Raw genomic sequence first — 72,089 nt, 5'->3', positions numbered from 1 at the left:
ACGGCATATGATATTTGGGTTACCTATGTTTTTGCATTTATATAGTTTAGATACGGCATCTAATAGTTGACTCTTTATGACTCCTCATTTATATAGTTGATTTGTATCGCGTATTATGATATTGTTCCTCCTTTGTATAGTTAATCTGTATTGCGTATTCTGATATTGTTTGACTCATGAACTTGTCAGTATTTTCGCTTACTCTGATAACGTATGATTCATGACCTTGTGCCTATTTCGACATTGTATGATTATGACATTACGTTAAATACTTGGCACTTACCTTGTGTACACACTTACACTACTCTCTAAGCTTTCTATAAGCTTATGCACAATAGATGCGTGCAGGTGATGTTAGTTGCAACAGTGTTGAGCTTGGAGCATGCAGCGGTCTTCTGGAACTTGATTTTCGATTTATGTATTTCCCTTTCAGCGTTGTACTCTAATGATTATATTAGTGGATATGTGATAATGATGTTGCCTTTGTGAATTGGGTAATCTTGTGGTGATGCTTATTACGAGTTAAATGTATAAAAAAAAAATCCTCCTTGTAGGATCCCAGGATCAGAATCTGGCATATGGAGTCGAGAATGGAGTACTACGAAGGCTGTCAGCACTGAATTCGGCAATCGGAATCCCTGTGAATCCGATTTTTGGGTTTGGGGCGTGACAACTACTAAGATTCTTCAATGTGGTTTTTTATTGGATGATCATGTTCAAAGATACCCATGAGTTTTACAAAGCATGTGAGTGATGTCAAAAGATGAGAAGAATTTCTCGAATCTACATAATGCCCAAAAATTCAATTCTAATTGTAGAATATTTTTATTGTTAGGGTATTGATTTTATGGGACCTTTTCATCCATATTTTAAACATCTTCATATTCTCCTAATTGTGAATTATGTTTCCAAATGGGTGAAGGCAATTCTTTATAGAACTAATAATCACAAAACAATACTATGGTTCTTAAAAGAAAATATTTTGTCAAGAATTGGAATGTTGAGATCCGTAATCGACGATGGTGGGTTGCACTTCTATAATAGTCTATTTTAGAACTTGGCCACACCTTATCATCCATAGATGAATGGTCAAGCTGAAGTTTCCAGTAAGGAGATCAAATAAATTTTAGAGAAAAATGTGAATCTAGAATGTAAGGATTGGTCTAAGACAAAACCATGCGTTGTGGCCTTATAAGACCGCATTCAAAATTATTATTAGAATGTCTCCCTGTAGACTTGTCTTTGGGAAAGCTTGCCACTTACCAGTGGAATTTGAACATAAGGCATACTAGGACGAAGTTTAATTTTGATATTGACAAGGCTAGCACGCTACGTAAGCTCTAGCTTGTAGAGTTAGAAGAAATTAGGAAAGATGCGTATGATAATGTAAGAATATACAAGGAGAGAATGAAAGTGTTCCATAACAAGAATATTTTCAGAAAAAATGCTTAAGCCAAATAAAAAATTCCTCCTGTATAATTCTCGTCTCCATCTCTTTCCTAAAAAATTGCGATCCAGATTTACCGATCCTTTCATAGTAAAGAATATTTATTCTTATAGGCTCGTGGAAGTTGTGAATCCCAAAAATGGTAATGTGTTTAATGTAAATGGACAAAGATTGAAACCGTTTATGAAAAAATTTCCTCCGGAGGACATGTCCATACCTCTAGAAGATCCTATGTACTAAGATTGATCTCCTAGTCTGATGAAGATCATTTCCCTTGCTTTCTTAAGATTTACTTTTCTTTGATAGAATAGAATAATTTTGCTTTTAGTTTTTAGTCGTTGTAGCATCAATCTTCGAAGTTCGTTCTTGTACATGTCGTCCTTCAGGTACTTGTTTTCACCCACTCCTGTTAATATTGCTGCTCTCAATGATGTTTATATTGCATATATTTCCTACATTTAGGACAATGTAGAATTTAGGTTGGGAGTGCATTTTCATTGGAAAAACCTGTAAATATGTAATAAATTGTGAATTTTTGAAATATTTTGAAAGAAGATTTCTGTAATCTTAGGTGTTTTCAGAAGATAATCTGGAAGTTAGAATACTATATGATAGTTACTTAATAACTTTTAAGATTAAGTTCAACTAATAATATTTAGTTAAAAAGTTTGAACATTGATTAAGTCATGAATATAACATGTCACATCTAGCTTAGTTGGATACTGAATTATTAACTTGATGATTATTGAGAATGTTAGGAACCAAGCCTGTGGAATTTGTCCATCATATTCATATGACAAAGTGAAAAAGAAAGAAAAATATACGGCTAAAAAAATAGCTGTTAAAAAGGGCTACCTAATGAATTGTCCATGAAAATACAATTTGTATAAATAAGAAAAAAAGAAGAAAAATGTATGGATAGAAAAAAAAATGAGAAATAGAGTGAAAGCCGTCGATGGAAAAATCAAAAGACTATAAAAGTGAAGTGTTGAATTGTAAGGTAAGTTCTGGTTAAGCCTTTAGTTGATTTGATCAATCCTTTTATTAACATTGTGAACATGAAAGTGGAATAACTGAATTTGTAGTGATGTTAAGTCTAGGTTACATGGTGCATTCATGAAACTCAATGTTGGAATTTATTCAATTATATGATTATTGTTTTAACTTTAATTGGGATATTTATTAACATACAAGGACTTAGGTGAATGTTATGCTTAATTTGGAAGTGGATTGCTTTATTAGAAAGCCAATAGGAGGGTGATGTGTGGCATTGCATGAGAAATACGAAGTGGATAAAAAGATCTTCAAGGATTTGGAGCGCATTTTACTTATTACAACTAGCATAAAGCTGGTTCTACCCCTCAGTGGATGGTTGACAGACTGTTGTGGTCGACATACAAGAAAAGTGATCGGGTTGTTTAAGATATAAAAGGTGACCAAGGGAAACCAAAAAAAAAAAAAAAAAACTTTGGTCGACAAAAGTGAAGTGAGCGGCTGAGAGGCGTTCAGAAGCGGAACAGAAGAGAACCAATCACAAAATAATGATCTAGATAAGAGAAGGATCTAAAAGGACTTTTCAACAGTTGTAACAGTTATAATAATGGAGAAGGATCTCGAAGAATAAGCTACAACAAAACTCTATAAATAGTAGAGGAAATTAACAACGCAAAGGGTTTCACACCAATCAAACCAAACAAATTTATCAATTTACTTTATCTCAACCATTCTTAGGAATAGCAATAATCAAGTAGCGGTAATTCTTAGCCACGATCATTAGTTGTAATCCAACTCTATGCTCATATGTTGGATTTATTCTTTATCAAATATCAAGCAATTTTTTCAAGAGAAGCATTCTAGCAGTTGTTCCTGGTGACCGATTGTGAGTTTTTCCTTTTGATTGATTTGCACTTATATTTTGAAAATCATTTCTTGTGGAAGGCACAAAGTAACCCATCTTCGGGAGAAGAACCCCACCCTCCGATTACCACCTGATCATTATCAAATTCTGCAAGTGGCTGAGTACACGACCAATCTTCTCATAATCTGGTTATATAAGTTCATATTTGACGTATTGCTTATTTTGGTGCTTGGGATCAAAAGTTAATCAATTTGGATCGAGCCGCTGTATCAATTATTGCATGCCCGCACAATTTTTAAAAAATAAATAAAAAATAAAAAATAAAACTGAGCGACTAACAAACACAAATATCAACTTGATCATAAGTTATGGGCCCCATCATTAAAAAAACGGAGAGAAGAAAAAAGAAGTGGCATATTGAAAACTCAAGTGGACCACTACAGAAATTGTGATGGTTGAACACCCAACATATGAAAAAGGTGATACAAAATACCAACCATTAGCAGCTTAGTGAAACCCACAGCTGAAACCATTCTAAGGCCCACAAAAATGTTTATTTGCTATATATCCAACCTAATGACAAGCTCATGCAGACTTGTATGTTGGGAAACAAAAACATCAACTTGATCTAGAACATCTTGGGCCCACCAAGGTGTGCCACGCTATCTAGACAATGTGACCACTACGTCGTGGGGCCCGCATCTGATGCATGTATTTCATTCACGCTGCCTACGCATGGGGTCACCATGGTGCATGTTTTTTTATTTGGGCAAGGCCCACCATGACATGTGTGTTTTAATTGGACTGCGGGCTCGCCATGATGTGTGTGCTTTACACAGGCAAGGGACCCACCATGAAGTATGTGTTTTGAAGGTAGCGGGCCCACCGTGGTGGTTGTGTTCGATGGTCCAAGGGGTCGCCATGATGTATGTATCATATTCACACAGTTTGTGGAGTTGCCATGATGCATGGATCTTATTCATGTGGTCCATGGGGCTGTCGAGATGTATATGTATGTGTCTTGCAGTCCACATGGCCGCAGAATCTGTCATATGTGTCGTTAGGTCTGCACATCCATGTAATCCTCCCAGATGTGTATGTATGTGCCATGAGGCCCGCTACATGAGATCGGTAATTAAGCTGGAAGCAATGATAATCAAGATTGACGAGTAAGCCCAAAGTTGGCATGCAGATTACTGACTTGGCCTTGTAATTGTTAAGCCTAGGCTAGTGTATTCATGCATACTCTAAGTAAGTGCTAAATGGGTCTACCCGAACTTGGTCAACAACGCTTAGAGAGATGATGCTGGCACATGTGAAAAATCAAGCTTATTTGACTTGTGTGATGTACACTAGGTGGTGTTCAAAAGAACCCATGTCCAAATATGCTCTTGAGGAAACATTAGACTAATAAAATGTGCACCAATGGAATGCACATGCAAACTATTTTTTCACTCATGTAGCACTTTTGACTTATATGATGTACACCAATGTGGTGTACTAGTAGCCTACTTCGAGTTCTCTACCGAACTCCCTTTATAGCACGCTAATAAACTTTTGTGTAAAAGAGATCTAATGCAACATAGTAAATTTTAATAGTAACCTAGTGTACTGACACAAATATACGAGGACCCTTGAAATCATGATATTGTGAATTGGTACCATTAGATTAATGTTGTAATTACTCAAATAGATACCATGCACTTCGAATATGCTATACTTAATTTCATTTTGATTATTGAACCATATGAGAACTTTACATACATTGAATGCAAATATTTATACTCACGAAACATAACAACTCACACTGTCTGGGTTATTCTTTATCCAAGCAAATCTTCCAACAACGATACTCAAGCCAAAGAAGACCAGACTACGTCCATGTCTACATTAACCCAGAAGATGGGGTGTCTACTTTGTCATTAGGTTGCTTGCAGCCTCTATGGAAGAGAGGCTTCTACAAAACACCCCACTCAAATGGAGATAAAACCCTACTATTCAAACCTTGATTGTGCTTCAATAAAACCTTCCCTAGGCCACTTGGAAACCATCAGAAAAATTATTGATCAAGAAGGTTGGGCCCTTGGTTGGTCATGAAAATAATCACTGGATTCGATTAAAAGAACTTGGTCCAAGAAGCCAGAATCAAGACTGATAATCGATCTCCTTCAAAAGCCATTGATTGTGCATCTCTCCAATAAAACTGAACTCAAACATCCCAAGGAAGGTTGAAAGATGCCAAAAAAAAAAAAAAAAAAGAAGGAGAATAGGACCCGAGCATCCTCCAATGACATGTAACGGCCCCAATCAGGTGATCCCAAGCCAAATAAAGCTGAATCGGCAAGGGAACAAGTTCTTAAGAGGATCAACTCCCCATTATGCATGGTAGAAAGCACATAAGGGAGAGAATTAGAACGCTGGCCCGCCGCACCCTGACAGCCACTGGTCATGCTTTTTACCTAACTTAGATCTTGACCTAGACACCTCAAATGCTGAAATCTCAAAATAGGGATTGGTTTTACACCATCGACCCAGTCATGCCTAACTTAGATCTTGACCTAGACACCTCAAATGCTGAAATCTCAAAATAGGGATTGGTTTTACACCATCGACCCACCATAAGTCGATGGTCTAAATTTATACATACAACACAACAGCTGCCATTTGGGGAGGACTGAGCTAAGAGAGGGAGAGAGAGATTCCGAAGAAGAGACGTTGGAGTGGGCCATCCACCAAAGATTTCAAAGATTTTCGACTAATGCCAAAGCCCTGTCCAACTCAAACCATGCACTTACCATCTACAAAAAGAGGTCAGTCAAGTTAAAAAGTAATGTTGGAATCAGGGATATCTGACCATACCTTTTGCACTTAAAAGAGTTTATCATCTCCCATTTTCTTTCTCATATCTCAATTAGTTCAAATCGTATTTCATTCCACACATTCTTAAAATGTACATGCACAATTCTCAATTTTACTCCTCTTTTACTTTATTGCATTTGCCTACTCAAAGTCGTAAACTCCTTGAAGTAAGGCTAAGCCTTTATTTTATTTTGCTTAATGCATTTTTATTTCACTTCGCCAAATTTTCCAACCTTGAGTCAATTGACTCTGCTAAGGTTAAGGTTTTCTGTTTTTTTTTTTTTTTTTTTGAGGGGGGAAGGTTAGGGTTACTAAGGTTAGGGTTAATCTCCCTAAAAGTCACAAACCCCATGAAGTAGACACCACATGTTGTGCGAGTAAAAGAGAGTAGGGGGGGAGAAAGGTGGACAATTGATCCACCACAATTCATTCAATAACCAGGATACTAAGGTTAGGGTTAATCTCCCTAAAAGTCACAAACCCCATGAAGTAGATACCACATGTTGTGCGAGTAAAAGAGAGTACCTAATCACTTCATTTATCACCAAAACCCTTACCCAGACTTTTGATTGCAAACCAACCACAAGAATCACTTAGATCCGAGGATTTCACAATTCCCTAGCCCTTAAACGGTTCTATGGTTTCTAAACAGTTGTGAATTCAATAGCTTCCAAGCTAATGGCAACTCCAAAGCCCAAAGCATATCCCCTTATCTAAATTGTACTCCTGAAATATTAGCTAGAAAATCAAGGAAATTAAAAAAAAGAAGCAAACTGGATATAATCAAGAACACTTCACATAAGAGTGTCACACGTAGGAGCACCCATCCCGAGGGAACATGCATGCCGCATCCACACTATTTAATGGCTATTAAATAGTTAAAAAATATTTAAAAGCTAAATGATGGTTACTATCACATTCTTAGTTTTTGGGTACACAACAACTTGTTGAGTTAAAAAGTAACTGATTAACTCTTTATTAACCATGTTTGGTTAGGTAATAAAAATTGAAAAGTTTTGTCCATTTTTAATGTTTCAAAAAGACCTAAAAATTGGTTATTTTATTGTTCTCCTAATAGTGGTTTTTTCCACCCAACTATATGCATGGAAATAGCTCAAGTTTGGGTCAGATTCAATCCAGTATGTAACGCCCTATGGTCAAGCCTGGCCCATGCCTAGCATGGCCATAGCACAACATGCCCAAGCTCGAGCAAGAAAAGAATTGATTGGACACTTAAGCTTGGCCTGAAAATTGATAAAATCATTATTTCCCATCTATATGTGCATAATTTATCGATTGATCAAGTGGGCCACACATATAATAAAGAACACATAAAATTAACAAAAATAATGGTCAACATAAAATAGAAAAATTATATTTTAATTGTCATATTTGTAAATGCTTGATAAATGGTGCTTTGTATATTTAATTTCAATTATAAAATAGTACATTACTTTTTAAATAGAGTTTAAATTTTTCCATATTAACATATGAGTTTATCAAACAAGGTTATAATTTTGTACGGAACTACACAACTATTATTTTTAGTTCTTGTCTCATTTTAACCATAAAAACAAAATGTTGTATCCAAACAGTTGTACCATCCAAAACTTTGATTTGGACGGTCTAAATTGTCATGTTTATCATCATTACTATTTTTTAAATGGTGTTGAACTCTGGTACGTAGAAATCTAGCTATTATATGAGGGTATGAGCTGAACTTGATTAAAAATAATAATAATAATAAAGCCTTTCTTCCAATTTGCTCTTACCTACGGTACTCATGAGGTATTTCTTCAAAGCAGTTGTGTGTTGGAACAAAAATAAATGGAGGGAACATTTGGACGGTTGATGGGCTTTTTATATTTATCCCAAAGTTTATATATGATCACATGGGGTTGACTATCAAGCTATTGGTGGGTCCAACCAGTTTATGTATGCCATCTAGGTTGTCCTAAAGTGTATCCAACCATTGACAGTCCCACAATCAAGCTGATCTGATCATCAGGTGGACCGTTACGTAGAAAATAATAAATAATCACTCAATGTTGTCAAATTACATGTTGGGGGCCATAGGATGATTGACAGGCTAGATTTTTTAAGTGTCCAATATCATGGTAGGGTGACCCCATTGAAAGTTTGGATTCTACATACACCATTATTTTCACCATTATTTTTTGCCCACTCTGATTCTGGAGTCTTCAATGGTGTGATCCATTGGAGATTTGTATCTTCCTCATTTTTATTTATTTATTTATTTAGTCATGCAAAATGATGACGAGATACGTGACGAAAAGCTAATAAAAGTCTATTCCGAATTTGGTCAGACTGTCCACAAAAAACAGAAAAGTTATAAAACGTTATTGGCACCATATGTCCAGGAGTGGATTAGGTGTTGCGTGGGTAACACCTTAGTGGGTGCTACCCTTACTATGCGGGGCCCACCTTGATGATGTGATGCATATCCACACTGTCCATCCATATTGCAAAAACTTAAGAACATTCAAATCTCCGTTGCAACATAACACTGGAAAAGGTGATGAATGACCATTAAAAACCTTTCGTAGGCCATCAAGATTTTGGATTAATCTGATCTTTGTATATTCTCGTCAACCAGGTCTATTTAACCTAAACAATGGGTTGGATGGAAAATATAAACTATAGATCTGCCTACAGTGGGTCCTGAGAAGTTTTTCATGGTGGATGTTCAATCACCACAGGTTCCTCAGGTGTAGTCCACCTGGTATTTGTTTCTACTTAATTTTTCCCACCATGTTCTAAAATGGGCTGGAAAAACGGATGGACGGCATGGATATACAACTAATTCATCAAGGTGAGCCCCTCTGTAATGGTTACACCTGCTAAGGAAACACCTGATCCGCTCCCACTACGCCCGGTCCACGCGCATTGTTTCAACATAATGTTTTGTATGGACTTCACATCTACAGAGCCTGATTATATTACTATTCTGTTAGACTAGTATATGTGGGTGTTCCAGGCATCTGAGACAAGTTCAAATGATTGTTCTGGTCAGATTTCTATATCTCTACCAATTTTATTTTATTTTTTCTTCTAAGGGTTTTATTTTTTTTTTAATTTTCGTTGAAAACTGGTGCAGAGGAATCAGTATCTGCATATGGCACATTTTTCTATGCTAAGTCACACGTAAGAACGAAGCACACCTGTGTCAGATCTGGGCCTTTCATGGAGCGGGCTACATAATGAATGAGCCTAAACCCAAATTTCCGGCTGGACAACTCAATTGAGTGGGCGTTTGCGGACACGGATTGCCTACATACACTGCCAGTGCCGACTGGCTACCGAATGGTGCTCTGTGGGACCCATGATGAAGTATGTGTTTTATCCAAACTTTTCATTCATTTTTACGTATCATTTTAGAGTATGAGATAAAAAATGACGCAGATAGAAATCTCTGGTGGACCACACCATACAAAACAGTGGTGATTGAACGCTCACCGTTAAAAACTTCTTGGGATCAATAAAGTTTTGGATCAAGCTGATACCTGTTGTTTTCGGTTTATCCAGGTCATTGGAACCTTATCAACAAGTTGGATGGCAGAGAAATATTATATTGGACTATATGAACTCTTAATGGTGGACGTTCAATCACTGCTGTTTTCTTCTGTTGTGATCCACCCGAGATTTGTATCTGCTAATTTCATATCCTAAACAATAAAATGAGCTCGAAAAATTGATGGACGGCGTGGATAAAACACATACGTGATGATAGGCCTCTACAAGTGCGCGTTGCGGGTGCATTTCTGACGTACAAGGGAATGGCATTTTCGTTATTATTTGATTTAAGAAGGCCGTTTCTGTGGAGGTGCCAAAGAAAAAGAGCGGAGCGAAGGATCCGTCGGTTGAGCGAGGAACAGTCGCTTTCATGTTGACGTCAGCTCTTGCGTTTATCTGGGAAGCTGGTCGTCGTGCATGTGAAGGCCATAGGACGCGGATTTACAGGGAAAGCCTTTAGCACGAAGTTGCTGACGTGGGATAACAGGTGGGACCCACCGGAATGTTCGTTAGAAATCCACCCGGTCCATCCGTTTTGCAAGGTCATTTTAGGACATGATACCGAAAATAAGGTAGATCCAAAACTCAAGTAGGCCATACGAGAGTGAACAATAGAGATTCAGTGACCACCGTTGAAACATTTTTATGGCCACAAAAGCTACGTATCTAGATAAATTTTTCATTTTTCACTTCATCCCAGTGAGAATGACCTGATAAACGGTTTGGATGGCGTATAAACCTCAATGTGGATCCCAAGAAGGTTTCAACGGTAGAAAACTCTTTTCCCAGTTTCCCTCTTGTATGGCCACTTGAGATTTGAATCCACCTCATCTTCAGTCGCATTTTCTAGCTGAGACACCAGGCAAACCAGCTCAGGAACTTCCTGCCAAAGGCTTTGGCAGGAAATCCACGTCCAAATTCATGACAGGAAATGGGTTGATTGCTAGAAAGCGGTCGCCATCCATACGTATCAATACAGTGCCTCCCCACATGCGTTGCTGTAATTGATTGGTGGGCCACTCGGATCTCTTTGAAAATTCTTTACGTAAGCTCGTTTGCCTGTGATTGATTGCACGCTGCTAGCCCGTGACCGGGGTTAGAAGCGGGGACAAAAGTGAAAAAGTCGAAAATGTTCATTTTCCACGGGAATCACCAATGCTATTTCTGGGCCCCACCTCTAGCAGGTCCATATGGGACTCGGATTAGCTACTGAACCCGACAGTAGGAGCCGGCTACTGAAATGACGTGGCCATATTTGTTGGGCCCTACTATGATGTATGTGTTGTATCCATCCACTTGGAGAGATCATTTTAGGGCATTATACAAAGAATGAGTCAGATTCAAAGTTCATGTGAGCCCCACCACAGAAAACAGTGGGGACAATGACACCCACCATGGAGACTTTCCTAAGCCCACCATGATGTTTATTTGAGATCCAACTTGTTTATAAGTTAACACAGACATAGAATAATAGAAAAAAATATAAGCTTGATCGAACTTCTTGTGGATCAAAGAAGTTTTTAATGGTAGGCGTTCAGTCCCCACTTTTTTCTGTGGTGGGTTCCCTTAAGCTTTGGATCTGCCTTATATTTTGAATCATGCACTATAATGATTTCTCCAAATGTATGTACGAGGTGGATACAACACATGCTTTATGGTGGAGGCCACCAAATATGATGACGTCAATTCAGTAGCAAGACTGGCTAAGTTCAGTAGCTAATCCGCATCCGCCCATGCGACCACAAAAGGACATTATGGGAATTCTTGAAACCCGTTTCAACCAATTTCCAATGGATTTGTATTAGGGCGTGTTTCAATGTAATGCAGATTAGGAAATGCAACGGCTTTACATTGTTTAAGTGTCTGATTTTTGGGATATTGATATCCATACGCTTACCTTTTGGTGCAGTGATTTAATAATTTAAAAAAAATAAAAATAAATAAAAAATAAAAAATAAACATACCTTTACAGTAATGTCATTCATTCATCCCCAAAGCATTTTGGAAATGTCATCCATGTGCCTAAATTGACCTTGACTGATGTTCCGCATACCTAAAGTTAGGTTAACTCTATTTCTGGAAGATTTTACCTCTGGTTATTATGTAATTTACCGTTTTACCCTTTATTACCCATTTTCTAAAATTCCAACTGTTGGCATCATTTTACCCACTTTTTCCTATGGTGTGGTCCTCCCAAGATTCGAATCAATGTCGTTTTTTGCCTCTTGCCATAAAATAATCTCAAGAAATAGATGAATGGTGTTGATCAAGAAAATACATCATGGCATGGCCCATAGATACGGCTCTGCTCATTTTTTGTGCCAGCCCTAAAATAACTTCAGGAAACGGATGGTGTTGATCAAGTAGATAAACGGTGGGGCACACAGATGTGGCTCTGCTCATTTTTTTGCATCTAGCTCTAACATAATCTAAGGAAATGGATGGACAGGACAGTGTTGATCAAGCATATACATCATGGTGAGACCCATAGATACGGCTCTACTCTTTTCACCAATCATGACCGTCCAATCTGTAGACCACCTCTTGGAAGAATGAAAATGCCATTCATATTACTGAATTTTATTTTTAGTTTTCTTATTCACATTATTGGTTGAGATGTAGACAAAGCCGTGACAAAATCATTTCTGCAATTTTTCTTGTTAAACCAACAACACCCACCCTTTATCTGGGCATTCATGAACTCCCTACGACTCCATTATCTACATTATTAAACATACAACACTCTTTACCATCCGAAGCACACCTTCGCAGGGAATATACATGGACAACCATCCAATGGAATGGCCCACTCGAAATTGTGGAAAGAACCGGGACATTCATTAGGTGGGCCCTATTGTTCACATTCCCTGACAAAAAATTTAGGCCATTTGACTCATGAAATGGCGCACTTGAAATTGTGGGGAAAAATTATTGCTGAGTGAAAAAAAAAAAAAACATTAGTCCATTATCTTTAGTGCCAAATAACCATTTACTTTAAAAGCTTTAGCTGCCAAAGTGGTGGTGTATCAATGTATATCAAGGGACTTTATCATTCCAACACCCCCCGCATGTGTAAGGTGGGAACTCTACACGGGAACATACTAACAAGGGTGGAGGGACACTCACACCATAAATAAGCCGGGCTTGATTTCCCGATCCTTGGGCCGACACTCACAACATAAATAGGTCGAACTTGATTTCCCGGTCCCTGGACCGGACCTGATGTTCCTGACCCCCCGCATGTGTGAGGTGGGAACTCTACACGGGAACATACTAACAAAGGTGGAGGGACACTCACACCATAAATAAGCCGGGCTTGATTTCCCGGTCCCTAGGCCGACACTCACAGCATAAATAGGTCGAGCTTGATTTCCCGGTCCCTAGGCCGGACTTGATTTTCCTAACCCCCCCCCCCCATGGGAGAATAATATATTAGCGAGGTATATTTGTTGTTTTCAAGATTTGAGACAATTTCTCTTTCAAGCCATAAAGGTTCCTGTTGAGACAACGAGAATAAGCATGACAAATAGTAAAAACCTATGTTAATAAATATTCAACAAATAAGAACTAGCATTATTCTCTTCGGTTCGAGTTAAGAAAAGAAACCTGTAGAAATGGTAATGTACCAAGCCATAAATATTCTATTATGATAAAGTACTATAATGGAATCCACATCTAGTGTTCTAAATTTCTCATACATTCCATACCCATACTAAATTTACCAATGAAGAAATCAACGCAACAAGTAATAGGTAGCAACTAAATCACCAAGAAAATGGCTAGGAGTGTGGAAAGAATAACACATGCAACAACCGCATACTCCATAAACAAACCACGTGATACCATTACGGTTATCTATGCAGTAATTGCTTGATGCTTCTTCCTCACTTGTTTGTGTTGATGAATCATGTACTTTCCGCCTTACAATTGTATGAGAAGTAGACACGTGACTAGTAGATGATTGAGAATGATGCATTGAACGAGCAATATATCCTTTTGCTTCATCACACTTACAAGTTCATGGATTATTTCTTCCTTATCGTCCTCATCCCCCCCCATGGGAGAATAATATATTAGCGAGGTATATTTGTTGTTTTCAAGATTTGAGACAATTTCTCTTTCAAGCCATAAAGGTTCCTGTTGAGACAACGAGAATAAGCATGACAAATAGTAAAAACCTATGTTAATAAATATTCAACAAATAAGAACTAGCATTATTCTCTTCGGTTCGAGTTAAGAAAAGAAACCTGTAGAAATGGTAATGTACCAAGCCATAAATATTCTATTATGATAAAGTACTATAATGGAATCCACATCTAGTGTTCTAAATTTCTCATACATTCCATACCCATACTAAATTTACCAATGAAGAAATCAACGCAACAAGTAATAGGTAGCAACTAAATCACCAAGAAAATGGCTAGGAGTGTGGAAAGAATAACACATGCAACAACCGCATGCTCCATAAACAAACCACGTGATACCATTACGGTTATCTATGCAGTAATTGCTTGATGCTTCTTCCTCACTTGTTTGTGTTGATGAATCATGTACTTTCCGCCTTACAATTGTATGAGAAGTAGACACGTGACTAGTAGATGATTGAGAATGATGCATTGAACGAGCAATATATCCTTTTGCTTCATCACACTTACAAGTTCATGGATTATTTCTTCCTTATCGTCCTCATCACTTGCTTCCTCTTCCTTAGGGATGTACGTTGCACCGTTGTCCTAGTTGTCATCATTCACATCCTCAACTTCATTTTCGTCTCCTACTTCAAGTGTGTCTGTCACATACAACTTTAACTACAACATCTTGTCCCTATAGTGATTAAACATTTCCAACAACTCGGCGTTATTGCTTACTTGTCTCATCCTCACTCCAGGATTAACTCCTAGTATGATATAAGTAAATTTCAAATTTTTATGTAAGGGACACCTTAACTTGTTTCTAAGGGCTCTCTCTACCATCATGAACGACATTCAGTCTAGTTCTAAATCGTACTCTTCTATCATGCCATCAATGTATTTCACAATCTTATGAATAACATTTACTTTTACATGTATCCCATGATATACTTGTGTTACAATCCATTCTTCTTATGTTAATATTTTCTTCACCTACATGAGGAAGGGGTTTAACACTTTATACAGAAAAAAGTAAGCAACTGTGAACGCAAGTAGCTTATCTCAGACGAGTCCAATATAATTAGTCCAAGTTAACTCGAAATCAGTACTACCCGATCCGGTTTAATACCATGAGTTCTGCGTCGAACCATTAACAAACACCTAAAGTGCATTGCAAAAACTACTAAGAAATATGATTATTTTGCCTTAAATCACTTAAAATTAAATTGGAGGTTTTAGTATTTATAAAAACTCTCAAATCACCATAAACACAAAACTCCCAAATCAAATCACATAACCCAATCAACAACAAACCCCAAATCAAATCTAAAGAGCTCTACTAACCCGACCGAATGGTAGATTTGAGATTTGGTAGTTGGATCACAGGTAGCGCTAGCGATAGTGGGTTCGATAACCATATCCCATACAAGGATCAACATGAGAGCGCCGAATAACCATACAAACTAACATGAGGGCTGAAATATAGTATATCTCTGGATCTCATCCAATCATATGGACAGCACGATGGCTTATATATATATATATATATATATATAATCCCCTAACTCCTGTAGATCCCATTTAGTTATATGGACCAACATGAGGGCCACAATTTCATGATGTGCTTATATATGCATATCATGGATACTTATGAATTAACTATATATATCAAACTATCAAGCTGGTGCTAACATAAATAAAGGTAGGATAGATTAAGTTGCCAAGCTATGGTACATGGATGCTTAATAATAGACCCCCTAGGTCATGGCCCATTGTCCATGGGAATGTCCATTTAGACCCTTAATCTTGTCTTGATATGGGTCGGGTTATGGCCTTAATACCCATAAACAATTGGCCTTAACTTAGGCCTAACTAAGATTTAATCATCAATTTATAATCTAGTCTTATGAGACCCACGTTGTGTATATATATGCTACACATTTTATGTTATCTCCATCATATATCATATATCAGCTACATAACACATATTATCAACATTATGTGTAAGCTACACATTATACAACATCATTCTTTACCATACATCACATCACATCATACTTCTATAATGCATTACATGCCACCGTGCTTTCACCATTTGTCATACATCCCATACCATCATAAGCTTTACTTATAATAGTGTCAATTGGTTAAGTAGGCCAACAAACTAACAATAATCAGAACATCATTGACTATGGAAGTGGGTTCACTTGGCCTCTCATCCAACGGTTATTTGCAACCAGTTTGCATCCCAAATTCCATGGACAAGTGGGCTTTCACAAGCCCAAGGTACTAGGCCCAACTTAAGAATAATCAACATAATGTCAAGGTTCATAATTTCAAGTATTAACATGTATTATTATTTCATAGTCCTCAATTACATCTAATTCATCATCATTAATTATATCATTATAAGCTTGTGTATTTTTCAATGTGTATGTGCATGGAATGCATACCATGTTGGAATTCACATTCATTATCATTATCATAGCCATCATCACACATGCCTTAGGTATTAGGTGTTTGTTCATCATCATGCATATGGTTATCCTTATGTGTATCATTTTCATATATGTTATTTTCATCTATGCATCAAGTAAAATATGGTTATCATATACATGTCATCATGTGTGACCATCAACATGTGCATTATTGTCACTTAGATATTAATATTATCTCCTATGTAAACAATAGGAGTAAAGCATGGTGATCAACTAGTATATTTCATCATTATTAACATGAGGATCATTTTCACTTTATGATTAACATAAGCAATGTCATTACTACCATAAACAACTACTCATCTATCATCAATGCATACATCATCAATTCATCATCCATTAAATCATCATCATAATCGATTTTAACCCTACCATAATCACTATCAATTAGATCATATCCATCATTTCAACCAACAACTCACCATCACTATCATCATGTTACCACACATGTATTATCTCAACCATCAATAAGTGCATCCCCCCTAAGTGCAACTCCCACATTGACCTTAGACTACGTACAAGGCACGCGGTCCTATAGGTCAAGCGTAAGTCCCACTTAGTGAACCACTAAGACAACTCCAAGGGCTAAACTTCCAACCACAAGGCTTTTAATGGTGTGGATCCAATTCAACAATTAAGTGGGCTTCACCCGTCTTAAAGTAACATATACAATTTTTTGAAATTTATACTACAAAATTCAACGGGTATGGTTAATGGGCTTTATAATCATTTAGAATCTTGTGGAGCGGCTCACTTAAGGTTGGGTTTGATCCTGTTGCTGGATGACGGTCTCACACCATGGAAAGCACACTCATAACACATGCATCTAAGATGGATCTTACAAAATGATTTAGGCCCCATGCATTCCACCTTCAACTAGAAATAATGCACAATCTCAAACATGAGGCCCATATACTAACATCATTTATGTCATACATCATATTGGGCCTAGTAGCCACATACACAAGTAAACCAAGAAGATGCCCAATTATATAGCCTATGCTATTCCAAATTGGGCCCCGCTAGGTTTGGTCCACTTGACTAGAGGCAATGTATAAGGCACACTGCCCACTAGGAAATAGGCCAACCTAATAGGCCTAAGGAAGGTTTCTAATGTGGGCTTCCTACTCCCATGTGTTTCTCTTAGTATCGAGCCCAGCTAGGCCTTAGTCTTATTTCTTTTGGATAGGCCTAGGGCTACATATGACTTAGGAGAAACAAATGGGCAATAAGGTTCTCCATCACATCTCCTACACCATCAGAAAATGATATGCTTACATAGCGTGCAAGGCGAACCTCACTAGGCAGGGGTAAGGCCTATACAAGACAAGCCATACTAAATGGCCCACCTAAGGTTTTGGGCTCATAACCACCTAGGAGTTCATTTTCAGAGTTTAGATACAACATTAAATGCCCTGGAAAAGTGGTGGACCCCATTGATTTGGCCTCACATGAATTTTATGTCAAACAGATTTTTGGTAAAAAGGTGTTTCCGGGCCATTTTTTAGTCAATTTTATTATCATGTGGGGCCCACATCTAGTGAAAGGAAATATCCATATGATAGATTTATGTATAGGCTTTAAAACTCATAAGGTAGGCCTCATTGGTTGAGTGTGTACTATTTATGGTGATGGCCCAAACATGGGTACTTGGAGGAACTGTGCAGGAAATACAATGCAGAAATAATTTTAGCCCGATTTTGAGTACATCTCACGATCACATGGGGCCACCATTCAGTGTGCCATCAGGTTCCCTTGGTAATCTTATATATGGAATTCAAAACTCATAAGGTGAGACCCACTGGTTGCACACACATAATTTTTTGTGCAAGGCCAAACATGAGCATTTCAATTTTCTATGCAGAATTTTCTGCACAACTGCTCCTAGCCCCATCTTGAGATCCGCTCCCCAATCATGTGGGGTCCTCTCTAGCTCAAGTAAATTACTATTTCTCCAACCATAGGTATAGGCTAGAAATTCTAGATTTTGGCCCATGACTATCTTGTATGTGGGGTCTACCATAGAGGCCCAAAGTTAGTCCAAAACCTAGAAAATCAGATATATATACAGTTTTAGGAATGGATCTGTTCTAACTTTGGGTCCAGTTCTCAAACAATCGGTGCTATTCCTTATGAAGTGGTAAGACATCCCAATACTCAGACATGTGAAATAAACATCCCCCATGGTAGGACCCTTTGCTACATATAGTGGGGCCCACCATGAGGTGTAAAAGAGGCTTACATGCAATACAGTTATATACTTTGAGAAAGTTTCAGCAGACCGAAAAGTGCAAAAGATAGAAAATAGATCCAATGGCAAGTAGGGCCAACACGCTGGTAAAGAATAAATAAGATACACATATCAATGCACATGACTGATCAGATTGAATGGCCTAATAAAACACATAAATCACAAGTGGGTCCACAATAAGAAGAACCTTATGGACAACATACACATTAAGTAGCAAATGAGTTGTGTTGATCAAATCTTTATGATCAGATTCTCTATTGAAAAATCTAAGCCAATGGATGGTTTTGGAATACAACATTTAGGCGGGCATAGAGAGTCTTAGATCCATCTGGACCACACATAACAATTAAATATTTATCCTTATAGAATCATTTGTTGGTCCGGAATTTCCTAAATTCTATCAAGAAAGAATCTGACCACAGGGACCATACATGTGATAAATAATAACTCAAGTAAACTAAGAAAAAATCTCAAATAGATTCAACCATTGGAATCACGGATATTGCCCATACAATGTGTGGCCACAACAAACTCAAATACATTTTCGCACGAGGCCAATAATTCAATCCAAATTCCAATCGAGGCATATTATAAATCATTGGAAAGCTAGTTTGATCTTATATGAAACCAATTATATGTTTCTATTGGGTCCATAAAGAGATTCAAAAAAAATAAAAATAAATAAAAATAAAAAATGGGGCCGTTCTTAGAAAATCGAGACCATCTATGTACTGTTGGACAGTAGCCCAGTAAAATCGATGCTACGGGAGATTGGATTGTTAAAGAGACACGAAATTTGGTTTAGAGTTAGCACATAGTGTGATACATAGTACCACTACGTTTCACATCAAATCTTAACACGTCTGATTTTATACAATTTTTACAAGAAGTTGTCCAAATAGGGAAACAATATTACATATGAAAGGTGTGGAAATAACATACATCCTTGAGTGGGCCAACATATAAATCTGATGCCGAAAGATGAGCTAAGATAGATCTGGAAGAGGTGATCAACAGCTGCAAGGGTCCTGAATAAATTTATGACCCCTCTTGGAGCTCTAGAAAAGTTTTCTGACAGCCGTTAGAGGTTCAAAATGAATTTTCTACAACTAATGAAACTTAGAAACCAAATCGAGTGACTACAGATGATCCCGAATGCATCTCCGGCGGATTGTTGGAGGCCCAACAGGGATGTTCAACACTCTTGGAAACTCAAGAGACAAATCTGACGACTACAGATAATTGAGAATGAATTTTCAACAACTATTGGAGGTTTGAAAAGATTTTTAGGCAAGTATTAGGGCCTATTTGGGAGCGTTGATTTAGAACCCCCTGGATTTGAAACCCCTTGCATTTGAAATCCTCCTATTGTGTTTGGCACTGTCAATTGGGAATCAACTTTAATCCAAAAGTAGCTATGCATGGTATATGTACAGGGGCTTGAATTTAATTACTAAATTAACTTTAATATTTCTAATTAGTGAACGGGCGTGATGTTTAACACAATGGTTGCAATAAACCCGCTGAAATACATGTTTTGCCCTAAAATGATGAAATTACAAGCCTCATATTGGCCACAAGTACAAAATCATGTATGAGTGACTAACCAACGATTTTGCCACAAGTACATAATCATGTATGAGTGACTAACCAACGATTTTTAATCATTGATTTACATGGACAATGTTTGAACGGTGTTGATCATCATATTAAAGTAATTATAGTGATGCAACTAATAATCTAATTGTTTTGGGACATCATTAGTGGGCCATGTGCCAAATAGAATAATAGTCGACATACATGTTACACATGCAACTCTTGGAAGGATTTTAGATGTAATCCAAGCTCTCACCGTGGATTTCAAACCCCAGTTACTTTATGGTGCCAAACAACCAGGGGAGTTGAAATCCCCTCAAATCCTCTCAAATCCCCCCAAATCCATGGTGCCAAATCTGACAGATCTCTTAGTAAAAAAAAAAAAACAACATTAATATGGAAGGGGGGCATTGATCTTCCATCTCTAAATCCAGCAGGCCTTTGCACTTCCGGGGACGATTAAAGGTTCTAAAAACTCATAGAACTATTTGATTATGATGATTGGTGTATGATTAATCCTTGTCTGTGGAAGAGAAGAGGATCAAGATGTAAGCTTAGTTGAGGGACCGAAGGGAGAGAGGAGAAAGAAATTTATTTATATTCCCTTAGTTTTAATACTCTCCTCATTAAGTAATTTATGAGGAGTTATAATACTCTCATTAAGTAATTTATTTATAATACTTAGTTTTCAGAGGGATAATGAGATCATTATCGTTTGAATCAAAACACATCAAAAATACTGACAGATACACATCATGAATATGGTGCTCACCTCGTACTTTAAAAAACAAACAAACAAACAAGAAAAAAAAAACAAAAACTGTATATGCGCTGTACATACACATAAGAGCTGTGTACTCTTAAGACAATTAATGGCGTCCCCATTCTCTCTGAGGAAGAGATCAATGATTCCTAGAAATAAATCAGTGGTTGGTCAGTTTATATTATACTCACTCATTCAAAGCTAAAATCGGCAAATCAAGAAATTCACTGAGTTATGCATCACCAAAACCATAGTCCCATGAATGCAAAATCCCACACAGCAGCAACCTGAACATTTGCCTACGGGTAGGTAGGGAAGGAGCTGCAATCCCTATCACAGTAGTAATGTTGAATACATGTCTTGGCTCTCTTCTACAAGAACTACAAACACTGATAAAAATCCGGGGGCACAAAAAGTAGGTAACAGGGGGGGCTCTTCATGTATACAATATAAAACAGCTCACTCTTTTAAAATAGTGTGTATCCATCACACAGCTTACATTTAGTTAGAAGTGGAAAATAAGAAAGTAGCATGCTGCCAAAAGCTAATACCTGAGCTAGTTATCAAGCACTCAATCTCAATAGATGTAGCACATGTGAACAAGATCTGGACAATTCATCTGCTGGGCCTACCAAAGTGGGGCGCACCATGAAAACCACACCAGTAGGGTATGATCCTACCCTCTGGTTGGACTCCTTTTGAGGGTTATACTAGGGTGGTTAGGGAAGAGTCCAACCAGCAGTTATAATCAACTGACCTGCAAGATTTTCAGTGTATGGAACCATACAAGATAGTATGAATCTCGTACATGTGACCCAAGAACTGAGATTGTGTTTGATACCGATTGTAGATATTGGCATTCAGCGCTGGACCTTACTCGAAAAAACAAACACAGAAGAGAAAGTGTACTGTACAATGGAAGTCCAACAAGCTAAAAGCCTATACGCCGTGGAACTCCTGGTGTAACAGCATGTAAGATAACTGGCCATGGATCAACATCATTCCCAACCCATCAACATCTTTGTCACTCCCTCTTCGATCTTGTTCTTATCAGCCAAATATTCATTTCCGTCATTGAGGAGGATTCTGTAGACTTCCCACTCCCGGCCACCAATCACATGCCTTCCAATCTCAGCCTTCAAAGACACCATAACAATTCATTTAGACTGGATGAATATTACAAGTTCACATTGCTGCAGCTTCAATATGACAATATACAAGAGAAACAGTGTTTTGTGGATGCATCCTGTGTTGCTCAAGGAATTATAGGCAGACCTACAGTTTTCCAACGTGCAGGCCTACGTAAATGGGGAGGCAGGTTCGGTGGTCCAAGCCATCCATCTGATGGGACCCCACTGTTGATGGGGACTCCCTTGAAAATATTCAAGATTGGAAGACCGTAATTGTTGACCAACAGTCTATATAAATAGATGATGAAGGAAAAAGTACAGCAATCAACCAGATTTAGCAGATAATGGTCCAGTGATCAATGGGTTCAATCTCAGAGATTTTCAATACGTCATCCATGGTGGGGCCCAACAGTAAAACTTTTGGATCATGCTTGCTTATGGGCAGGAACCTTAATTCCTATATTGCATGTTGCCCTCGTGAATGAGAGAAGCAGAAAACAAGGTGTAGTGAAATACCACCTAACAGCATTCTCTACAAGCATGACCAATAAAGACATACCGAGAAGATGCATGTGTTGAGCATTTTAAGAGCAAGGGTGATGTCGTAGAAGACGAGGGGCCGCCCCTTTCCAGACAATTCAACAGGGTTTGCAACCAGAAGCTCGGGGTCAGGCCCACGCCTAATAACCGTTACACGGAGCGGGCGGAACAGCTCCATCCGCAAGCGATCGCATAATGCCTTCCGCTTGTTTGTGTCTACAATCTTCTTCCCATCTGCTTGCATTACAAACAAGTCCACTTCACAGTTTCCACTTTGGTTCGCAGAGAAACGTCCATAAGATATCTGTTGCACATTAAAAAAAATATAATAATTAAAAAAAAAGAAAGATAAACCAATTAAAATTTACAGATCTTAGAAAGAATGCCTTTTGTGTTGATCGACAGACATGATGTCCATTATGTACCTGGCATGCAAACATGACTGCAGCTATATATCATAATTGGGGAGTTATGTTATACTCTGGCAGCAAATGACACTTGATATGCAGGCACACAGAAATTGTACGCATGGCATACATTAATTTAAATCAAACCGACTAAATGGTGGAAAACAGCCCATTAACTTAAATCAAACAGCCAAATTATGAAAAACAGTGTCGCTAGGTCACAGTTCCAAAATTAAGTTGGATGAAAAGTTTTAACCTCTGATTTGTGGACACTCGTTGAAATAGGATCATCGGATATTTTTCATTTTTAAGCATCCAATACATGTCCAACAATCCAATATTCAGATAATCAAGTAATCATAATTTTCAATTCATGATGCATCAAACTGGAAAGCACAATTTGAACAGTTTAATTTGAATTACTTATATTCCACATGTAATTTTTAAGTAATTCTAAGTGCATGTGTATCATCAGTCATACTCTGCTAGAGTATCAAAGCTTTTCCATCAAATATTATACTCATATTTTAAATGTTATAGTGTCTCCTACAAGGCCAGAAGGCTCTCACCCTTTCAAGGCCCTCTCTTACATCATTCTCTCAAGGAGTTGAGGTATCACGTATCGTATTCATAATTTTGTATAGTCATGGCGTAGTATAACCAAGCAATTAATTACATCAACATCATCATGATATCATTCAAAAAAACATATCATCATCATCATGATCTTCTTCTTTCCAAGTTTCTTCTTTGAGGCCCAATTTTAATGACCCAAGTTGGGAATATGGGCACTACTGTAGTCCCACCGTAGTCCTACTGAAAAAGCATCGGTAGGGCACATCGACATCATCATGACTAATGTGGGTTTGCAATTGCCATTGGCATTGCATGGTACAAGCAACGTTTTGCAAACTTGGGGGAATCAAATACAAGAGCATGCCCCAATGCTACTCCAAAAATCCACAAGGAAATCATAAAGTACGTGATGCCACAGGCCACCCTAATCAAGCCCGGTGTGAAAATGGCCCTGCATTAATCACCACCGGTGAGGAATCTCGAACACGAGACCTCCCGCTCTGATACCACTTTGATGCAGGATAATAAACCACTTGCTCTAAAAGCTCGAACTGATAGAGAATGGCGAATCAATCCCTTTATCCCATAGCCCAAGCCCCACATCACATGGGTTAGGACCTCGGCCGAACCCCCCTCGTGGACCCCACATCACATGGGTTCCGCCTCACATGAGCCACCCGCCTCGAGTGTGCCCCTACATCCCATAGGCCACCTCACTCGATCCCGGTGTGAAAATGCCCCAGCATTAGTACGTGGACAAACATGATAGGGTAAAAAAACATGATGATCCAGTACTTCAAGAAGAATTTATGGAACAAGAAGCCTATCAATATATTAACAATGATCCTGATGCAGATTATTACTCTACCTCTCATATGTCGACAGGGTGCTCTAAACCGCCAGCACCTAAAAGACCTTGTGGGCATGGGCCATTAGCTAGATGGGGTAGACCACATCCATATGGCATGGTTAACCAAAGGGATAAATGACCCACTCAAACAACATTAGAAAATCGTTACAAAAATAAAGATAAAAAAACAATTATTCAATACATTGCTAAATGGTTATACTAAGCTGGTGTTGCTTTCAATACCATTAAATTAAAAAGTGTCAAAGTGATTGTTGACTAAAAACCCTTCATATCATGGAGGGAAACTTGCTTAAACATAGAAGTCGAGTTCACTAGATATTTTATCACTGAATACAAAGAGACGTAGAAATTTTATTAATGTACTCTAATGGCCGATGCATTTACCAATAGATCCGGTTAGAAATTAATTGTCTGACTGAAACTATGTTCTTAAAGTTCGTGGATGCATCAGCCCATTCCCATATGACTGAATATCTTTTTAAAATTATTAGATGATGTACTTGGAGAAATCGGAGAAGAATACATCGTCCAAGTTATCACAGAAAACAAAACCTCCTACATGCTTGTCAATCACCTTCTTGTGGAGAAGCAGCACCATTTATTTTGGACATCAAGAGCAGCACATTGTATAGATTTAATGTTGGATGATATAGGTAAGTTAAAATTAAAGTAATGTCTGAAGCTAGATGAAAAACTATATTTATGTATAAACATACCCTTCAACTCCATAATATGAGAAAACATTTAGGATGAATTTTCTTCGTCCGGCCATCACCCAATTTGCAAGGACTTTTTAACACTAAAAATGTTGTATGCTTAAAAAGGCTGAACTTAAGAAGTTTTGTGGTGTCCATCAATTGGAATAACTGGCCTTGGTCAAAGAAGCTCGAAGGAAGGCTACTCCAACAAACTATCCTTTCATAATCGTTTTGAATGCAAGAACTAAGGGCATTGAAGTCTTCAAAACCCTTAGTAATTGTGTTAAGATTAGTGGACGATGATGAGAAGCCACCAACGTGGATACATTTATGATGGTATGAATAGAGCTAGATAAAAAAAAAAAAATTTTAAAAAAATAAAAAAATAAAAAAAAAAGGAACACTTCCAATATAAAAGAATGTGATTATGGGCCTAGATATAATAGATGTCATCTCCTTTGTATTTGGCTACCTACATCCTTAATCATTTTGTATTCTTCACTTTTTTCGATCAAAGCGAGGCATAAGTGACGTAAGTGGTAGGATTTCTTGACGTTTTTGAGAGAATGGTTGCAAATAAGGATGAACGAGAAAGGATATCTTAACTTTTAGACTTCTACTTGAAGAGCTCAGGAATTTTCACGAGGGACAAGGTCATCTGCCATAAAACTATGAAATTTGCCAAGTAGGGGTGTACACGAACCGAGCTAGCTCGGTTAGCTCGCTCGACTTGACTTGAAAAAGCTCAATTCGACTTGGTTCGAAGCTGAGTTCGAGCCGAGTCGAACTGATTTTTTGAGCTCAAAAATGAGTTCGAGCAGGCCCCAACTTGACTCGACTTGACTCGGATCGAATCCATCTCGAATCGAACTCGGATCGAACTAGTTCGGTGACTCGGTTACTTTGCCATTAATGTTGCTCAGCAACTGTTTGATAAAATGACTCAACGAAATGTGACTGGTGGCAAGGAAGGTATGTACATGAAACAAATACCCTTTTTGTCTTTGTTTTTCTTGGTTTTTATGTTGCTTAGAAGGTGTTTGATAAAATACCTGTAAAACCGTTGCTTCTATTTGTAAAACAGTGGGATTTTGAAGTTGCAGTTCAGGTGTTTGTGGAAATGCCTTAATGGCGAACTCGGCTCGATCTTGGCTCCAACTCGGCCCGAGTTGGCCCAAGCTGCTGACCGAACCGAGCCAAGCTGGCCAGTCAGGCTCGAGGACCGAGCCGAGCCAAGTTCGAGCTAAGGTCAGCCACTGATCGAGCCGAGTCAAGCTGAGGCCAACTCGACTCAATTCGACTTGATGTACGCCCCTGAGTATAAGCATCTTAGAGGGTAGATAGAGGTTATGAACTCTTTTTTTTTTTTTTTTTTTACAAAGTGTAACTTACTATTACTATTTAAATAGCTTGTTGGTGCGGAATGTATAGAATGGACCGAACGAGGAAGGATCTGGCACCGAAGAAATTGACCATGAAAATTCTCAACTTCACATATTCTGCAAGTAGTTGTGAGCGCAACCGGAGTACATTCGAGATGGTAAGATTTTGAACATACTCAAATATTGGATTAGAATGCTCAAATCAAATATTGAAAGTATAAAATCACTGATTCACTATTAATTCAAATTTTAAACAAATTCACAGCAAAAAAAAAAAAAAAACCGGGAATCGTCTTAAAGAAAAGAAGCTTAGACTTGGACTTTGTCTAATACAACCAAAAGTTGTGAATATGATTCTTAGCCAAGCAACAAAAACCTAATTCCTACTATCCCATTTGCCTCAACGATATACAAGCAGATAGTGAGTGGTTTTTTAAAATAAACGACCCAATGTTTGCATGCGAGGACCTAACATGAGCCCGAGTAAACTAGGACGGTTTTGAATCAGCACTTCGAGAAAGTTCAAGTCAAAGGTCGAGAAGACGGGCAAGGCCACCTAGAAGCAGTCAGTGCCTAGAAGAAGACAAGATTGAGAAGATACAAAATGAAGATGAACAACCATTAGAGATGTAGATGAACAACTAGTGGAAATCGGTGATGATAAAACAGAAGACGAGGAAGTATACATTGAAGAAGATGATGACTTGATGATCATGGCAATGAGAATGATGCCAACGATGGTGAAGATGTCAATGGGTTAAGAATCAATGTATATAGTATATTCCTATAATACTATGACTCAATATCAATGGCAACAACATTGAGCCAATTTTGAATTTTCAAATTTTGAAGTTGTATAATGTAGTTCTGTTTTAAATTACTTCTGTTCAAAATCACATCAATAAAATTACTATGTTATTTTTTCACATTTTTTTAGTGTATGCATTGATTTGAGCACTTGTTAGTTGACTTTAAAGTCTAATAGTAATAGTTTAATAGATGTAATAAATATAAAAAATAAAAAATTTGACCATAAAACTATAAAAAGCAATTCCCTACACTTGTAATATTTTTACATAATTTTTTATATTTTTTTCCTTCATTTTTTATTCTTTCGAAAGAATTGTTTTTTAAGGTTGTGCAATGGCATATGCAATTGTGTGATCACATATACGCAATCCTGATGGGTCACACAACACCGCATATGCTATTGATAGAGTTGGTGATAATTGAAGGGAAAAAAAAAGTGTTTAACATGAAGCACTTCTACGTAGGCATTATGCCTGACACTCACAAGCCTCTTTGAAGATGGAAGACTCACTGATCATTAGAATCCCAACTGCACATTTCACGTGTCTCCAGAATAGTTGGATTGATTGATTTGGGTGGCATCATTTAAACAAGTCATACTTGAAATTTCAATGCTTTATAATTTAAACAATCCAATCAATGGTTTTTCACCCATTCAATGTGAACCATGGCTCTTTTTTCCAATATTTTGATAATGTGACAGAAGAGGTTTGCTTACAGACTGAAAAGGAAGGAGCGGGGCCTGAGTTTGGATTCTGTGAATGTCGTGTTGCTTGGGAAATGGCTATGGAGATTTGTAGTGGAAGAAGGAAGGCTATGGAGTAAAGTAATTGCTAACAAGTATAGCACCTAGGATAGGTGATGCAGGACAATTAACCACTTGCTCTAAAAGCTCAAACTGTTAGAGTACGACGAATTTATCCCTTTATCTCATAGCCCAGGGCCCACATCTCATGGGTTAAGACCTTGGCCGAACCCCCCTCATGGGCCCCAAATCACATGGGCCACCTACCCCGAGTGTGTCCCCGCATCCCACGAGCTACCCCACTTGAGCTCGGTATGAAATGCGCATTAATCACCCCCGGTGAGGAGTCTCGAACACGAGACCTCCCCAGTGAGCCCCAAATCACATGGGTCACCCACCCTGAGTGTGTCCCCACATTAATGCAGGGGCATTTTCATACCGGGCTCGAGTGGGGTAGCCCATGGGTTGCGAGGACACACTTGGGGTGGGTGACCCATGTGATTTGGGGCCCATGGGGGAGGTCTCGCGTTCGAGACTCCTCACCGAGGGTGATTAATGCGCATTTCACATCGGACTCGAGTGGGGTAGCCCGTGGGATGCAGGAACACACTCGGGGTGGGCGGCCCATGTGATTTGGGGCCCACGAATGGGGTTCGGCCGAGGTCCTAACCCATGAGAAGTAGGGCGTGGGCTATGAGATAAAGGGATTAATTCGCCATACTCTAACAGTTGTTCGAGCTTTTAGAGCAAGTGGTTAATTGTCCTGCATCAATAGGAGATGGTGGATTAGGAAACCATCTCGATATAAGGCCTCAGGCTTGTGGAAAGCTGTCCACCCGATGGCTCCTAAATTCATGGAAGGAGTGTCTTTCTCAATAAAAAAGATGGGAGACACATCCAGTACTTGGAGGATTCTTGGTGTAGCGGGAGACCTCTTTGAGAGGAGTTCCTAGTGCTAGCCAACCTCGCCCTAGAGAGGAACATAACAGTGGATCGGTGTTTCTCCTTGATGGGCAGAGTGGTGGTGTCGTCTCCTCTTTGTCATAAGGCTCTCAGGGACAATGAAGTAGAAGCTTTTCAAGCCTTCTCAATAGATTGAAAAGCACAAATCTTAAGGTGGGGGCCAGCGATGGTCTGGTTTGGCATCTTCATAGGTCAGGCAAGTTTCCAGTGCGTTCCTTCTACAAGATGGTTGAGAATCATAGCCGTAGTGCATTGAGTTGTAATTACTTCTTTTAGCACTACGGTGCTCCTCCTAAGGTGGCTGCATTTGATGGTTGGTTGGTAGGAAGAAAGTGCTTACAGTGAATAGTCTCATTAAAAGAGTTATGATCATCCCCAACATGTGTCGTGTGTATATGCGATGCTGAGTAGGTGGATCATCTCTTCATTCATTGTCATTTTGCTAGGAAGGTGTGGGATAGCTTCTTTTCCCTTCTCCATATGCTTTGAGTTGTGCCGGAAACTATTGAGGCGTCCATTGCAACGGCATGAGTGGAGAGTTGGAAAGGGAGGAAAGGCGGTTTGAAGGATGGTCTTGATGGAAGTTCTTTAGGCCATTTGGGGAAAACGGAATAGTCAATGCTGCGATAATAGGAGCGATTCTGTGGATGGGGTTTGTTAGAAAGGCTATGTTCTCGATAGCTCTTTGGATCTCCGGCCGTAAGGAGCTGGATGGTTGTAATGTCCTGCCCTTGTTAGGGTTGTAATCCTCCGTCTTATTTTTGCTAAATCGGGTTTTATCGAAAAAAAATTGTCAATTCTTATACACACACACACACACACACACTTTTAGTTATAACCCCTCGGGGAATGCCCCAACATATCAAAAATTCTGATTGCCCAAGAAGTCTGTGACACTGATACATGCATAGAAGCTAGAGACAAGTGAGCCTCCATGCACAATGAGACTTACGAGCCTCTTTAGAGAAACTCGTATTAATTTATACACATGTGCATAGATGCTGGAGACAAGTGAGCCTCCATGCACAATGAGGCTCGCAAGCCTCTCTAGAGAAGCTCATATCAACTTATATAAGGGATTATGGCACGTGCAATGCACATGGAGAGAATTGGATAAAGAAAAACTGAGAAAGAGACTGAAGGAAGGGGTGCAATTACACACACTTGGGCTACACGAGGAATATAGAAGGGTTTTTGTGGTGGGCAACCCATGCACACTTTTCCCATGCTAGGAACTACTCCAGCTTTAGATCTTGCCTTGTTTTTTGGCCTATATCCTAACATGAGTCAGCACAACAAATGGATGGTGTGGATGTTGTAGATTCATCATGGCGGGCCCCATAGAGCCTCTATCGCACGGGCTCCCTAACGCTACACCTTCCAAGTGGCTACAAGCAAAGATGAGAAGTGATGCGGGCTCTTCCCTGGAAGGAGTTGAAAGGACAAATGCTCTCAGCTTGAAGCCTACACAATAGAAAAAACCAAAGCTTTTTTTCCCTCCACACAACTAATTACAGGGGTTAAAATGTCCAAAAGTTGCTCACAGTGATATATAGTGTAGATGACAAAGCAAGGAAAAGGGTAGACGCAATAGGGCTGAAAGTCGAGCAGGTTCAACTCGACTTACCCGTAACCGACCCAAGATTGGGTTGGGCTCGGGCAGGACGTATCGGGTTCGCTCTCGGGCTTGGGCTATACAAACACCAACCCAATAAAATTTATGTCGAGCCCGAGTTGAGGTCTCGAGTTGCCTGAACCAACTCGAACCCATTCGATATCAAAGTTATAAATTATAATTGCGTGTTGATCATCTTTGTTTTAGGCATAGGAAATTCCAATGCGGTCACGTCTCATTGGTCCACGTCATTTCCAATGACTCAAGCTAACAAGATGCGCCGGATTTCTCTCTCCCAAATAGATTGCGTGCTACACCACGGCTTTTAACGTGTGGAACTTCTCTGGGGCCCACAATGATTTGTGTTTTAGATCCACAGTCCATCAATTTTTACAGATCATTCTAGAGCATGGCCCCAAAAATGAGGCACATTCAAAGCTCATGTGGACCACACCATTAGAAAGCAGTAGGGATTGAACAAACTACCATTGAAACTTTCCTAGGGACAACCGTGAGGCTTATTTTCCATTTGGCGTGTTCATAAGATCACACATACCTGGAGGAAGTTAAAATACAAATATCAGCTTGATCAGAGCCTTTTGTGGCCCCAAAATGTTTTCAACAATAGCATCGATTCCTATTGTTTTCAGTGGTGTGGTCCACTTTAGCTTTGGATCTACATTTTTTTTTGGGCTCATATTCTAAAATGATTTAAAATTTTAGATGGATAGTGTGGATTTAAGAAATACATTATCGTAGGGCCCACGTAAATTTCACACGTCAATAATTTTTGTTGCTTGTTGTGTAGTGCAAGGGAGTGGATTAGGTGAGACCTAGTCTCACCCAAGACTTTGCAGCCCTTACCATGGGGCCCACCTTGCTGTGAGTATTTTGTACCCACTTCGTCCATTTGTTTTTTTCAGATCATTTTAGAGCACGAACCCAAAAATTAAGCAGATCCAATTATCAGGTGGAGTATAGTCTAGGAAACAGTGATGATTGAACACCCAACCATTAAAAACTTCGTAGGGCACAAATTAATGTTTCCGTAGATTTTATTTGCCATCTAATTTGTTGATAAGTTCACATAAGCCTGGATGAAGGGGAAAAAAACAAATATTAGTTTGTTCTTTTCTTTTCTTTTTCTTCTTCTTCTTCTTCTTTTTTTTTTGTGTGTGTGTGTGTGTGTGTGTGTGTGTGTGTGTGGTTTGGCACTTTACAGTGATTTTGGTTCAACCTGCAGACCAACCTAACTGAGCCCTCTTGGGTTGGGCTTGGGTTGAGAATTCCCAACCCAAGGTTGGGTTGGGTTGGGTTGGGTTAGGGTTGAGGTATAGGAACCTTGGGTTGGGCTAGGGTTGAGCCCCAACCAGCCCGACTTTCAGCCCTAAGACACAAGCTCTCAGATACAAAAAAGAAGAAGAAGAAGATGATGATGATGATGATGAATGCGACATTAGTCTTAGCTAAATAGGATCAACTTCATTGTTTTTTTCTTCTTCTTCTTTTCTTTTTTTTTTTTCCTCTCCCTAACTTGGGTTTCAATTTTCGTACCTGGATGTTCTTTGTCGTCATCATCATATAAGCCTTATCCCAATTAATTGGGTCAACCACATAAATCATTTTCCACCATTTGACACTACCAAGGGCCATACCTTCAATTAGACCATAGGTCATCAAGTTTTTTCTTACTATATCCATCTACATATTGTTCGGGTTCATCATGAAAGTTATGGCATAAATTTGATGGCCACCAACCTAACGCAAACCTCCTTTATCCAGGCTGGGAACTAGCGATGAAAGCACAAAACTCCCATAGGAACTATCTAATAGACTACTATATAGGTTGATTACTATCAAGCTCTATCTAATAGTATATTACATGGGATGATTACAATAAACTAGTACCTACATGTTCGAATCACCACACATGCATTTTCCATTCAAAAGAAGGAAAAAGGATAGATATTAGTACCTGGATGTTGTAATCCTTCAGAGTTCTCATGATGTCATAAAGAAGGCCCTTGTGGTCTTGGCAAAGGATTTGGATGAGAGTGTGAGCCGGGCTGAGAGAGTTGTCCATTGTGACAGAGAGACTGCTGGACATTGTGGGAGATCCCACAGGTGGTTCTTCAGGCAGCTCTAAGCTGAACATTTCTTCCGTGACCGCAGGAGGAAGAAAAGAGGACCCTTGCAAACACATGGCAAGCTCCGACCTGGCCAATTCAATCTCACAATATATCATGGAGTCCTCTAAAGCAACTCTCAATTGCTCACATGTTTCATCTTGTCTCTTCTTTGTGTGGAGAAGCTCCCTGATCAGACAAGACACATGGAATTATGTATTCAAAGCCATAAAAGATGAAAACAGGAAACCGAGCTAAGAGACTAGCAATACTGAGACCCCGCGTAAAAATATGCAATTCTGAAACATTTGAACAATAGAAAAGTTGCCCCTAACAGTATTCATGAAGGAACTATAGCAATGTATATATAGGAACATATCCAATTCAAAACAAATAATCGAAGATGGTAACACAATCGGGTCGTCAATGGACTGAATTCAAATGACTCCTTCCAACTCAATCAGATTTGGTCCGACTTGGGCAAACAAAGTACATGTTTTTGGGTTAAACTCATTCCGAAAATTCAGTTCACCGCCAAGTGTCGCACAGTTTTTAACCCATCATTCGAAGAAAGAACCTATATGCACAGTGGACTCATATGAAAGATACATCATCATTATCAATGTTTACAAAATTGTATTCGTATCTCAAATCGTAACAGGGGTTGAATCGTATCGAATTGCAAGTCATATTGCAAATTAAGAAGAAATTTTATATCAATTTGGTGTTTCGACTAGTTAAGAGGTAAGAAATTTTAAAAAAAGCTCCATGATTTAATGTTGAAGAGAATATATATCATTTAATCTCTTGTAAAGAACAAAAAAAAATAATTTACCTTCTCTAAATTATTCCTAAAGCCCCGCCAATTTAAAAACATAAAGTGAAAGCCAAGTGAAGCTTAAAATAGAAGCGAACAAGTATAATTTGAATCGTAAATCGGGATTCAAAACGTAAATCGTAGGATTCAAATTATAAAATTGTAGGATCGATATAAAAAGGAATTCAATGTGGGATTCAAAACGTTTGCTAAAGATTTGACTGAGATCGTAAATCATAGGATTTTGACAACACTAATCATTATCATCATCATAGCTTTGTCCCAGCCTTTTAGGGTTAGCTTTATGAATCTGTCTCACCAATCAAAATAGAAATAGAAGGGTAACACTATAACAACAAAAACCCATACCGAAATAACAGTTTGATGTGATTAATTTATTTAACACGTAGGCTAGGATTCTAAGATGGACCACAGGCACATCTAAGATCACCGAAATTGCATAAATCCAAATTCTAAATAAGAAAAAGAATTTATATTTTAATGGACGAATGACAAAATTAAAGTTACTGGATGGTTCAAATTTCATTTCTCTAAATTCATCAAAGTTCTAGAGCAACTCAATGGAAGTTTTGTGTAACCGGGAGAGCTTTGTAAAGTGGTACAGTCAGGTAAAGTGAATGGTGGAAGATTGAACCCACAGCCTCTTAACACATAACCAAGGAACCATCCACATAAAGTAACTTAGTAAGTGTAAAACTACTTTGCAACTAAAATATACTTAACTCTAAAAAAATAAATGGGAAATGATCATATAATAGTGTTGAGTTCAATCGAGACCCTTGGACAACCCATCATAAGATTCGGACATTCCATTAGATCCACGATACATTTCATGGGCCACGGTGAAAGAATCACACGAATCAGACCATTTCTAACGTCCAGTCAATAGCCTATAAAATGAACCATCAAATCACTAAGATAAAAATAGGTCCATTCAACAACGACCCCATCTTCTTCTTTTTCTTTTCTTTTTTCTTTTTTTTAATGGTAATAGGCCCTATCATGGATCACTTATAGTTTTGAAGCATCAGTTTTATCAGGCCATCCTAACCATCCCAACAGTCGCTTGAAGAAACTAATGGCTATGAAAATGAGGCTTCTTATGGATGAATCGGATCCAAGGTGCTACATTTACAGCCACTGCCATTACTGTTACGATACAGGCCGTAATGGTCGTTATGGCCCCCATAACAGCCATTACAGCCTTTTTTTCTTTTTCTTTTTCTTTTTCCTTTTTTTTTTTTTTTTTTTCGTAAAAATCTATTTGGGCCCTGTTATGGGGGCTTGTTAAAGGGCCATTTTTTTCTGTTGCCATTTTGGCCTTGTAACGCGTAAAGGTTACCACCGTTACCATTTTGGCATACCTTGATTGGATCATTCCATCAGTCTAAAATTTTCAGGGTGGCCCATGCAATGAATGTTGGACTTAATGGATGACCTAAATCTTTCAATGCAAGTGTCCAAGTGTCTTGACATAACTCGACAACACCACAACACAGTGTGATCATTTACCAAAGTAAATCTGCTGAAACAACGTGGCATTACCAATTTCTAGCATCTACACCGTACATGTGGATGATATCTGAGATGATCGGGACTATTGATCTAGTTGGCTACTCTATACATGGGTTATATGGTATAAAAATCATAGAAAATGAATCTTAACCATTGCATCAGTAGAGCATACAATGGACAGTTATAGAAGTTGCACAAAAAAGGAGACATGGTCCACATTCATTAGTAAAATATGCACCTATTGGAGCGCTTAGATTGTTCTATAATTGTTTGGGTTGTTTCATATCAACATTATATATATATATATATATATATATATATATATATATATATATATATAACCCTAGATCAATGGTCCCTAAAACCTTAGATGTGTGTACTCATGTGCCAGTTTGTGCAAGTTGAGTCCATGTTTGGTCATCTAGTGTCAATTTTTATGAGCCCCATCATTGATCAATGATACCACAAAATGCTCCCATCTTGGAAGATCCCAACCCTTCTTGAGTGACCTAAAGTATAAGGCTATAGAGAAAGGACAATGACATCCTAGAAAACAACCAGAAGGTTGGATACCTAGGATCTTAGCATTTGGGAGACCCCATCTATGGGGAGCACCATGTCTATAGTCTAGACCGATGAGCCATGGGATCCAGTTGCACAAAATGGGCAAATGAAGAGAATCCTAGTGCATCAAAAATGCAATATTTCCAAGTAATTGTTCAATCCATCATCCTCTCTGGCACACAGCATCTTCCATTAATATATTAATATTTCATAGACTATTTATATTTACTTTTTATATTTTAGGTTCATAAAGTTGTTGTCTTTTTTATAAGTTTTCTTTTTCCTATTTTGTTTTACTTCTTATCAAGTTTTAGTCAAATATAGTCAAAACAGATGAGATAAGGGCAGATCGAGTCATCGAAATCTTGACTCATTGCTTGACTAAGCTGAGTCCAGGGGCCCGCCATTTAAATTATGAAAGCTTTTGGGCCTTATTTCATTGTTTTCTATGGTATCGCCCACCTGATGGCTGGTTCAGCCTAATTTTTGGGTTGTCCCATTTTCAAGGTGGGGCACACATATCAGATGGGTTCGATGCCACACACACTCCACGTGGATCCCATTTGGACTGTTATGCATTATCACCATAGCAATTTCCATTATGTGCCTTCTTGTATTCCAACTCAAACTCTTAATGATTTAAAACAAGTGATTTCCCACTTCTGCTACTGCTTCCTATAACTGAAGGCAAACCTGATTCAAATTCCAGATTAATCAATTGGGTAATCCAAACATTCTGATGCAACTAGGAGCACTATAACTTATATTGTTCTAAGAGCACTGGATAATGTCTCAGTAAAATAATTGTAAACATTTTAAATTTACACAGAATCAGCATAGAATCTGTCAATATTATGATGATTAAACTTTTTGGGTCATGGGCTTGACTCTCACAACCCTTGTTGATCAAATTATCAACAGAATAGAGGTTTTCACTAAACCGAGTGATCTGGGTCAATTCTCCAGCAGTTGCACCGAGCTGACTCAGTTAACAAGTCAATTCAACAAGTGCAATGGGTCCTGACCAGGTCAGACTTAAGAGCAGAACTCAGCTCAAAATCTCATCAAGTTCACTTGTTGAATTTCAATTAAAGTCACCAAGTTTTAGAACATAGCATGTCAGATCTGAGCTTTCCGTCAGGTGGAACACACTGATTAGATCTTCTGGCTCAAAAATTAGGCCACTGCATGCCTCAAGTGGATCTCCATATATCAAACAGATGGACTGCTGATTTTTCTAGCCATCCATTTCCTTTACAGCCCATTACACCATCAACTACACATCCCAAAAAATACATATTTGGAATCCTCATCATTTTACCCCCATTGGAATCCTCATCATTTTACCCCCCCCCCAAAAAAAAAAAAAAAAAAACCGTTACAGGGCCATATTGGCCCGGCCGGCGGATAACGGTATGTTTTTTTTTTTTTTTTTGGAAAGATAAAGGTGATGGCCAGCCAATAACATCATCTAATACCTTGGATCAAACCTCAACTAATGGTAATTGAAGTTGGAATATCTGAATGGGCCTTTAAGCATTATTTTACTTTTCGGGAGCAGGTTTTAACACCTTGAATTATCCAAAATCTATAACAGTCTACAGGATAATCAACTTTACATTCTTTAAGTGTATTCATTGCAGTATACAACATCAACTTCACCATAGCATAAGGGAAAGAAAAAGAAAGAGAATAGGAGGAAATACAGCATGAAATAATCTTAGGAAAAAGATACAAGTAAAGAATCTATTTAGTAGTATGAGACCTGGTGTCAGTGATGAAGAAGAGGTCAATCACTCTTCCATCTGGTGTGGTCGACACCTTCACTCTTCTTATTGTAAGCTCCAACTCACAAAGAACCCTTGTCACATCTGACAAATTGTAACAAAATAGATGGAAAGTATCTAATAAGAACTTCTAAAAACATCCATACCCAAAATACAGGGCCGACAAATAAAATAAAACCCAATCCAAACCCAAAAAAAAAAGAACATATAAAAATGATCATACAAAAAGAGAAAATGCTATGGAACAATAAAGCCGAATGTCGGAGATTGCTCAAAACTCAAAAGAAACTAAAAATGAAGAAACCAAGCAATTCAAGAAGGGAAGTTCTAGGTTGTTTTGCATGAGGAGAAATTGAAGGATGATTCCTAGCAGAAATGCCAATAAAACAAGAGTGAAAGACATGGGCCACTAATCATGTGATGCACATTGTGAACAAGCCTTGACCAAAAAAGTCAGACGGCTGTGCTCATGAAGTCAAGTGCGTCAGACATGTACGACAGTACGAGAGATTGGGAGACTAGAAAAATGATGAGCAACAACCTACATTTGACATACAGATGTGGCCCACCTACTGAGAGGACCTAATTTTTTTAGAAGCCCATGCTTCACATGTTGTAAATCACCCATTCAACGTTTCCTCACACGAATCACGCAAGTGTTTATCCTCAAAAAGAAATAAGCAAGACAATAAAAGCATATATAATCCACAATGGAAACCCAGGACAAGAAACTTAAATATCAAAAGATCATAACACAGAAAATCCAAGAATCTTTTCCTAGAAATACAGTGTACTCTATGAAGTTAAATAAATTGATTCATTGTGGAGTATAATGAACACCTTGGAGAATAAGATCTTGGATCATAGTATTGTTCTACACTTGTGGGTCAGAAATTTCACAGACTCACATGTAGAAAGAAGTTTGTGGAGTGAATAGTGCAAGGAATTACATGAACAAATAGACTGAAATCCTAAGGCCCTGTTTGGCTGCCATTAAAAATGAGTTCATCTCATTTTACTTAAAAGTAATTAAGTAATTATGTATTAGAGATTTCGCTAAGGATTAAAACTAATCTTGATAACCCATAATTTATATAAACCATCTCCAATACAGAATTACTGTTAACTAAAATGAGATAAACTCATTTTTGAGTGGCAACCAAACAGGGCCATATACCGTAATTCGTTTGCAAATTGATCCAAGAATGCAGAATATATAATTTATTAACGGTCTAGTAGCGGTCTGGTCTTACCTACCCACAGTCACCTATGAAAAATGGAAATAAGAACGAAAATTTCACATCCAAAATATAGTTCATTTCAATGAAAATTCGAGCTGCATTACAACTGCTAAAGTAATACGGTGCAAGCCGCCAAATTGTACTTCTCTTCCTCAGAATTCATATAGAAGGCAGTTCATAAATTGAATTGCAATTTGAGGGTTTACTTCCTCACTAGGAATATTGGGAAACATCATTCACATATTGTCATTTCCTATTGTTTAAACCCAATGTATCGCAATTCAAGTCGCTTGTGCATCCAAACACATCTCAGACACACCTCGGAAAAGGTTCCCGCTCTTAACATGAAAAGAAGAAGAAAAACAACTTCAAAGAGGAAAAAGAAGAAGAAGAGTTTCTATCTGAAATTCTCACCATGCAAGAGACCCATCCGATCAATACAAGCGAACTTCAAAAGGAAAACATCAGGTGGCTTCGGCTGGACCTCTCGCCCATAGTAAAAAATCCCAGAAGCCGAAGAACACGAAGGGCACGCCCCCAAAAGCCTCTTCTTCAATAAGCTCCATCTTGGTGTCCAACTCTCTTCCCTTCCTACTACCCAGAATACTATATAGCACCATTTCCCGTCCGTTGAAACATCTTCACAGTTCATTTAAATTAGAAAATTCAAAATTGAAGAAAACAAAAAAAAAAAACAAAAAAGGAAAGAAATAAACCAATATACAGGGGAAAACAATTGACACCCATCCGGATTGATTTCCTCACACCTATTTTCCATTTAAGGATTTGAAATAGTACACTTTCGTACTATCTCAAAGCCCAGAATGGAAAATTGAGCGCTAGCAAATTACAAGATGGATGTAAATATCATCGGACGATTGCATACGTTTCGTCGCATGGAAGTTCCCATTTGGTCAAACTGTATGTGGCCCACCCCAATGTGTATGTGCCATCCAACCGATCCATCAGACGGGGCCTCTCCCATGTTAGGCCCAGAGCCGAAAAATCAGCCTAATCGAGAAATCAGAGCCACACCACAGAGAACAACAGGGAGCAATGAGGACTACACAACTGCCACCAAAGAAACTTCCAGTTTGTGCATGCGACCCAAAGTGATGGATACGCGGCATCCAATTCATTCATCAGACGTGCCCCACCAGGATCAAAGGACCATCCAAAAATCAGACCATTCCAGCACACAGGTGGGCCACACCACATGAATTTAGAGGTTTTAGCCATGACCACTGTTCCCTGTAGTGTGACGCCTCTGAGTTCAGGATCAGCCTGATTCTAAATCTCTATAGTAAACATGACGTGGCACACCTGATGCACGGTTCGGATTCTACAATCGCATCACGGTGGGCCCCATAAACCCAAATATCAATTCAAAGACAAGATTCAAAAAAAAAAAAAAAAAAGCAAGCTGGTTACCTCCTTTTACAATGCTTAACCCAAAGAACAAGATTATGCGGCAGAGATCGCATCCGAGGCCAGTCTTATCCGGGCAATTGATGGTGATGACGCTGGGATCGCCGAACTTCTCCGGCTGACTGATGAGCACGACATCGTCAGAGGGAATACCCATCTGCCCCTATTTCTTTTGAAATGATTCTAGAAAAGAGATGGATGATGAAATCAAAACCTCTTCTTCTACTTCTTCTTCTTCTTCTTCAGAAGCTCTTCTTGAGAATTCCACCAGAGAAATTGCTAGAGATAGGATCTGCTCTTCTTCTTCTTCTCCTTCTCTTTCTTGGAATTTCCATGTAGAGAAGAAAGAGCTCAGATGAGAACAGGGAGGGGAGATTTCTCTCACTTCTTCTTCAGTATATGGATGGTTTTCTTCTATCTTCTTTATGACTTGCAATGGGTCGATTTGGGATATCCTCTTGTCTGGAATCTGGATTTATTCCTACATATACGATTCAGTGAGAGTTCACCACCGTTTTGAGATGCCGGTGCTTTACTCCTCTTCCTCGCATGTACGGCTCGGCACACCAACCACAGAAAGGGAAGCGAATTGGCTGGTGTACCACACACCACCGATCTGGCTGATGTGCTGACGTCACCGAGTTATGTGGGTCTCATAATGATGTATGTGTTATATCCCAACGGTCCTTCCATTTTTTCGAGCATGTCGTGAGGCTTGGCCCAAAAATTAAGAGATATCGAAAGTTCAAGTAGACCACGTTGCAAAAAGAAGTGGGGGATTGAATGTATACCATTGAAACCCTTCTGGGTCGTAGAAGTTTTATTCCTCTTTATCTAAGTCTCTATAACTTTATGAATAGATTGGATGGAAAATAAATGTTACAATGGGCTTTGCTTTATGAATGATGTTTTAACTTTGAGAATCATTATCCCACTCTTATTTGCGGTGCCACTCACTTAAGATTTGGATATGAATTATTTTTGAATTTATGCTCAAAAATAATATTGCAAAATGAATAAACAGTGAGATATAATAATACATCATTTTTGGATCTCGTAACTTTAATTTCTTTTAACCGTTTGTATAACTTTGATCTTCTCCGAACCCTAAACCTGGGACCCTAGACCGTTCGTTTAACTTGTGCCGTAAGAGCATGTCTTGACACCACATGTACCCCACATCAGTGAGAGCCGTGGTGTGTGGTACACCAGCCATTATGCTTTTGGCCGATGTGTGATACACCACCAACCTAGCGTGTGTTGATGTCAAGTTATATGGCTCTTGTTATGAGTAATGAGTTATATCCAAACCGTTCATCTACTTGACTAACTCATTTTAATGCTTGAGCTCGAAAATAAAATAGATACAAAAATTATTTGTAACACACTGTAAAATGCAGTGAGGGATTGAACGTACCATTGAAACTCTTTTGGGGTTTGTATAAATTTTGGATTAATGTGATATTTGTTTTTCCATTTCATCCCGTTCTCAATGACCTTATGAACTGATTGGATGGAAAATTAATGTCATGGTGGGCCCTATAAATGTTTTAATGGTGAGAATCATCGTCCCACTGCTATTTGTAGTGTGGTCCACTTGAGCTTACATATGACTCATTTTAAATCAGGTTCTAGAATAGTCTCTCCAGATGAAAGAACAGTTTGGATATAATAAATATATCATTTTATGCCCATCTAACTTTGAACCATTCCTATAACTAGGAGATGGAGGAGTGTTTGCACGACACCTGCCCACGTCAGCTAGGTTAGTGGTGCGTGGTACACCAGCCAATCTGCTCCCGCGGTAACCATGGGTCCCACCCTGATATATGTATTCTAAATTTACGTTGTCCATACGTTTTTCCATATCATTTTAAGACATGACCCAAACAGTGTGACCCCAATGGTGAATCCCACCTTGATGCATGTACTCTAAATCCACTTCGTCTGTACATTTTTTTAAAATCATTTTTTAACATGACCAGAAAATGAAATAGATACAAATTTTAAGTGGCCGTACAATATGAAACTGCAGTGATTTAACACCCCACTAGTAAAAACTTTCCGGTGCCCACCATAATTTTAGTGTAATGTTCATCAACCATCCAACCTTTTGATCAGATCACATGAACCTGGGTAAAGGGAAAAAAATAAATATCATTTTTATACCAAACTTTTGTAGCCCACTGGAAATTTTTAATGGTTACTCACCACTGTTTCCTATGGTATGGTTCATTTTAGATTTGGATTTGCTTCAATTTTAGGTTCATGCTCTGTAATGATCTGGAAAAACGTGTGGACGGTGTGGATTTAAAATGCATACATCATGGTGGGCCTAACTGTAAGGGCCACAACGTCTTGGGTAAGGCTGGTGCCGCACCTAATCCCGTCCCACGCAAAAAGACGGTCGTTTCCGTGAGGCCGGGCGCCATCCTGATCTTATTTTCTCTTCTTTTCTTTCTTATCCACACTGGCTATCTGTTTTGAAAGATAATTTTAATACAATAACCAAAACATCAAGTAGATCCAATTTTCAAATATACCACACCGTAGTGAATTGAGGTGATCGAATGCCCACTGTTAAACTATTCTTTTAGACTACTAAAAATTTTGGATCCACCCAATATATATGTTTTCCTTTCATCCACGTTTTGTTTGACTTTATGAATAGTTTGGATGTAAAATAAACATTATGAACATTATGGTAGGCTCTATAAGGTTTTTAAAGGTGGGCGTTCAGTTACCATTGTTTCCTGTGCGGTGATCCACCCAATATTTGGATCTATGTTTTTTTTTTTTTTAATGAACTAAAATGATCGGAGAAAATGGATGAACACCACCGAGATAAGGACATGCATAAGTTGGGCTCACAATCACGGCCTCGTTAAAATTCTATGATACATGCAAAACATACATCATGATGGGCCCATAGAAGGTGGTGAGGTCACTTCAGCGGTGAGTTGGCTACTGTGAGGTTAAATAGCTAATCCATGTCTCTGCGGACCCGGATTAGCTGCTGAACAGCGAGACTAGCTATTGAAGTGACATCACCACATTTTGTGGGCTCCATTATGATGTATGCATTATATCTACACCGTCCATCCATTTGGAGAGATCATTTTAGGGCATGAGACAAAGAAAGAGGCACATCCAAAGCTTAAGTGAACCCCACCGCCAAAAATAGTGAGTATTGAATGACTACCCTTAAAATTTTCCTAGGGCTATAGAAGTTTTCAATCAAACTGATATTTGTGTATTCTCTTATTTCATATCCATGTTAACTTATAAATAAGTTAGATCTCAAATAAACATCATGGCGAGCCCAAAAAAGGTTTCAACAGTGGGTGTTATTACCCCCAGTATTTTCTATGCTAGGGTCCACTTGTGCTTTGTATCTATCTTATTCTTTGGATCATGATAGATGGCACAGATGTAACACATATATCATGATGGGCTCACAGAACGTGGTGATATCATTTCAGTAGCAAGTTGGCTGCCTTTGGGTTCAATTGCTAATCGACATCCTCGGCAACACGGATTAGCTACTGAACTTGAACCTAACAATAACGAGACTGGCTATTGAAGTGACGTCACCACGTTTTGTGGGCCTCACTATGATGTATACGTTGCATCCACATTGTCCATCCATTTGGAGAGATCATTTTAAGGCATGAGACAAAGAATGATGCATATCCAAAACTAAAGTGAACCCCACCACTGAAAATAGTAGGGATTGAATGACTACCCTCAAGCTGCTATTTGTGTTTTCCTTTATTTCATGTCTGTTTTAACTTATAAACATGTTAGATCCATCGCATGCCCTAAGAAGGTTTCAACGGTGGGCATTACTGTCCCTACTGTTTTCTATGATGGGGTGCACTTGAGCTTTGGATCTGCCTTATTCTTTGGATCATGCCCTAAAATGATATCTCCAAATAGATGGACGGCATGGATGCAACGCATACGACGTAGTGGGGCCCACAAAATGTGGTGACGTCACTTCAGTAGCCAGTCTTGCTATTGTCAGGTTCAATAACTAATCCACGTTCTCCAGCACGACGGGAATCTTGGGCCCTAATTTCTGTGAGGCCCATTGTGATGTGCATATTACATCTACTTGGTCCATATGTTTCAGCAAGAACCCAAACACGAGGCAACTTCAAAGTTAAGTGGACCACACTACAGGAAAGGATAGGGATTGAACACCCACTGTTGAAAACTTCATGAGGCAATTTAAGTTTCGTATCAAGATGTTAGGTGTGCTTTGGTGGACCCATGTGTTGATCATTTGTGAGCATATACCGTGATGTATGTATTATATGCCCACCGTCCATCCATTTTGTGTGATCATTTTAGAGCATGAACCCAAAAAATGAGACATATTCAAAACTTAATGGACAGTGCCACAAAAAGCAGTGAGGAAAGTGATGCGTGATCCACTTAAGCTTTAGATCTTATTCATTTTTTGGACTCATGCGCTAAAATAATCTATCAATATAACTCGTGTTGTGTCATAGACTAACCGCTTGTTTGGGAGCGTAGATTTGGAACCCCCTAGATTCAGAAACCCCTAGATTTGAAAGCCCCTGGATTTGAAATCCTCCTATTGTGTTTGGCGACGTGGATTGGGAATCAACTTTTATCCAAAAGTAGCTATGCATGGTATATTTATATGGGTTTTAATTTAATTACTAAATTAACTTTAATATCTCTAATTAGTGACATATGTAATGTTTGACATAATGGTTGTAATAAGCCCGTTGAAATATATGCTTTGCCCGAAAATGATGAAATTCCAAGTCTCGGTTAGGTCACAAGCACAAGATAATGTCCGAGTGACTAATCAACAATTTTTAACCATTGATTTACATGGACAATGTTTGGACGGTGCTGATCATTATATTAAAGTAATTAATAGTGATGCAATTGATAATCTAATTATTTTTGGATATCTTTAGTGGGCCATGTACCCAATAGAATAATAGTAGGTGACACACATGTTACACATGCAACTATTAAAAGGATTTTGAGCGTAATCCAAGCTCTCACTGTGGATTTGAAACCCCTCTTTAAGGGGATTCGAAACCCCTGGATTTGAAACCCTCAGTTACTTTATGCTGCCAAACAACTAGGGGATTTGAAATCCCCTCAAATCCATCCAAATCTATGGTGCCAAATGGCACCTAAGAGAAAAGTCCGGTGGAACAATGCACTAGCGGAGTAGAGAAATGAAAATCTGCTGCTAAAATCTAAAAGGTCACACTCAGTGGGGCACACACCACACTGAATTTTGGATCATGTTTAACTTTTGCGTCTTCACTTCATGTTGGTGACTTATACCTGATTTGACGAGTTTGAGGAAAGATATCCACCACGTTTGGCCAACACCACATGAGTTGTAGATATGGCTTCTTTCTTTCTTATTTTTATTTTTTATTTTTTTATTTTTTCCAGATTGGATTTTACATGGGTGGGGACCCACAGAACTTGGGTGTTTTACATGTTGTTTAAACCAGGTATTTTAGAGTTTTTTTTTTTTTTTTTTTCCAGATTGGATTTTACATGGGTGGGGACCCACAAAACTTGGGTGTTTTACCTGTTGTTTAAACCAGGTATTGGAGAGGATTACGTTCCAATAACCATGGGGCACGCAGTAGATCGAGCCTGTCCATCGATTTGGACCTGAATCGTTTGCAATACTGGTTTTACTCACTCCGTTGAAACACCTAAGATTTGTGGGGCCACCATGTTGTATATGTAAGATCCACTTCGTTCATCAGGTTTTTTTTTTTTTTTCCCAATTTTAGGTCTTAGGACAAAAATTCAGCTAGATCCACAAATAACGTGGTCCACACCGTAGGGAGAAAGGGAGATGGGATGCCAATAATAAGTTTCATGTGTGGCATTATTATGGTGTCCATCTTCCATCGAACTTAATCTGATCACATGTAACTCATCCAGATCGAGAAACTGTATAAGAATCAGCTCAATCCAGAACTCAAAGGCATATATATCACATGAACTTTGTGTAAGAATTATAGGCTACACAATGGCATTACTCATGAAAAGCCCTAGAAGTGATGTGTGCATTGTATTTTGGTGTGCTTGCGGAGTATCAAATTGACCTAATATACAATACTCTCAAGTTAGAGCTGAGATATCAAAACTATCTAACTTAAACAATGAAATTTAAAACTTTAATTTTTCAACAGCTTTCATCAAATGATCGGCTAGTTGGTCCTGTGTTAGTATAGGCGTACCTGAAGGAATGATTAATAATACCTAAATATTGTATATTTATCCTCTCAATTGTATTAACTTTCCTAGTAAATAAGTGTTATTTTGATCTAATATACATGTTTTCTACATGCAATGTGATTTTCGACTCAAAGATGAATACATGCTTAAAATAATAGATTAAAGATCAAAAAGAGATCAAACTAAAAATGTAATGAAGAATTAAAGATTTGGAAGATATTATTGAAGAATTTACATACCAAATATCCAAGAAAATAAAGTATAAATGATGGAGAAAAAAAAGATTGAAAAACACACACATTTCAATAACAGAAATAACAAACTATTCTGTCCCACTTGAGATTAGTTTGGTCCGATCGAAAGTACACAAAACAATCCAGTGAGAATTTGTGATTTTCATACTTAATTTGGCTTGACACTTAGGTCCGACCAAAGTAACATTCGGTCCCATCGAAGGAGAGTTCAGTGCGACCTAAGGAAGACAGACTTCAAATGATTTTTTAGGAAATTCGACTGCAACCGATAGACCTAATTAATGTGACCAAAGTGATATTCAGTGCGACTAAAGTGATGTTTAGTGTGACCGAAGGCTACCATCAATGAGACCGAAGCATAATAAAAGTGTGAAATTTTGAAGCCAGTTCCAAGTCGGTACTTTCTCTATTTAAAGGGGTGTTTTAAATTATTTTATATACGAATTAAGGTTTTGGAGAGAGACCTAGGGGTGATGGAGCTTCCATAAACTGTACTTCTTCTTCAATACCTCAATTTAAGTTTGTCATTTTTTTTTTTGTTCTAAGGTATTAGCCATGTTAAGCTAATCTCTTAGCTAACGCTAAGAGATGAAGATTGTAGTTAATTACATTATTTAGTTTATTTGATTCAACGAACAATGGTTTAAATAATGATATTAGATTGGATAGATTTGAATTTGCATTATAAAAGATTTGAGTTATTTATTTTCTTAATTCATTGTGAACTATAGTTACAATGAATGTTTTGAATGAGTAATTGCTTATCTTGATTAAGAGAATGAATCAATATATATACATACATATATATATATATATATATATAATCGATTAATTTATTAAGAACCTACTGGGAAAATTGGCGGAATCACACAAAGATGAATCTAGGATTACAATCCAAAAGCACCAAGAAAACATACAGAGAACGCGTCAATTTAACGTGGAAAACCCTTTCAGGAAAAAACCATGGCACAAAGCGACAGAAATCCACTATGAAAGCAGAGATTACAAAGAGAGAAGACTTACCCGAGTCAAGCAATCCTCAAATCTCACCCTTACTATACCCTTTAAAACCCTAAAACTATTTAGAAACTCTTTGGAATAGTTTAGGAAGCCTTAGAATACCTCTCAATATCGTTTACACCCATATATATAGTTTTAGAAAGAATCCTAAACAAAATCGGAAGGAAAATTTTACAAAATTTGCATTTCCGCAAATTTTCTACGCAAAACCTTCGATGACATCGAGCACCCGAAGAATAACCAAAATTTGTCCAACGACCAGAGGTGAAAATCTGAAAAATACTTGATGGCATTGACTGACTTCGATGTTATGGAAGCTAGTTCGATGACATTGAAGCCTGTTCGATGTCACCAAGCCTAGATATCGGATTTAAGACATCTAACAACAACAATATCTACCATGTCTTCAATCTTCAAACATATAGCTTCTTGTCCTATTCTCTTATCTCTGCCTCGCATCATAGCTTCATCAATGCTTCTCGTGCACACTCCGTCCTTCTTTTACGCCATCGCCAAGCCCAGAGAATTTGCACAGAACTTGAACTTCTCTGTAGGAATGACCTTCGTGAGCATGTCTGCCGAATTTACGTCGGTGTGAATCTTCTCCAGTGTTATGCCTCCTTCCTCAAGCACCTTTTGGATAAAATGGTGACAAACATCAATGTGTTTAGTACATGAGTGATAAAAAGAATTTTTAGCTAAATTGATAGTGCTCTCGCTATCACAATTAACCGGCACGGCCTCCTGCTGAAGCCCCAACTGATTTATTTTGCCTTTTAACTAAACACCTTCCTTAAACGCTTCCATCACTGCCATATACTCTACTTCTATTATGGAAAGAACCACCACAGACTGAAGTTTCGATATCCAACTAATTGTTCCGCCCGATAGTATAAACGAGTATCATGAAGTTGACTTTCTGGAATTTACATGCCTATGTATTCTGAATCCACATACCTTACCAACTTTGCTTATGTCTTCTCAAAAGTTAAGACGTAGTCTTTTGTACCTCGAATGTATCGAAGTAGTCATTCTACTACTTTCCAATATTGTTTGCCGGGGTTTGACATGTATCTACTCACCACAATGATTGCCTGTGAAATATCTAGTCTCGTACAGACCATGACATATATTAAACTGCCTACCGCATTTGAATAAGGCACATGAGACATAACTTATTTTTTCTCATTTGATTTAGGATATTGTTCTGAGGAAAGCTTGAAGTGAGCCACGTGGGGAATGCTCACTGGCTTTACTTGGTCCATCCCATACTTAATCAACACCTTTCAAGTTATTCTGCCTGTGATAACTAAAGCCTACTTCTCTTCCCATCTCTATGAATATCTATGCCGAGAACCCTATTTACAACCCTCAAATCATTCATCTTGAATATTCCTGATAACTAAGTCTTCAGTACATTAATTTCAAATATATCATGATAGGCGATCAACATATCATCAATATACAATACTAAGATGATGAATCTATCATCACTTAGTGTCTTGTAATAGACACAGTGATCATAATCACTTTGAGTAAATTTCTAACTTAATATGAAAAAATCAAATTTTTTTATACCATTGCCTAGGCGACTGTTTCAAGCAGTACAACAACCTCATTAACCTGCAAACCTTTTTCTCTGTCATTTTAACTTCATAGCCCTCTGGTTGCTTCATGAAGATTTGTTCTTCCAACTCTCTGTGCAGGAATGCAGTCTTAACATTCATCTGTTCCAGCTCGAGATCATATTGAGCAAACAAAGCCAACACAAATATGATAGATACTTGCTTAATTACCAATGCGAATATCTGTTGAATTCGATTCCTTCTCTTTGAGTATACCCCTTTGCTACTAGCCTCGCTTTGTATCTATCATGTTTCCTTTTAAACAACTATTTACATCCGATCGCTTTTCGACCCACTAGAAGCTCCACCAGCTCTATGTGTGTTTTTGTGTAACGAGTACATCTCATCATCCATAGCTGCCTTCCACTTTTCTACATTAGGCTCATTAAGAGCCTCCTGAAGAGTAGACGTATTCCTCTCATCTACAATGAGGGCATATGCATTATCAGAGTCAACTCTGTATCCTACTGGTAAATTGCGATCACGTGGTGGGCTACTTCTCACAGGTGGCTACTCCACCTGATTCTGTATCTCTGTATGGCCATTTGTCTCCGTCTGAGTATTATCTATGTCAATCTGTATGTCAACGATCAACCTTTTTAGTTCCTCTTGCTCCTATTGATCATTCTTGTGGAATATGAAGCTTTCATCAAATCTGATGTCATGGCTAGTGACGTCATGGCTAGTGATGACCTTGCGGGTGACCTGTCGAATAACCTGTAACCTTTCACTCCAACACCATAGCCAACAAAGATGTACTTTTTAACTCTATGGTCTAACTTATCTCTCTCAAGTGATGGTACATGAGAGTAAGCCACACAACCAAATATGTGCAAATCTGAGTAGTCTATCTTATGACCACTCTACACTTCCTCTGAGATTTTACATTCAATTGCCTTAGATGAAAATCGGTTTATGTAATGACCCAGAAAATTTTGTGCTTTTCTTTTCCTAGTAGTTGTTTTTGGAGTAATTAGTGCTTATCTCGATTGCTTGTGAAATTTGCATCAATCACTTTAAATTCGATCTGCATGACTCAAAACCTGTAAATTAGTTAGCGCTATGTTAGTCTGAAATCTGGGATCCATCGCTAAATCCAGTTGTTCTGCGGAATTTTTGAAAGTTTTGGATCGGACCTAGATCGCGCGTCGAAAGTCCGATAGCGATGATCTTAGGCTGTTGCGGTCACCATGTTGGGCTTGACCATCACCTCAAAAATCAAGTCCATGTGATGTTCTGGGTCGATTTGATTGAGTTCGGAGTGAAGAGTGTGAGAACGGTTGGAAAGTAAATGTGATTTTATGAAATCTGAGTCGTGTCGCTTGCGCGATGATTTTAAGTAATCTGACCGTTGGATTCTGACCCAATTTCACCCTCTGATCAGGGAAGGTGGCCCAAGCATGTCCTTGTGCTTGTGGACCTGATTGAGATTCAGTGACCGTTGAATTGAGTGTGGTCCGCCACGGCTGATCTGAAGAGCCGGTCGGTACGAAAACTCAGCCTGACCTAGATCCATGGTCAGTGAGCTTAAGTCCGACCTTTCGTGGTTATAGGTCCACCGGAAGTGCTTCGTTGGATCGTGAGAGGCTGGTTTTGGTTATACCCTAAGTATACCTTGGCCCTAGGGTTATTTTCATCAATATTAGGCCTATTTATAGTCCTTAAAACCCTAGCTCTCTTTTCCATACGAATTTTCTAACCCTACCTAAGAAAGAGAAAGGAAAAGAGAGAGAAAGTGAGAGAGAAGTTGGTGAATCATCTTAGATTTTTCCTGTTCTCCTTCATCCTTTAACCTTCACTTTGAATCGTTATTCCGGCGTTTCTGAGTTCATCTTTGGATAAGTTAACCTAACCCTAATCTGTGTTAGAGCTTAGAATAGTCTTGATGTTGTTGTATCTCATTTCTATTATTGTCTTAGGTTATTCTGTCACCGTTGACGAAGACATATCGTCTGAAATCAGTTCGGTGTTCTTTTCTGGCTTAAGGTGCGGACTTTAAGTGTATAGGTTATGGTTTTCAAGGCTTTCAATGCCAGTTAATGGTTTATTCTTGTTATGGATGAGATTTCACATGCCAAATGTTATGTTTGCTTTGCGTTCCTGATATGCATGTGTTATTTTGAGATTTGTGCATTCTATGTGTATGTATAAAGTACCGTATGCGTATAAAATATGAACATGTGTTTGCCATGATTATTTATCGTGTATGTATGCTAGATGTATGTGTGACAACTCCTTGGCAAAAGGAATTGTCCAAATGCCTGTATTTCAACATACGTCATGTATGTTGAACTATGTATTCTAAGTGTTTGTAGAAATGTCTGAATGATCTAAAGTGTAACTTATCTCACTATTTGCGGGCGTTGAGAAGTGATTCTCAACACTCCTATTGATGTGTATGATTTCCTCCATGTAAGTTACATTCCTTGTTATTTAATTTCAAGTCTTACTTATGCTTAAATCCATGTTAAGTTGATATTCTTCAAATGCTTGTGTACCACATGATTTGAGTTGTTGTTCCTTTACTGTTCTACATTCAATACGAATATCTGTTGTAGTGTAATATGTGTGGGACTATGTATTAGTCCAGGAAATCGGTAATCGGCCTTAAGTTCGTGGCTGAGGTTGCTTTCGCCACGTAGGACGTATTAGACGAACCCGAGTCGTATTAGAGTTGTCGGCAGTGGTTTGGCCACACGGAGTGTTTGCGCACTCTATGTCGCTCAACCCAACGTGCGCTCGTGCTAGTCGAGTTCGTCAAGTAACCCAATTGTCCGATGTATGTTCACCATGTATGGACGCTACTGTTTGAATCTAGGGTACCAGACTTACCAGTGAAATCCTAATAACCATGGTACATTGATCCGCTAAGACTCATAAGCCGGACATGGTGGTATGGGACACCGTGGTCGAGCTGTCGGCCTACGCTGGGGTGACGAGCCTCCCCGTAGTGACCAGTGAGCAACCAAACTCGTGAGCCGATCATGGTGGTATGGGACACTATATTCGTGCTGTCGGCCTACATTGATTGGTGACGAGCCCTTTGTAGTGCCTCGAGCATGCCTGGATACCGCATTGAGGTGACGAGCCTTAGTGTAGTAGTGAAGGTGTGATAGGCGTGCATTGATTGGTGACAAGCCCTTTGCAACGACCTACAACTATATGATCGTATGAGATGTTTAGGACTGACGACCCTAGTATGGATCATTGTTTGGATGGTGATATGAGGAAGGTACTTTAGCTTCCCAATCCTGCTGTATGAAAATGATTAATAACAACTTGGTAATCATCTTCATGCACCGCATTTGCATGTGCTTTGTAGATGTGGCGCACTTTGAAGTGGTGTCATGCGTAACGTAAGATGAAGATGCTGAGGGTGTACGCGTGAGGGTACGCATCATTCTGCATATATCTTTGCATTAACAAGAGTACTTAGGACATGTTTAATTGTTCTGCTTTATCATTACTGCTTGATTGAATTGATAACATGTTAATCTATGCTTTACTGTTCCAATGAGTTGATCACTCACTCCCACGTTCTGGGGCGGTGTTAAACACCCACCAGACTCTGTCTTAGTTGCTGATGTTGCAGGTGTTGATGCGACTTCTGAGGCAGAGCGGGAGATGGATGATGATGAGGCTGCTTTCTCTTTTATGTAGTTTTCAGACGGGTTCTAGTGAGCCTCGTTCTGATGCGCGGGATGCTGGGATTTCTTTTGGGAATTAAATGATGTAATTTTGATACTTGTAATTTTGATAGTAACACTTACATTTCAACCTGGTATGTATACGTACTTCAGGGATTCACACATGTACACATATATTTCTATAAGTCTTCCGCTTGCTTTTTTCACTTATCCCTGAATTATATTTACTATTTGGCTTAATCTATTCCATGTTTTATGCACTAATACAGACAACATACATCCATCATTAAATATGTTGCATAAGTGATGTTTTGGAACTCGGGAGCTGAGTTATGCTCAACCCCCGAATTTCAGGGCGTTACAAGTTGGTATCAGAGCATGATTTGGATTAAACTAGACCTGGGTTATGGTCACACACCGCACGCTATCGCCACTTTAGTGTATTTGGATGTGAGTTTATTGTAGATTTTGTGTTTGTGTTCCGTAGCTTCTATCGGCAAAAGTTCACTGAAAACGTTCGCCGAGATCGAGTCTGTGCTCTCTCCTGATCACACACAGCGACCCGAAACCTTTCCTAGACCATCTATTAATGAGTCTAGATGGTTTATCATCCCATCTTAACCCTTCAATCTTCAAGAAATCTCTGTTTGAATCAGATTTCTGCCCGAATGGCCCGATAGGCGTCGAATCATGCAAGGGGCCGATCGGGGCATTTCCAGTGGGGCCCAGGGGGAGGACCCACATCATTTGGAGCTTGGGAGACCAGGAGGACCTCGCCAAATTGGTGAACCATCGCTGGAAGGTCCAGAGACCGGTGATGTCATCGCCGGTTCGGTGAGGCCTCACCGATCAGCGGGCCAGGCCGGGCGGGCCGGCTCGGGCCGACGTTTGTTTGGCCTAGTGTGGCCCACCCTTCCATGGTTCGTTGATTTAAACCTCTTCTATACCCTACTTCCTTCATAACTCTCCCTCCCTAGCTCTCTTTTCTTTCAAGTTTCTCTCCAAACTTCTTCAAATCTCCTCTAAATCTTCTTCTTCCTCCATTTTCGTGCAAACTCCATCACCCCATCTCAAAACCCTCACCCCCATTGCTGTTTATCCCTTCTTTCCTTCTCATTTGAGCTCTCACATTCTTTTTTTAAGATCTCAAGTGTGTGGAAACTTCTCATCCTTCTTATTCCTCTCTTTCTCTCATTTCTCATGGCCCTCTTTGAGTTCATCACGGCGATATTTTCCATTTCTACCCTTCTTTCTTTGATGGGGAAGAAGAGAGCGCCCGTGGATGAAGCCGGGCCTAGCCGCCCAACCCGTGCACGGAGGCCAAGAGGTGCCGCCGCGAGCACGTCCGCCACTCGTGAATTCCAGACCAAGCGGGACCTCGATCCTCGAGCTCCTATTGGTAGGACCTTGTTGGCGGAGTTGTCGCATGGAGTCTATGAAGGCCGTAGAGTCCTTTTTGAGGCTCATGTTGATCCGCGGCTGTATGGCGAGTTCCTGTTGTTGGAGCGCCTGGAAGGGGCTGGTTGGTGTCCCTTGTTTGAGGGCGAGTATCGTGCGAATGCAAGTACTGTTCGAGCCTTTTATGCTAATATTCGTGATCCATCGCTGGAGCCTCTGTAGTTCAAGATTCCCTGTGGTAGTGGTCGGGAAGCTATAGTCAATGTCGCTTTGATATCCCGACTCCTGAATGTGCCACTTGGTGAAGTGCATGCCAGCGAGAAGAATGTGAACAGTATGCGTGAGAGGGATCGTCGCACCCGATCCTTGTGTGGTCGTCTGGTCGAATGACAGCCGAATAGGAGTCTTCTGGCTACCTACATGACAGACGACTTCCGTTTGCTTCATCACATGTGTACGTTCAATGTATATTCAAGGTGGAGCAATCGCAGCGAGTGTACGCGCCTGATGGTAGATTTCCTATATCAGGTGGGGTAAGAAGCGAAGTTGTGTGTGCCGACGTACATCCTGTGCCAGATTATTCTCATCGCTCGTTCGACTAGGAGGACTGAGTCGCTTCCATTTGGCCGCATCATTTGAGAGCTTGCACATGAGTTTGGCTATCAGCTTGGAGCAGAGAAGCCGGTACCGGTTCGTCACATTAATTTGATGACCCTTAAGCAGATGGAGATTGGTTCTGGTCGACATGCCTCAGAGAGTGAGGATGAGTCAGAGAGCGATGACGAAGAGAGTTATGTTGAAGGTGGTGCTGAGATTGAGGAAGAAACAGAGCAGGACGAGGAAGAGGTTGAGGCACAGGATACGAGCAAGAGCTCTCCTCCTATGGCACCAGAGCAGAGCGCAGACCAGACTGCCAGGGATGCCCGTCTTGCACGGCTTGAAGAAGGGCAGGTTGTTCTACGCCAGGATATTGTGGATCTTCGAGCCCTTGTGAAGCATAAGTTTAAGAAGGTGACTCGAACTCTGAAGTCTATCCTGTGTTGCTTGCAGGATAAGGGTGCCCCGCCTCCATCTCCTGATTCCGACGAGTAGTTGTCGGTGTAGCCGTCCTTTGCTTTGTTTGTTGTTTCTTTCTGTGTGTAGCCATTGTTGGATTTGTAGTTGGAGTTGTTTGTTGTTGTTTGAAGTGTTAGATGTTATAGTTCACATGCTTTCCTAGTCGTGATTCATGTAATGCTGCACTACTTGTATTGCGACAATTTTGTTTAATGGAATGCATGTTGTTTATCTTTGGAGTTGTGCTGTGAATGTTGTGTGGATGAAATATGTGACGTAGAATCTGACAGGTTGCATCCTCTGTTGAATATAGGGTATGCCTCCTAAGGGTTCGAAGTCTTCGGCCCGTCTCTCTTTGATTGAGTCGTTTGCTGGGGTTCCTCCCTTGAGCGATAACCAAACGGATCCTCAGACTGGCTCGTCTCATGCCGGTGTTGGGCCGACACCTTTGGCTCCTCCAGTCACGCCTTCGGTTCTTGAGCCGAGCCGTGCATCTTCGTCTGTTCCGCCTACTGATAGGTTTGAGCAGATGATGCTGTTGATGCAGCAGCAGAAGATTCAGCAGCAGCAGCAGTAGGAGTTCCTCTCTTCCATGGCTGGCATCTTTGCTCAGTCAGTGGGGGCGACTCCACCTGTTTCACCTATGCCTCCATCTGGGAGGGCCAGTGCAAGCGGCACTTTTGAGTGAGTTCGCTTCGACCTCCTCATTGCGGGTTCTCCAGCGTGACGGAGTATTGGAGAACCGATCTCTAAGATCTTGAGTTCGGTATTGCCTTGATTCGAGGTTGAGCGAGTTGAGGCTTGCCTCCTTCATGTTTGAAGAATTGAGGCCGAGATCGATGGCGAAGATGTTCTTCGCTGCTAGGAAGGTTTGTGTGGTTATGGCGGGAGTTGGTGAGGCACGCTTCCACAAGAAGTATTTACGTACCGACATGAGAAGGAGAGTGAGTTCCTTCGCCTCCGCCAGGGAGGACTGTCGGTGACGGAGTATGAGAACCGGTTTACTGAGCTTGGTCGGTATGTGCCTTTGATTCTGGGCGATCAGCCGATGAGGATGCGGCGTTTTTTTGAAGAATTGAGATATGAGATCCGATCGAAGATTTACTGTGCCAGCATTTCTTCTTATGCGGAGTTGGTGAGCATGTCCTTGCGAGCAGAGCAAGACGGGGACAGGTCATCCCGCATGCGAGCATCGATGGTTCATAGGCTGCGACTGGACTTTCAGGGTGCACCTTTTCCCGGCAAGAGGCCGCTAGCAGATTCTCCTCCTAGGCGTTCAGCGCCGCCCGCTCAGCAGATGAGAGCTGATATTCGCTGTTCGTATTGTGGGAAGACGGGGCATTTAGACCATTTTTACTTTTCGCGTATGCGGGCCAGTAGTTTTACTCCACCCCAGAGGATTAGCCATCCGTTGCCTCAGGTTATCTCTCCTCCACCTCTTCGTTTAGCGCCAGCTCATCCATCCTTCAGACGTGCAGTGCCTAGCTTCAGGCCACCTCAGCGGCCCATGGTTCCTCCGCCGAATCGTCAGCAACAGGCTCGAGTTCATGCGCTCTCAGCTGAAGTGCCTATGTCTGACTTGGTGCCGAGGTCCTTCGAGGTGACAGCGCACATTGAAGGTATTCCCGTTTCTATGTTGGTGGATACAGGGTCCACTACTTCTCTTATATCTTATGCGGCAGTTAGGCGTTTGGGTTTGAGAACTGTTCCTATGCAAGGAGTGACGCTTACTACCGCTACGGGGATTTCCTCTGCTATGAGCAAGCGTTGTATGGATTGTTTGGTCGATCTTGGAAGTGGATCGATCCGTGTTGATTTCTTTGTCGCACCGCTTTATCATTACGATGTTATTATGGGTATGGATTGGCTCACGAGGATGCGAGCTGAGATTAATTGTGAAGCAAGGTCGGTGACTATCCATGGACCTGAGGGCGAGACAGTTACTTTCCCAGTTCAGGTCAGCTACCCTTTTCGTATTGATTATTATTCTTCTCTGTTGGAGAGTATGGCTGAATCGGCGTTAGTTAGCACACCGGTAGTTTGGGAGTTTGAAGATGTGTTTGAGTCGATTCCTGGATTACCTCCTCAGCGTGAGATTGATTTTGCTATCGACCTCATGCCTGGTGCGGCGCCCATTTCATTACCCACCTATCGTATGCCTCCTAGTGAAATAGAGGAGTTGAGGAAGCAGATAGATGGTTTGCTGGATTTGGGTTTTATTCAGCCTAGTGTGTCTCCTTGGGGAGCACCTGTTTTGTTTGTGAAGAAGAAAGATGGTTCCTTACGATTGTGTATTGATTATCGCAGGCTAAATTTGGTAACTGTGAAGAATAAGTACCCTTTGCCCAGGATTGATGATCTGTTTGATCAATTGAAGGGGGCACGGTACTTTTCGAAGGTTGATCTGCAGTCAGGGTATCATCAGTTGCGCGTCAAGGATGGGGACGTGCAGAAGACCACTTTCAAGACTAGCTTCAGTCATTATGAGTTCCTTGTGATGTCGTTTGGTCTTACAAACGCACCGGCCGTGTTCATGGATCTGATGAACAGAGTGTTTCGGCCATTCTTGTTCCGATTCGGCATTATTTTTATTGATGACATCTTGATATATTCAGCGAGTCGGGAAGAGCACGAGGAGCACTTAAGAGCGGTTTTGGATACTCTTAGGAAGAATCATCTCTTTGCGTAGTTCAAGAAGTGTGATTTCTGGAAGGAGGAAGTCAAGTTCCTGGGACATGTGGTGTCCAAGGAAGGGATAGCTGTCGATCTTGCCAAGGTAGCTGCAATGCAGGACTGGAAGCAGCCTGGTTCAGTTACTGAGGTAAGGAGCTTCTGGGTCTTGCAGGCTACTATCGGCGCTTCATTTAAGACTTCTCGAAGATTGCCAGACCGTTGTCGTAGCTGACACGGAAGGATTTGAAGTTTGCTTGGAATGAGAAGGCGGAGTTAGCTTTTCAGGAGCTGAAGGACAAGTTGACGTCCGCCCCTGTGCTAGTATTGCCAGAGCAAGGGGTTAAGTATATTATATATACTGACGCCTCTCGCGTTGGCCTGGGTTGTGTCCTTATGCAGAAGGACAGGGTGATTGCTTATGCTTCGCGTCAGTTGAGGAAACACGAAGAGAATTACCCTACGCACGACCTGGAGTTAGCAGCTGTCATTTTCGCATTAAAGCTTTGGAGACATTACCTCTATGGTGAGGAGTTCGAGCTCTTTTGCGACCACAAGAGCCTTAAGTACATTTTCACGCAGCGTGACTTGAATATGAGGCAACGCCGATGGATGGAAACATTGAAGGACTTTAAGTTCGATGTTTCTTACCATCTAGGCAAGGCGAACCTTGTGGCAGATGCGTTGAGTCGTAAGAAGGCTATTGAGTTTGCGGCTCCGCTGATGATAGCAGAGTGGGATATGTTGGAGTTCGTGCGAGATTTTGAGCAGAAGCTTATGGTGGTTGAGCCGTATGAGGTTATCGCACACATTCATGTATAGCCCCTTATCGGCGAGAGGATCGTTATAACTCAGGCAGATGATGAGCTTTTGGTAAAGATGAGGAAGCGGGTTGGTACAGATGAGAACTCTGACTGGAGTGTTAGTTCTGATGGGGGCTTACGATTTCGTGGCCGGTTATGTGTTCCTGACATCCCTGACTTGAGATGGGAGGTTCTCGAGTTAGCCCATAGTTCTAAGCTTGCGATGCATCCAGGTAGCACGAAGATGTATCAGGATATGAGGAGATCTTATTGGTGGGACAATATGAAGGTCCAGATTGTTGAGTTTGTTTCTCGTTGTCTCACGTGCCAGCAGGTCAAGGCAGAGCATCGCCGACCTCCTGGGTTTCTGCAGCCCATGCCCATAGCAGAATGGAAGTGGGACTTCATCTCTATGGATTTTATTTCTGAGTTGCCGAGAACGAGGAAGGGATATTATTCTATTTGGGTGATCGTCGACCGATTGACTAAGTCGGCGCATTTCTTACCGATCAGAGTCACAAACTCTGCAGACGAGTTGGCTAGGCTGTATATCAAGGAGATTGTGCGTCTGCATGGAGTTCCCCTGGAGATTGTGTCTGATAGAGACACGCGTTTCACATCTATCTTCTGGACTCGTATTCAAGAAGCGATGGGTGTGAAACTGAAGTTCAGCACCGCATTTCATCCGCAAACAGATGGGCAGACAGAACGCGTGAATCAGGTCCTGGAAGACATGTTGCGAGCTTGTGTTTTGGATTTCAAGGACAGTTGGGATGATTGTCTTCAGTATGCAGAGTTTGCGTACAATAACAGTTTCCAGGCGAGTATCGGCATGGCTCCCTATAAGGCACTATATGGTTGCCCGTGCAGAGCACCGCATTGCTGGGCAGAAGTTAGCGAGCGTAGTTTGCTTGGCCCAGAGTTGGTGCAGGTGACTTCAGAGAAGGTTGACATCATTCGACGTCGACTTCTGACAGCGTAGAGCAGGCAGACGAGTTATGCTGATACGAGGCGTCGACCACTTGAGTTTGAGGTTGGAGACCATGTGTTTCTGAAGGTCTCTCCTATGAAAGGAGTTCTGCAGTTCGGTAAGAAAGGGAAGCTGACGCCGAGATTTATTGGTCCATTTCAAGTTCTGGATCGAGTGGGACCGGTAGCATACCACCTTGCTTTGCCCACACCTCTTATGGGCGTGCATAACGTATTTCATGTTTCTATGCTGAAGAAGTACGTTCTTGATCCTTCGCATATTATCAGTTGGGAACAAGTGCAGTTGAGTGAGGATGCCACTTATGTACTGCGACCGACGCGTATTCTCGACAGGAAGGAGCAGGTATTGCGTAACAAGGTTATCCCTCTTGTGAAGGTGCTATGGACGCATCATAGTGAGGAAGAGGCTACTTGGGAATCTGAAGCTGAGGTCAGAAAGAGCTACCCTCAGATCCTTGAGGAATATGAGAAGGTATGAATTTCGAGGACGAAATTTTCTTTAAGGGGGGTAGATTATAATGACCCGAAAAATTTTATGCTTTTCTTTCCCTAGTAATTGTTTTTGGAGTAATTAGCGCTTATCTCGATTGCTTGTGAAATTTGCATCAATCACTTTAAATTCGATCTGCATGACTCAAAACCTGTAGATTAGTTAGCGCTATGTTACTCTAAAATCTGGGATCCATCGCTAAATCCAGTTGTTCTGCAGAATTTTTGAAAGTTTTGGATCGGACCTGGACCATGCGTCGAAAGTCCAAGCGATGATCTTAGGCTGTTGTGGTCACCATGTTGGGCTTGACCATCACCTCAAAAATCAAGTCCATGTGATGTTCTGGGTCGATTTGTTTGAGTTTGGAGTGAAGAGTGTGAGAACGGTTGGAAAGTAAATGTGATTTTATGAAATCTGAGTCGTGTCGCTTGCACGATGATTTTAAGCAATCTGACCATTGGATTCTAACCCAATTTTACCCTCTGATCAGGGAAGGTGGCCCAAGCATGTCCTTATGCTTGTGGACCTGATCGAGATTCAGTGACCGTTGAATTGAGTGTGGTCCGCCACGGCTGATCTGAAGAGCCGGTCGGTACGAAAACTCAGCCTGACCTAGATCCATGGTCAGTGAGCTTAAGTCCGACCTTTCGTGGTTATAGGTCCACCGGAAGTACTTCGTTGGATCGTGAGAGGCTGGTTTTGGTTATACCCTAAGTATACCTTGGCCCTGGGGTTATTTCCATCAATATTAGGCCTATTTATAGTCCTTAAAACCCTAGCTCTCTTTTCCATACGAATTTTCTAACCCTACCTAAGAAAGAGAAAGGAAAAGAGAGAGAAAGTGAGAGAGAAGTTGGTGAATCATCTTAGATTCTTTCCTGTTCTCCTTCATCCTTTAACCTTCACTTTGAATCGTTATTCCGACGATTTTGAGTTCATCTTTGGGTAAGTTAACCTAACCCTAATCTGTGTTAGAGCTTAGAATAGTCTTGATGTTGTTGTATCTCATTTCTATTATTGTCTTAGGTTATTCTATCGCCGTTGACGAAGACATATCGTCTGAAATCAGTTCGGTGTTCTTTTCTGGCTTAAGGTGCGGACTTTAAGTGTATAGGTTATGGTTTTCAAGGCTTTCAATGCCAGTTAATGGTTTATTCTTGTTATAGATGAGATTTCACATGCCAAATGTTATGTTTGCTTTGCGTTCCTGATATGCATGTGTTATTTTGAGATTTGTGTATTCTATGTGTATGTATAAAGTACCGTATGCGTATAAAATATGAACATATGTTTGCCATGATTATTTGTCGTGTATGTATGCTAGATGTATGTGTGACAACTCCTTGGCAAAAGGAATTGTCCAAATGCCTATATTTCAACATACGTCATGTATGTTGAACTATGTATTCTAAGTGTTTGTAGAAATGTCTGAATGATCTAAAGTGTAACTTATCTCACTATTTGGGGCCGTTGAGAAGTGATTCTCAACACTCCTATTGATGTGTATGATTTCCTCCATGTAAGTTACATTCCTTGTTATTTAATTTCAAGTCTTACTTATGCTTAAATCATGTTAAGTTGATATTCTTCAAATGCTTGTGTACCACATGATTTGAGTTGTTGTTCCTTTACTGTTCTACATTCAATACGAATATCTATTGTAGTGTAATGTGTGTGGGACTATGTATTAGTTCACGAAATCGGTAATCGGCCTTAAGTTCGTGGCTGAGGTTGCTTTCGCCACGTAGGACGTATTAGACGAACCCGAGTCGTATTAGAGTTGTCGGCAGTGGTTTGGCCACGCGGCGTGTTTACGCACTCTATGTCGCTCAACCCAACGTGCGCTCGTGCTAGTCGAGTTCGTCAAGTAACCCGATTGTCCGATATATGTTCACCATGTATGGACGCTACTGTTTGAATTAGGGTATCAGACTTACCAGTGAAATCTTAATAACCATGGTACCTTGATCCGTTAAGACTCATAAGCCGAACATGGTGGTATGAGACACCGTGGTTGATCTGTCGGCCTACGCTGGGGTGACGAGCCTCCCCGTAGTGATCAGTGAGCAACGAAACTCGCGAGTCGATTATGGTGGTATGGGACACTATATTCGTGCCGTCGGCCTACATTGATTAGTGACGAGCCCTTTGTAGTGACCTCGAGCATGCCTGGATACCGCATTGAGGTGACGAGACTTAGTGTAGTAGCAAAGGTGTGATAGGCGTACATTGATTGGTGACGAGCCCTTTGCAACGACCTACAACTATATGATCATATGAGATGTCTAGGACTGACGACCCTAGTATGGATCACTATTTGGATGGTGATATGAGGAAGGTACTTTAGCTTCCCAATCCTGCTGTATGAAAATGACTAATAACAACTTGGTAATCATGTTCATGCACCGCATTTGCATGTGCTTTGTAGATGTGGCGCACTTTGAGGTGGTGTCATGCGTAACGTAAGATGAAGACGCTGAGGGTGTACGTGTGAGGGCACGCATCATTCTGCATGCATCTTTGCATTAACAAGAGTACTTAGGACATGTTTAATTATTCTACTTTATCATTACTGATTGATTGAATTGATAACATGTTAATCTATGCTTTACTGTTCCACTAAGTTGATCACTCACTCCCACCTTCTGGGGTAGTGTTAAACACCCACCAGACTCTGTCTTAGTTGCTGATGTTGCAGGTGTTGATGCGACTTCTGAGGTAGAGTGGGAGATGGATGATGATGAGGCTGCTTTCTTTTTTATGTAGTTTTCAGACGGGTTCTAGTGAACCTCATTCTGATGCGCGAGATGCTGGGATTTCTTTTGGGAATTAAATGATGTAATTTTGATACTTGTAATTTTGATAGTAACACTTACATTTCAACCTGGTATGTATATGTACTTCAGGGATTCACACATGTACACATATATTTCTATAAGTCTTCAGCTTGCTTTCTTCACTTATCCCTGAATTATATTTGCTATTTGGCTTAATCTATTCCATGTTTTATGCACTAATACAGACAACATATATCCATCATTGAATATGTTGTATAAGTGATGTTTTGGAACTCGGGAGCTAAGTTATGCTCGACCCCCAAATTTCTGGGCGTTACAGTTTACCAAATAGTAAACCGTATTAACAGCCTCTGTCCATAGGTCCTTGCCCAATGCAGCATTACTTAACATGCATCTGGCCCTCTCCAGGAGAGTCTGATTCATCCGCTCAGCCACACCATTTTGTTCGAGCATGTAGCGCATTGTGTTGTGCCTAATGATCCCTTTATCCTTGTAATATTCATTAAACTCAGTGGAAGTAAATTCTCCACCATTATCAGTCCTAAAACCTTTATTTTTTACGTTGATTGCTTTTCCACCATTGCTTTTCATTATTTGAATATGGTGAAAAATTCGGATTTACGTTTCATGAAGTAAACCCAAACTTTCCGAAAGTAATTATCAATGAATGAAACAAACCATGACGACCCCCCAACGGAAACTTCTGGCGATGACCCCCATACGTCAGAGTGCACATAATCAAGCACTCCCTTACATACATGTTTTTCAGATTTAAAAGATAATGTAGATTGTTTACCATATATAATGCTCGCATATATCTAAATTAGAATTCTTAAAAGATGGAATCAAACATTAATCAGATAGTACCTTCATGCCCCGCTCGATCATGTGGCCCAGACGAGCATGCCACATATGTGCAGACATGAAATCTACAACAGCTGCTGCTGCTCCACCTGCTGAAGTGCTCCCGACCTGTAAAGGTTTCCGTGCCTTTGTGCTCTTAAAACCACGAATGCCCCTTTTGAAACTTTAAGGATAGCATTAATACTAGTGAACTTATACCCTAAAACCTTGCGTGCACTAAGAGTAATTAAGCTTTTCTTCATATCAGGAACGTACCTGACATCAGTTAAGGTACTCTCCATGTATTCATCTTTAGGTCTAAAATCATCTCCCATGTAGAAAACATATATAATTAGATCAATTTAACACTTAAATATCAATAAAGGTAATGTAATTAAGAGGATAAATATACAATATTTAAACATTATCACTCCTAAGTGAGAAATGGTTGATGTGGAGAACAAAAATCAAAAAATGGCAATGTGAGTGATGGGATCATGACCGATGCCAAGGATTCCGTAACCAGAGGATGAACATATAATTGTGAACATGGTAGACTTAACTTTGGAGCCTCATCCATGCAATTTGACTGAGATTAGTTAGCAGCCTAATAAGGAAGCTATTGACATTGAGGGATCGACCAAGTACCTTAGTGATGAATACTTTTCAGGTGATGATCTATTGATCGAGGAACTCTTGGCAAAAGAAAATTCGCTAGAAGCTTCACCAAATCCTAAGGAAAAAGGGAAAACCTTGGTCGACAATATAGAAGAACAACCTAATTTGAAAATGGTTGGGGGTGCAGTTTTGATCAATTCCACCAGTTGTTTTGGACTCTAATATGGTGCTTATTTTACCATTGAGTTTTTAGGCTAAACCATCTCATACTAGCAAGATGGAAGGAGATGTGAAGGAACTTAGTCCTCTCATAATCATACAACATTATTCCTTTGACTTTGAAGAGAAAACCAGGAATATGTCAACTATCATGGTTGAGTCAGGCATATTGTGAGACCTGTATCCTAATTAACCTTCCTTAAGCTTGATTTTCTATGCCGACCTACATTTTAATGGACCAAATTGACGAGTTCCGATCGATTGCTATGTTTTAGTGCTGTAATGACCCGAGACCTATACCCAAATGACCACACTAACACTGTGATTCCAATGTCGCACAACACGTTCTATTTCGACGGCTAGATCGAAAGATGTATGCCTCATTATAATCAACAGATGGCACGCATCATACATGTGTGCACATGTGTAGGGCCCACTTAGTAAAAAAATATTTGTAATAGTAAAATGTCACTTTTAAAAAATATATCTAACGTATTTACACCTCACCCCTACCGCACCATGCCTATCCCAAGTCTCCTCGCCTCTATATTCAACGATGACCATGCCGTCCCATCTATAAAATCATCTCCCGTCCATCTCGATGACTGCGCGAAAGAAATCGAAATAAAAAAAGAAATGATACAGAGAAAGAAAAGATATGGTTAAATGAGAGATTGGAGGAGATTAGGAAGAAGAAAAGGCTCTCTCAACCGTTCATATACATCCGGTGTCCAAATCAACTGTTAAGGTGAGTGCACGGGTCGTTTACCCATTGTCTTGATGTCGGGCTCATCAAATGGACTCCACCTTGACGTATCTGTTGATATTCAAGTCATTTTTCCGTTTTTCCATAAGGTGAGACCCACCTGTCCATACTACATAGCGTGACCAACATATGGTCCACTTAGATGTGCATATTATTCATATATATGGGTTCCATAGTGGTGGAAGTTCATTCGATGGCTGGAATTCCATGTTTCCTTTTTCCTCTTCATTTCCCTGTTCTTAGGTTTTAATGGATATGCAAAGCTCAGTAGGCTGATCATGAACTGGCCAACCTTATAGAGGGAGTTGATCACTTACATGGACCCTACTTATGTATTTATAAAAATAAAACCAATATAAGTATTCACTGTGCATGCAGAGAGACTGTCTACGTCAACAACAGACCGAGTGAAGTTTTTACTTATGGGACCCACCTTGAGGTTTGTGTTAAATCCAGACCGTCTATCTATTATACTAGATCATTTTATGGCTAGGGCCCAAATTTTAGTAGGAGTTTGATTATAGATGGGCCACACTATAGGGACTAGTGGTGACAGTAATGCTCACCATTGAAACCTTCCTGGAGATTTACCAATGCATTTATTGTCATGCTCGTAAAGTCATACTGACATGTACGTGGTGAAAATATAACAAAAGATGTGGCCCCACTCATAGGACTCACATGTTGTACGCATGACATCCAATCCATCTATCCATTTTGCTAGGCCATTTTAGCTATTGGTTCTAAATATTGGCTTGACCCATATATAGGGGGGGCCACACTATAGGAAACAAATGAGATAAAAATGTCTACCATTGAAAACCACCTACTATGACATTTATTTCCATATGACTTTTCCAAAAGAAGATACAAGCTTGACGGTGACATCTTAAATAATAGTTGGTCCACTTGTGGGACCCACCATGATGTATATGTTTTATACAAGTCGTCCATTCATTTTTTACGGGTCATCTTAGGCCTAAGGCCCAAGGATGAGATCTTGGGTAGGCCAAACCATAGAGAATAGTTGGGAAATGACTTCCAACCTTTTCTTTTGCACGGTGTTTTCTTAAGAGGACCGTGGGGCCACCATGGACAACACTACGATGTATAAGTGATATCCATACCATCCATCAGATGTCCTATCTCATTTTAGGCCTTGGTTTCAATAATCGACCTGACTTGGATCTCAGATGTGCCACACTCTAGGACAAGAATGCCCACCATTGAAAATAATCACGTACTAATTATTATGGCATTCATTGCACTTGACTTTTCATAAGGTGATACAACCCTGGACTAGTAACATCCCAGACAATGGGTGGTCCACCCATGGGACCCACCTTGTTGTATGTGTACAATTCAAACTTCCATCCATTTTTCTATACCCTTTTATGCCTTGGACCCAATGTTGGTATAAATCCAAGCCTTAGATAGGCCACATCTTAGGGCGCAGTTGAGACATGACATCCACCGTTAAATACTCCCTAGGCCCACCCATGATGTTTATTTTCCATCCAATCTGTGTATAAGGTCATGCTGACTTGACTGAAGGTAAACCACCGATATGAACTTAATTTTCAAGCTTGAGGGCCCTACATTTGAAAATGGTGGAGTTGTATGAGCCACCGGTTAAACCTGCAGGTATTTTACCCACTCTATCCATCTATCTTTCTAGCTTGTTTGAGGTGATTAGTGGGGGCCCATCCCACGTGTGTGAACTCTACATGGTTCACCTATCTTTCCATCACAAGAGACGGGCCAGATCTTAGCTTAGATGGGTTGCACCAAAGGCAACAATGGTGGTGATGGAACACTTACCTTTGTAATTTCTGGAGCTGACCTCATGAGTGTCCAAACCTCAGGAGCCCAACTGCCAGGAGCAGTGGTGGACCCCACCGTGACCAATGTATCAGATCCACACCATCCCTCCATTTCTCCAAATAATTTTAGGGCTACTGCCTAAAAATGAAGAAAATTCAGAGCACAAGTGGACCTCACCACAGAAAACAGTGTGGATAGTGACATTCATTGTTGAAATCTTTCCAGGACCTACTTTGCTACATGTGTCTCATCCAACCATTTATCCATTTTGTCAGGTCATTTCTAGGCATGGTGACATGCCCTAAACTCCAAAACTGGGCTCACAAAATTTCTGATCAACGAATCTAGTGCCGACAGCCTCCGTAGTACCCCGTTCTCGGCTCCCGGCACCCATACGCCAGATTTCGATCTTAGGATCCTATATGGAGGATTTTTTTAACGTACATTTATCTCATAAGAAGCATAACCATAAGTTTACCCAAATCACAAAGGCAACATCATCATCACATATCCACTAATATAAACAGTTGAATACAATGCTGAAAGGGAAATACATATATCGAAAATCAAAGCTCCAGAAGACAGCTGCACGCTCCAAGCTCAATGCTGCTATGACCTAATGCCATCTGCACACATCTATCGTGCATAAGTTTATAGAAAGCTTAGAGGGTGGTGAAGTGTGTGCTCAAGGTAAGTGCCAAGTATGCAATATCAGAGCAATGCGGAAACATGTTGGTAAGTCCACAAACACCATCAGCCTTATCCAGGCTATGCGATGCAAAAATATAATAAGCCAATATCATATACTGAGGAAACAATGCAGATCAGCTATGCAAGGCGGAGACATAGTAAGCCAAATATTAGATACCGAGGATGCAATGCAATATGCAAATCCTGACGAGTCCATGAATACCGTCAGCCTCATCTAGGTCATATACATGCAAAAACATAGCAACCAAAAATGTCATATGTCGCGGATGTAATTCAATATGCGGTGCGAATGAAATGACTAAGCTAGAGTGTGAAGTTGAGATGATAGTATATAGTATCGCAAACTATGGGGTCCATCACAAGGGACTTCTATCCAAACCAGTCCCATACCTAAATTTAGATAGCCAGACTCAACGTGGTAGACTCTTAATCTTAGGTTGATCGCTTACCCCAACCGAAATCCTAGTCATTGCGAAGGTATACATAATAATTAGTTACGCACCACCAGCCCTAGTGGATAGTGAATGAATGAGTTAAATGCTGAGTATGCAACTCTTACTCAATGAGTCCACACATCAGTATCATACTTCTTTGGGATCATCACCGGGATTTAGTACACTTTATGCCACGTCCCCCATCAAGCACATAACTGGGTAAGTGGAAGAGACCTCACCATCCACCTGCTAATATCACTTTGGCTCATTGATAGTGGACCTATTTGTAACGTCTCGGAAAAATCCGTACAAAGACCCTAGTACCACCTCAGGCAGAAATCACACAGGACCAAATCCTTTAGAAATTAGGTGAGAATTAACTAGTGTTAAACTAGTTTATCTGTGAAATTAGCACTAATCACTTTAAACATGATTTGCAAGACCCGAAACGTGAAGAGCCCCTGAAACCTAAAATCCATTCCTAAACCCGGTTGTTCTTGGGAGCGCTTTGAAATTTCATATCGGATCTGGACCGCACGTCGAAAGTCTGATAGCCACAAAACTATACAGCTATGACAGCATTACTAGACTTGACAACCCCCTCGAAAATCAAGTCTTAATTGTGTCTATAAATGCATAACTTGCGCCTGGAACAAAGTGTGTGACAAACGTGAATGTCTTTAGAAATAAAATTTGAATTTAAGTAAACTGAGTCGTGTCGCTTGTGGGCCAAATATAAGGATTTAGATCGTAAGAATCTGACCCAAATACACCCTCAGATTAGGAAATTTTTTTCATACATGGCAATGTACTTATGGCCCTGATCGAGTGACGGTGATCGTTGAACTGAAACTGGTCCGCCACGGTCGATCTATAAACCCGATCAGAGCAAAAACTCAGCCTGACCTATATCCATGGTCAGGGAGCTTAAGTCCGACCGCATGTGGAAAAAGGGCCACCAGAAGTGCTCCGTTGGACTGAAACAGATGCCCTTTGGATATAACCTAAGTATACCTTGGCCTTGGGGCCATTTCCATCAAACCTGGGCCTATATAAAGGCCTAAACCCACTTCTCTCTCACCACACACGAATTTTCAAACCCTAAAAAGAAAAAAGAGAGAAAAGAGAAGGAGAAAGTGAGGAGAAATGAGTGAGAGCGGGAGTTAGTCATCGGGATCTTTCCTTGACGCTTCACGTGCTTAACCACCATCCTTGTATCACTATACGGGCGATTCCGATTCCGTACTTGGGTAAGGAATCCTAACCCTAACCTGTTTTAGGGTTTTCAACTATTGTAATAGATGAAATAGCTAACCTATTCCCTGATATAGGTTGTTGTGGTGCCGTAGACACAGACTCGGTATACAAACTGAGTTCGATACACGTTTACCGGCGTAAGGGGCCGGACTTTGAGGATGACGAGGAGGCATTCTCATACATGTAGTATTCAGGCGGGTTTACATAGACTGTTCTGATCAGCGGGGCTTCAGGGCTTATACTGGTAGTGGACCATCATTTCTTTTGATATTTCATATTTTAAAACAATACTTGTAATTATTTAACCTGGCAATGTGTTCATACTTTGGGGACCTACAATGGTATATATATGGTACCCCCCTTATCACAGTCTTCCGCTTGGGTAAATTCAACTGTCCCTGGAGTATGATTCGCTGAATTACTTTAATCTCATTCATGTTTATGCACTAACATGGACAACATCAAATCATCATTATATTTGTTGCATAAGTGATGTGTTGGAACTCGGGAGTTGGGTACCTGCTCGACTCCTGATTTTCAGGGCGTTACAAGTTAGTATCAGAGAATGATTTGGATTAAACTGGACCTGGGTTATGGTTACACAATGCACACTGACGTACTTTGACCTAAGAGGGTGTGAGAAAATGTAGAAACAGGCACAAGATTCCTAGTTTCGCTAATCGGCGAAATTCACTGAAATCGACTGTTAAGATCGGGCTCGCACACACCCGTGATCATGTGAAATGATCCCTGATCACTTCTAGATCGTCAATCGACGGGTTTAGACCACAATTACCCCATCCCAACCTTCAACGATCGATAAACGTGAATGTACATCAAAAAGTACTCGAAATGACCGAAACGACTCAAGAGGGAGTCGGGGGCCAAATGGGACACTTTCAAGGGGACCCAGGATGGGACCCACACATTTTTAGGGTCCAGGGGGTAGGAGGACCTCGCCCCACTGGCGAGCCATCGCCGGTTTCTCTAGAGGTCGACGAGGACCTCGTTGGTTCCGCGATGCCTCGCCGCCTGGTGGGCCGGTTCGGGCCGACGCCTCTAGGGCGTTGTGTGGCTCACTGACGCACGTTGGGATGATTTAAACCCCTCCCAATGCTTTCCCTCTTCATAACCTACCCCTCTAAGCTTTCCTTTTTCTTCAAAAACCCTTGTTTCTCTCTCAAATCTCCCCTCCATCCTCCCATTTCCTCATTTTCCTTCAATACACACACCCTCCATCATTTTCCATCAAAACCCTCTCCTATCCCTCTCTTTTCCTTTGATTTGTGTGCATAAATCTCTCATTTGTGTCTCATATACCTTAAAGTCCAACAACCCATCCTATTCCCCACATATCATTCCACTCCAATGGCTCTATTCAAGCTTGTGACGGCCTTTTTCTTGATTTTTACCATTCTCTCTATCATGGGAAAGAAAAGGGCTCCTGTGGATGAAGCCGGGCATAGTCTCCCTACTCGTGCAAGGAGACCGAGAGGCGCCACCACAAGTGCAAGTGCCGATCATGAGATAAGGATGAAGCGGGATCTCGATCCCTAGGCTCCCCTCGAAAGGGCCCTACTGACGGATCTGACTCATGGGAGATTTCATGGTCGTAGGGTCCTTTTTAAAGCTCATGTGGATGAGAGGCTCTTTAGGCAATATCTGGTGATGGACCGCCTGGTCGAGGCCGAGTGGGGTCTTGTATTCAAGGGTGAGTACCGGGCAAATGTGGGCATAGTCCGAGCTTTCTATGCCCACATTCGAGAGCCTACGCTAGAGCCCTTGTAGTTCAAGATCCCAGTGGGTAGAGATCGGGAGGCCACAATTGATGCTGGCTTGATAGCCTGACTTATGAGAATACCGCTTGGTGAGACCCATGCAAGCGAGAAGAATTTGAGGACTGCACATGAAAGGGATCGCCGCACGCAATTCCTTTGTGGACAACTGGACCACTAGAATCCAAACAACGGCCTCCTAGCAACTAATATGACGGATGACTTCCGCCTGCTCCACTACATCTTCACGTACAACGTGTACCCCAGGTGGAGCAACCGCAGCGAGTGCACCCGTCTGATGGTAGATTTCCTGTACCAAGTGGGGTAGGGAGAGAAGTTGTGCGTGCCTACGCATGTTCTGCGACAAATAGTTCTTACCGCACGCTCCACTAGAGCATCTGATTCGCTCCCATTCAGCCGACTCATATGCAAGATTGCATGTGAGTTTGGCTATAGACTCG

General features: G+C 40.2%; 1 protein-coding gene across 1 annotated transcript; it reads right to left on the bottom strand.

The window, feature by feature from the left end:
* Positions 1-21,377: 21,377 nt before the first annotated feature.
* Positions 21,378-40,635, bottom strand: LOC131231840 (ACT domain-containing protein ACR10). The gene is made up of 6 exons (XM_058228144.1): positions 40,176-40,635; positions 39,159-39,383; positions 37,482-37,587; positions 32,649-32,988; positions 22,626-22,910; positions 21,378-22,072 (listed from the first exon to the last, which is right to left on the bottom strand). Exons 1-6 carry the CDS (start codon positions 40,327-40,329, stop codon positions 21,935-21,937), a joined length of 1,248 nt encoding a protein of 415 aa, XP_058084127.1. The 5' UTR covers positions 40,330-40,635; the 3' UTR covers positions 21,378-21,934.
* Positions 40,636-72,089: the final 31,454 nt, after the last annotated feature.

Source organism: Magnolia sinica, chromosome 17 (assembly GCF_029962835.1).
Source record: "Magnolia sinica isolate HGM2019 chromosome 17, MsV1, whole genome shotgun sequence".
Classification (NCBI taxonomy): Eukaryota; Viridiplantae; Streptophyta; class Magnoliopsida; order Magnoliales; family Magnoliaceae; genus Magnolia; species Magnolia sinica.
This window is presented reverse-complemented; position numbering and strand designations above follow the sequence as displayed.

Bases quoted from the DNA above. Each gene is read 5' to 3' on its own strand.
- LOC131231840 (XM_058228144.1), bottom strand. From the start codon at position 40,329: ATGGGTATTCCCTCTGACGATGTCGTGCTCATCAGTCAGCCGGAGAAG. The intron at 22,911-32,648 runs GTACTAATATCT...AATGTGCAACAG, and splicing joins TGAAGGATTACAACATCCAG to ATATCTTATGGACGTTTCTC. The intron at 22,073-22,625 runs GTATGTCTTTAT...GTGTCTTTGAAG, and splicing joins TCAACACATGCATCTTCTCG to GCTGAGATTGGAAGGCATGT.